This window comes from Mobula birostris, chromosome 2 (genome assembly GCF_030028105.1).
Source record: "Mobula birostris isolate sMobBir1 chromosome 2, sMobBir1.hap1, whole genome shotgun sequence".
Lineage (NCBI taxonomy): Eukaryota > Metazoa > Chordata > Chondrichthyes > Myliobatiformes > Myliobatidae > Mobula > Mobula birostris.
Window position 1 is genome coordinate 4,824,866 of NC_092371.1, and position 71,818 is coordinate 4,896,683.

The 71,818-nt window shown below is 48.4% G+C and overlaps 2 protein-coding genes across 3 annotated transcripts in view; one reads left to right on the forward strand and one right to left on the reverse strand.

Moving 5' to 3' along the window:
* Positions 1 to 2,833: 2,833 nt before the first annotated feature.
* On the reverse strand, positions 2,834 to 28,062 carry LOC140211550 (AN1-type zinc finger protein 6-like). The gene is made up of 6 exons (XM_072281383.1): positions 27,732 to 28,062; positions 13,999 to 14,161; positions 9,850 to 9,976; positions 6,650 to 6,711; positions 5,139 to 5,255; positions 2,834 to 3,752 (listed from the first exon to the last, which is right to left on the reverse strand). The coding sequence occupies exons 2-6, from the start codon at positions 14,147 to 14,149 to the stop codon at positions 3,604 to 3,606; spliced, it is 606 nt and encodes a 201-aa protein (XP_072137484.1). The 5' UTR covers positions 14,150 to 14,161; positions 27,732 to 28,062; the 3' UTR covers positions 2,834 to 3,603.
* A 27,432-nt stretch (positions 28,063 to 55,494) lies between these two features.
* The window catches only part of LOC140211560 (histone-lysine N-methyltransferase SETDB1-like), a 52,122-nt gene continuing 35,798 nt past the window's right edge, over positions 55,495 to 71,818 (forward strand). For both annotated transcript variants that reach the window (XM_072281395.1, XM_072281402.1), the window contains exon 1: positions 55,495 to 55,764. The gene's annotated coding sequence lies outside the window, so the exon portion shown is untranslated. The remainder of the gene's footprint in view (positions 55,765 to 71,818) is intronic.

Below are 71,818 nucleotides of genomic sequence, written 5' to 3' on the forward strand. Positions count from 1 at the left end.
GACTTCGGGTTGCAGTCTCACCCAATCTCAGTGAAAAAAATCTGCTTGCATTTATCCTACGAGGGTGATTGATCAGTTTGTGGCCTAAGGCAGAAGGAGTATTTTAGAAAACCTAGCACATTTACTTTTCAACATAGTCCCCTCCTACATTTACACACTTAGTCCAGCGGTCGTGGAGCATACGGATCCCTCCTTTGTAGAAGTGGTCCACAGCAGGGGTGATTGTTAAGTTCGTGGCCTAAGGTAGAAGGAGATGAGTTATTAAATTCAAATTTTCTGCATTATCACTCAAAGAGTTGAACTGCACGTGCATGTAATGAGAGCGTCTTGGCCCTCCAGGTGGTCCACAGCAGGGGTGATTGATAAGTTCATGGCCTAAGGTAGAAGGAGATGAGTTATTAAATTCAAATTTTCTGCATTATCACTCAAAGAGTTGAACTGCACGTGCATGTAATGAGAGCGTCTTGGCCCTCCAGGTGGTCCACAGCAGGGGTGATTGATAAGTTCATGGCCTAAGGTAGAAGGAGATGAGTTATACAGCTCTCGTTACATGCACGTGTGGTTCAACCCTGAGTGAAAATGCAGAAAACTTGAAGTTAATAACTCATCTCCTTCTACCTCAGGCCACAAACTTATCAATCACCCCTGCTGTGAACCACTTCTGGAGGTCCAAGACGCCGACTTCTACAAAGCAGGGATCTGTATGCTCCACGACCACTGGACTAAGTGTGTAAATGTAGGAAAAATAAATATGCTAGGTTTTCTGAAATTGACTCCTTCGACCTTAGGCCACAAACTTATCAATCACCCCCTCGTATTTATGCCCCTCATAATTCTGCAGACCTCTATCAAATCCCCCTCATTCTCCTACACTTCAGGAAATAAAGTTCTCACTTAATCAACCTTTCCCTATAGACCAGGTCCTCAAGTCCTGGCAACACCCTTGTAAATTTTCTTTGTACTCTTTTGATCTTCCATCTGTCCTGCAGAGCGATGACTGGAGCCGTGCACAACACTCTGAATTAGACCTGACCAATGTCTTGTACAATTTCAACATGACATCCTTAATTCCTGTACTCAATACTTTGATTTATGAAGGCCAAAGTACCAAAAGCTCTCTTTATGGTCCTACCTACCTGGGAAGCCACTTAAAGGGAAAGTGAGCTGGTTGTTTTGCAACAGAGGTACGGTACAAGGCATAAATCGAACAAATATACAGTGCAAGAGAGGAAGAATAAGGGGTCATGGGCCATTCAGGAATCTAACAGCAGAGGGGTAGACTGAGTTTTCAGCTTCCTGCACCGTCTCCCTCATGGTAATACAGTTGCAAGAAAAAGTCTGTGAATCCTTCACAATTATCTGGTTTTCTGCATTAATTACTCATGAAGTGTGGTCTGACCTTCATCTTCAATAAAAAACAAACACTATCTTCCTAAACTAATAACACACAAACAATTGTACTACTTTTCATCACATCGTTTAAACAATCACCGTCTAGGTTCAAAAAAGTATGTGACCCTCTGGGGTAATGTCCTCTACAAAAGCTATCTGGAGTCAGGTGTTCCAATCAATGGGATGAGATTGGAGGTGGGGGCTGTGGAGGAGCCTGGCTCTACAAAAAAGACACACAGTCAGAAATCTCTTGAACTCGCTATCTGTTCACGTGTCCACTATAAGAAACACACTGAACATAAATGGTGCTCGTGGAAGGACACCACTGTTCTCCAAAAAAAATATATATTGTTGCAGGTCTCAAGTTTGCAAAAAAGGACCCAAGGATGTTGCACAACACTTCTGGGACAATATTCTGTGGAGAGATAAGACAGAAGTTGAATTTTTTTGCAGAAATGCACCTGCTATGTTTGGAGGAACAAGGGCATTGCACACCGACAGCGAAACTGCACGGTGGAAGGAGCATCATGGTTTGGGGCTGTTCTGCTTGCAATCGTTGAGGGAACAATGAATTCAAAATTGCAGCAAGACATTTACAGGAGAATGTCAGGGTAACAGTCAGTCACCTGAAACTTAATAGAAGTTGAATGTTGCAACAAGACAATGATCCAAAACACAAGAGTAAATCAACAACAGAATGGGTTAAAAAGAAGAAAATTCATGTTTTTGAGTGTCCAAGTCAGAGTCCAAACCCTAACCCAATTGAGGTGCTGTGGCATGGCCTGAAGAGGGCTGTTCATACAAGGTATCCCAGAAACATTGCTGAACTGAAACAGTTTTGTGTGGAGGAATGGTCTAAAATTCCTCGTCATTGAGCAAGTCTGATCAGCAGCTACAGGAAACATTTGGCAGAGGTTATTGTTGCTAAAGAAGGTTCTACCAGTTATTAAATATAAGGGTTCACATACTTTTTCCTACCTGGACTGTGAATGATTAAACAATGAAGACATGAGAAGTATAATTGTTTGTGTGTTGTTAGTTTCGGCAGATTGTGTTTGCCTTACATGAAGTCAGACCGCATTTTATGAGCAATTAATGCAGAAAACCAGGCAATTGCAGAGGGATTCACAAACTTCTTCTTGCAACTGTATGTACTGGACGGTGAGGGTGCGTAGTGACGAACACCACCTTCTTGAAGAGGAGGATTTCCTCATTGTTGCAAAGATGTGTATAATTTATGTGGAATTATGCTTCCCTTGTGAATGTTGCCCATCTCGTGCTGCTGTAAGGGAGCTTTCCCTTGCACCTGTGCGGACGTGGACTTGAGCAGGCGACAGCAGTACCTGACCTCTGGTCCCTACCCCCCTCCCCCAGCTCTGTTACTCAGAAGAACCCCACCCCCCAACATTGCCCCAAAACAGAACACCTCTCAGACCAAAAATAAATCAACTGCAGCTTTATTTTCTTTGAATATTGCTGTGCCAAAGTCTTTTAGTGAAGGAGCAACGAAGTGATGCCCGACCCCAGCAGTAGCACGGTTCAAACAAAACACCAGATGTGTGATTCGGTTATATATAGATATATATATATTTCTTTAAAAAAACTATTCTGGGTGACTACAATTCTGGGCTGGGTCGAAGTGGGGGGGGGGGGAAAGTCAAGTTCCATCTCTTGGGATTTTGCGTCACCCCTCTCCCTCCCTTCTTGACCAGGATGGGGGCCAGGGTCTGTTGGGATTGAACGTGTGCTGGCAGTCAGAGAGCTGCCCAACTGGCCAAATCCACTGGTAGAAGGGAGGGGTATATTGGATGAGGGGTATAGAGGGGGGAAGGCAGAGAGGGGGAGGGGGGAGAGGATTTAAGAGAGGAGAGAGAGAGAGACGGACGAGGGGAGTGATCAACTAGAGGGGAGAGGGACACAGAGACCTCTCCACTACCCCACACCCCGATCCCACCCCCACATGGGAAGGGGACAGAACAGTCCTGGCCCCTTCCGCTAATGCAAAAGCAACTCTGATTCCAACCCGTCCTGACTGAATGCACAGGAAGTTGGGTTCACGCCCCTCCCAACGCTCCCACCCCTGAGGAATAGAAAGATTCTGTCCGTTAAGCTACAGGGAAAAGAAAACTCTGAATCAAACGAAAAGGAAAGACCAGGAAGCATCAACGGTTCGGTCAGACATGCAGACTCAGGATTTATTCCGAGGCCTCGTTAAATTTTTTGCAACTTCTCCCCGACCACCATGGGATTTTCCTTCCGGATCTTCTCGGCTGCATCCGCTTTGTAGTCGAAGTGACAGTCATGCATGTCGGAATATCTGTGCACCGAGCAGTACAGGTTTCCACACCGACACTCGAAGCCTGCAATCCCAGGCAGGGTGGCAAAGTCAGACTGGGTGTCCCATCCCCTCGACCCCTCCCATTCTTACTCCAATCGAGGGCCAGCCAAGTCATTTCCTCATCCCGACCCAGCCGAACCTCTCACCCCAATACAACTCCTTCCAGACTCCTTCTGTGTCCTAAAACCTCCAGCCCTTTCTGCTCTTGTCCTATACCCCCCGCACACATCCCAAAACCACTCTCCATCACAAATCCCACTCCTCTCCTCCTCCCAAATCTTCCCCCACCCCACCCCCATCTTAACAAGGACCAGTCAAGTCACCATAAACAAACCCCTCCTTCCGCAACCACTCCCCACTCCCCACCCCACCTGCCTCATCCAAAGACAACCCCTCCAAAATACTTGCAATCCCTTCCCAACCCCCAGGACAAGCAAATTTACTCCTACTCCTCCTAACCCAAGCCAAACTCACCTCTCCCTTCTCCCTCCAACTCCCCTTACCCTTCTCCAGCTCCCTCCCTTTCCATTCTAACTCCACCCAAATCCAGGGCAGGCAAGTTCATTTCCACCTCCTACCCTAACAACACCCTTCCCCAAACCCAAGCCAACCCAACCCATCCCATCCCATCCCATTCCAACCCAACCCATCCCATCCAAACCTGAAGCTCCTCAAAATATGTCTGCCCTTCCCAACCCCACTCAGGCCCAGTAACTCCCACCCCTCCTGCCTCAACCCCATCCTTCCCAACCTGTCCCTTCCAACTCCTTATCGCTCTCCCTCCTTTTCCATTCCAACCCCTTCCTAATCCAGTTCAAGCAAAGCCACGCCCACCTCTCCTGCCACTGACCCTCCCCAAAACCCTCTGTATCACCCACTCCCATTGTTTGAACCGACCTAACCCCTCCCCGTCACATCCCAACCCCCCTCCCCAACCCATCCCATGTCAACAAATCCCAGTCTGTTCCATCCCCTTCCTGCCCAATCCAGGTCAACCCTTCCCCATTCACCCCTCCAGAGGGAATGGAGTTGGGACGGCATCAGGAGAGTTCGGACAGCTCAGCCTGAGCCAGGATGGTTCCTTTGAAAGCTGTTCCCTCCTCCCATGGTTGGGGGGGGTGGGCGCAAATAGCCATCACGAACCACAAGTGTCCCCTTCCACTGTCGCAACTGAGAAATACATTGGCTCTACCTTCACAGTCTCTGGGTTTGAATCCCAGAACTCCCTCCTGTCAGCCCCCCACCCCCCAAAGGCACCGTGGCAGCCCTTTCCTGACTTGGACTACAGTGGTTCAAGATATGCAGCTCCCTCACTGGGGGGGGGGGGGGGGTCATAAGTGCTGCAATGCCCCCTCTGGTCAATCAGCCCTCCCCCAATCCCACCCCACCATTCCCCCTCCCAGCTCACCCGTCAATCCCACTTTCTTCTTGCAAAGGAAGCAACGATTCCGTTTCTTGTTCTTCTCCGGTGACTTTTCTGGATCTTCCTGGGATCCATGCGGATCGTCCGCTGCCAACGACGACGCTAGAATGGGAGGCGGGAGAACTGGCTCAGTGGGGGGAGGGGGGATGCGGATGTCGACAAGGAGGTTGGGAAACTAATCCCGGGTGGGTCTATTGGGAACGGGACCCAGCAAAGGGCCAATGAGAGGTGAGGATTTGGCTCCAGTGGCGGGGGGAGGACAAGCACTGGCTCCAGTGGGGGGGGGGGAGCACTGACCCCAGTGGGGTGGGGTGGGGAACCAATGGGAAGTACAACAGCACAGGACACTCCTCATTGCGACGGGCGTACCACAACCGCTGTTCTCAGCCGCGGATCCTGCCGACAGCCTGCAGGACACCAGCAGCTGAGGGGAGGCGCAGAGATCACATGAACAAAGGTTAGAATCCCACCTCCTCCTCTTGACGGGCACACACAGTACTGTGGATGTGACATGCTGGGAAACGAGTCACCCTCGCCTCCACTCGCAACCCCCCTGCTGACCCCAGCCCTCACTGAGAGATCAAGGACCCATCCTCATTCCGACGGAGAGCCCTGATTTTTAAACACTGATCGCCAGCCTTGGCTCCTTCAGGTTGTCACAGTCAGTGGAGGTGGTGGAGGTGAGCTGCCCGGCAGAACCATTTCTACTGACAGGAGAAGGGGAAAAGGTGGGTTACTGGGGCCTTAAAACCAGTTGCTTCAGCAGATGGGGCTCATCTGGCATGGTTGGCAACTCATCCAGGAGAAGGAAAACTCTGACCTCAAACTGCTGCTGCCTTGTGCCTGTACCCACTCCTGGAGAAGGCTTTAGGAGGGAAAAATCCGGAGCTGGAGTCCCTAAGGCAGTCCTACGTTGAGTTCAACACTGACCGGCAACTCTTGCGACACCGCTGGTGCCAACCTGGACCAGTCTTTGCTGTTCCTTTGGGGTCACCAGCTGTGTGGCCAGGGAGAGCCTGCTGATTTGGGCAATAGATTGCTCTCCACATCGAGCTGCTCTGGCTTGTAGACAGCTGGGACACAACATCCGCGGTCAGCCCTGGCTGACGGAAGGCCTCAGGGTTCTCAGATCGTTCAAGATTCACCTCACGCCAAGCCATTCACTGACCTGTCCCAAGACTCAACCATTCAGTAAAGGTCTTGCTCAGCTATATTGACCTCCACTCAACATTAACCAATCAGCATAGCCCTTGCTCATCAGTCTTAGCCACCGCCCTCCCCTCACCCCCCCAACTCAAGGCCAGAAAATCAACCAAAGGTCTTGTTCAGTTATCTTGATATCCACTAAACATCAACCAATTAGCCATCTTGCTCACCCGTCTTGACCCTCCCACTCAAGGTCAACAAATCAGAAAGCCTCAAATGTCCAATGATCCGCCAGTCAAGGCACTCAAACCTCCCCTGGCCCAGACCGTTCCCTCATCCGCCATGCTTACCTTCCAACTTCTGTTCCATTGTCGTCTCTTTTGTTTCCGAAGTGTCCATCGGCACTGTTGGGCTGAGGGGTAGAAGCAGTAAAATAAGGGGTTACCTGGGGGAAAGCGGTGGGAATTCTGTCATTGGGGAGAAAGTCCCAGGCACAACCCTGGCAGTCCATAGATGCGAGGACCCCAAGGGCTGCTCCAAGGTACAGCTGCCAATCTGTTTGGTTGCCATGGATACAATGAGTGGAGATGAATCTGAGCAAGCTTGAGCTGTTGTACTTTGGGAGGTCAAATGTAAAGGGATAGTACACAGTGATGAAGGTAGAGCAGTGGATGCAATGTACATGGATTTCAGTAAGGCATTTGATAAGATTTCCCACGCAGGGCTCATTCAGAAAGTAAGGAGGCATAGGATCCAAGGAGACTTTGCTTTGTGGATCCAGAATTGGCTTGCTCACAGAAGGCAAAAGATGGCTGTGGATTGTTCATATTCTGCATGGAGGTCGGTGATCAGAGGTGTTCCGCAGGGATCTGCTCTGGGACCCCTCCTCTTTGTGATTTTTATAAATGACCTGGATGAGGAAGTGGAAGGGTGGGTTAGTTAGTTTGCTGGTGACACAAAGGTTGGGGGTGTCAAAGGCACTCAGAGCTTACAGCGGGACATTGATAAGATGCACAATTGGGCTGAGAAGTAGCAGATGACGTTCAACCCAGGTTAAGTGTGAGGTAGTTCATTTTGGTAGGTCAAATCTGAAGACAGAATATAATATTAATGGTCAGACTCTTGGCAGTGTGGAAGAGCAGCGAGACCATAGGACACTCAAAGCTGCTGTGCACGTTGACAGTGTTGTTAAGAAGGCGTATGGTGTGTTGGCATCCATCAGCTGTGGGATTGAGTTCAAGAGCCGAGAGGTAATGTTACAGCTATACAAGGCCTTGATCAGACCCCATGTGGAGTACTGTGCTCAGTTCTATTCGCCTCACTACAGGAAGGATGTGGAAACCATAGAAAGGGTGCAGAGGAGATTGACAAGGATGTTGCCTGGATTGGGGAGCATGCCTTATGAGAATAGGTTGAGTGAACTCGGCCTTTTCTCCTTGGAGCAGCGGAGGATGAGAGGTGACCTGATAGAGGTGTATAAGATGATGAGAGGCATTGATCGTGTGGATAGTCAGAGGCTTTTTCCCAGGGCTGAAATGACTAACATGACAGAGCATAGTTTTAAGGTGCTTGGAAGCAGGTACAAGGGGCATGTCGGAGCCAGGTTTTTCACACACAGAGTGGTGGATGTGTGGAATGCACTGCCAGGACAGTGGTAGAGGCGGATACAATAGGGTCTTTTAGGAGACTCTTAGATAGGTACAAGGAGCTTAGAAAAATAGAGGGCTGAGGGGTAGGGAAATTCTCAACATGGTCGGCACAACATTGTGGGCTGAAGGGCCCGTAATGTGCTTTGATTCTATGATTTAATGGTGGGACCCTTCACAGCATTGACGTTCAGAGGAAACTTGGAGTCCAAGTCTACAGCTCCCTTTAAAGCAGCTACACAGGTCGACAGGGTGGTAAAGAAGCGGACACACGTGCTTTTACTAGTCGGGGCACTGAGCTCACTGAGAATCAGGAAGTTATACTGCAGCTTTATGCTCAGGCCACATCTGGAGTGTTGCATCCAGTTCTGGTCTCCCCATTATAGGAAGATGTGGAGGCTTTGGAGAGGGTACAGTAAAGGTTAACCGGGATTAGAGGGCAAGAGCTATAGGGAGAAGCTGGACAAACTTGGGTTGTTTTCTCCGCAGTGCCAGAGGTTTAGTGTAGACCTGTTAAGAGATTATGAGAGGCATAGACAGCTGAGGTCTAAATATCTAATGCTAGAGGGCGAGCATTTAAGGCGAGAGGGGGAAAGTTCAAAGGAGATTTGGGGGGGGGTTTCTACAGAGAGTGGTGGGTGTCTGGAATGCGCTGGGGTTGGTGGTGGAGGCAGATACGATAGAGACATTTTAGAGGATCTTAGGCAGATACAAGGATGTGCAGGGAATAAAAGGCCATGAACCAAGTGCAGGCAGAAGGGATTTAGGTGTCATTATCTTAATTAGTTCAGGACAGACATGGTGGGCTGAGGGCCTGTTCCCATGATGCAGCAGGTTCTGATGTTTACCCCTGCCCAATCACAGTGGCAGCTTTTGTTCTGGATTAGAGTCAGGAGAGATGGGACATTGGGAGTAATTTTGCACCCCTGTATTGAAGGAAGGATGTGATGGCATTAAAGGGAATCCAGAGGAGGTTCACACAGATAATCCTGGGAACAAAAGGGATAATGTATTAGGAGTGTTTGATGTTCCTGGGCCTGTGATTGATGGAGTTCTGGATTGGGAGTGTTTGATGTTCCTGGGCCTGAACTCGATGGAGTTCTGGGGGATAAAGGGGGGACCTCATTGAAACTTACTGTTCTGTTTTGTTCTGTGGGTTTTCTGGTAAAAAATTGTGCATAAGTTATGCTTTTCTTGTGAATGTTGTGTATCTGACACAAGTACACGTATGCACAGAGGAATGACGAGATCAGATGTAGGAACAGGAGGCTAATGGTCCCGGGAGACCCAGGAAAAATGAGATGGGGTGGGAAGTGCAGGGAGAACAAGGGGAAGTTGTGAGTCTTGTGGAATAAGAAGGATGTACTCTCCCTCATAAGCTTGCCGATGTTCCCTGAAATAGACGGCAGGGCAGTGTAGTGGTCAGTGTCACAATTCTACAGCCCAGCAACCCGGGTCAGTTCCTGCCGCTCTCTGGGAAGAGTTTGTACATTTTCCCCAAGATTACGTGGGGTTTCCGGCCCTCCAGTTTCCTCGCATAGTCCAAAGTCGTACGAGTTGGTACGGTAATTGGTCACCTGGGAGTAACTGGGCCAGAAAAGCCGTTTACCGTCCTGTATTTCTGAATAAATAATACACCAGTCAGTCCCTGGATAACGACTTCCACCACTGCTTATGTATGGGTGAAGAAGACATAGGTGTGGAATCAGGCCATTGGCCCTATCGAGTCTGTGCCAGCATTTCATCATGGCTGACTTATTATCCCTTTCAACCCCATTCTCCTGCCTTCTCCCCATAACATTTGACACCCTTGGCAACATAATACTGAAGGTCTGTTTCTGCTCCATTATAATTGATTTCATTGAAATCCCCATTGCCGTCCCCCCGAGCATCTTGACACCCACCTGCTGCTGTCCGAGGCAGCTGCCATGGCTGGGGCCGTGGAAGACACCACTGTAGACGTGGAGCCCTGCTGGGAGGATTCGGTGCTCTGCACCAGCGCAGGATCTGACGATGGGTTACTGGCTGTGCCTGTAAGTTGCAGAATGCAAAAGGTTAAAAGCAGCTCATCTCCTCCCCTCCCCCACATTTGCGCCAAGGCAGAGGGGATCTCTTTGCCCGCTGTGGTGTTTCCAATGTCAACCGTCACACCGCAGTGAAGCCCTTCAACCATCGGGCGGGGCTGCAGAGCAGGCTGCCCCATGTCCCGATGGATCCACCGAACGGGGGTAAAAATCCAATAACTACACAGGAGGTGGGGAAGAGATGGGTGGAGTGGGGAGGGAAAAGATTGGAAAGTCCCCTCGACGCTGTGGCGGTGCAGAGTGGGAAAGATGGCGAGGTCTCCTCAATGCCTTGACACAGGTTCGATAGATCAGTGATCTCTTCCATTACAAAATTCATTGTCACTCCATTCCATCCCACTCAAACTCCAACAAGATCCATCCTGAATGCAAGGTGCCTCCCACCCCCGCATACCCATTAAATATCAAAACGGGGGTCCACCATCGTACAATCGCAGGCTCAACTCTTCCCTCCTCCCAATCCCCAACTTCAGTAACCTACTGCCCCCACTGATTGAGGACCACTTTTCCTCACCCTTACAGACTCCTAACCCCCACTGATCTTTGAGGAAGAGGGTTCCAGACTTGAGTAGTGATTTGCACCATCTCCTTTTTAAAGGGGCCACCCTTTTGCTTCTAAACAGCGACCACCACCCCCATCAGTTCTAGATTCTCCCAGCTCTCAGCTTCTTAAGCTCCAAGGAAAAACCTTTCCAACCTCTCTCCAGTTCAGTATCACAAATTCCGGCAAAACACTTGTAAGTCTTTTCTGTACTGTTCTCACTTTATAACATCTTGCCAATATCAAGGCGACAAAACTGAAACGAATACCCAATATCTGTTCTCAGCAGTGTCTGGTACAGCCGCAACTTGGGTTCCCAAATGCTCGGCTCAGTGCGCTGACTGATTAATGGCAGTGTGTCAAACAGCATCTTCACCATCCTGTCTACCTGTGACTCTACCATGGGGCAGCACTGTGGCATAGTGGTTAGCACAATGCTTTACAGTACCGGCGACCTGGGTTCGACTCCCGCTACAGCCTGTAAGTTCTCCCTGTGACCGCGTGGCTTCCTCTGGGGGCTCTGCTTTCCTCCCACAGTCTCAGGGCGTACCGACTGGTAGGTTAGTTGGTCGTTGTAAATTGTCCCGTGATCAGGCTCGGGTTAAATCACGGGTGGCAAGGGCTGGAAGGGCCTATTATATGCTGTATCTCAATCAATAAATAAATGCACCTGTAAGCCAGACCCTCTGTTTTACAACACTCCCCAGAGCCCTGCTGTTCACCGTGAAACTCTTACTGGGATCCGAGTTCCCAACATGCAACACCTCACACTGATCTGAATTAAACTCCACTTGCCGTACCTCAGCCCACTTACCCAGATGATCTAGGTCCCTCTGTAACTCCTGATGACCATCTCCTCTGTCCACAACAACACCGGTTATAATGTCATCTGCAAACTCGCTAACCACACCTTGTACATTCTCATCTGAATCGTCGATAAATAGCAATAGGCCCAGAACAGGGCTAAGGGGAACATCAACAGTGATGGGTCTCCAGTCTACAGAACAATCGTTCACCATTTCCCTCTGCTTTCTAGAACCAAAACAACAGCACATCCAATTCGAATCCCAAATCCCATGTGATCCAAGCTTCCAGAGCAGCCTACCAGTGGTTTGAGTCCATTATTAAGGATGAGATGTTTGGGTTACTTGAGACACACAATAAAGTAGGTTGTAGTCTGCATGGTTTCCTTAGGGGAATATCTTGCCTGACATAGCCGTTGGAACTCTTTGAGGAAACAGCAGGCAGGGTAGACAAAGGAGAGTCAGTGAATGTTTACTAGGATCTTAAGAAAGCTTCTGACGAGGTGCCACTCATGAGGCTGCTGGTAAGATAAGACCCCATGGTATTACAGGAAAGATGCTAGCACGGTAGAGCATTGGCTGACGGGCAGGAGGCAAAGAAGGAGGATAAAGGGAGCCTTTTCTAACAGGTCAAAGGGTCTCGGCCCGGCCTGAAACGTCGACTGTACCTCTTCCTGTAGATGCTGCCTGGCCTGTTGCGTTCACCAGCAATTTTTATGTGTGTTGCCTGAAATTCCAGCATCTGCAGATTTCCTCGTGTTGGAGCCTTTTCTAGTTGGCTGCCAGTGACTAGTGGTGTTGGGACGGCTTCTTTTCACGCTATATGTCAAATGACTTGGATGGAATTTTTGGCTTTGTGGCCAAGTTTGCAAATGATACAAAGATAGGTGAAGAGACAGGTGGTGTTGACGAATCGGGGAGTCTGCGTAAGGACTTGTGAGGAAGTGGCAAATGGAATATAGTGTTGGGAAGTGCACAGACAAGCACAGGTAGAAGGAATAAAGGTCTAGACTATTTTCTAAATGGAGAGAAGATTCAAAAGATCAGAGATGCAAAGGGACTTGGGAATCCCTAAAGATTAATTTGCAGGTTGAGTCAATGGTAAGGAAGGCAAATACAATGTTAGCATTTATTTTAAGAGGACTAGAATATGAAAGCAAGGATGTAACACTGAGGCTCTACAAGGCATTGATCAGACCACATGAAATATTGTGAGCAGTTCTGAGCCCCTTAGCCAAGAAAGAATGAATTGGTATTGGAGAGGGTCCAGAGGAGGTTTACAAGAAAGATTCTGAGAATGAAAGGGTTGACATATGAGGAGCATTTGATGGCTCTGAGTCTGTAACTCATTGGAGTTTAGAAGAATGAGGGGGAATCTCATTGAGACTTACTGAATATTGAAAGGCACTGATAAGAGTGGACGTGGAGAGGATGTTTCCTAAAGCGGGAGAGTCTCAGATCAAAGGTCACAGCCTCAGAATAGAAGGACGTCCCTTTAAAACAGAAATGAGATGGGATTTATTTAGCCAGAGGGTGGTGAATACGTAGAATGCATTGCCACAAATGGCTGTGGAGGCAACATCATTGAATGTATTTAAAACAGAAGTTGGTAGGTCCTTGATTGATACAAGAGAATGCATGAGAATGGGGCAGAGAAGGAAACGGTGGAGCTGAATGGCCTAATTCTGCTCTTATGTTTTATGATCTTATGTGGAACCCTGTCAAAATCCATATACTGTAGATCACGTCTAGTGCCTCACCTTTATCGACTCCCTTAGTCACATCAACCAAAACCTGTACAATTCTCCCTCAAATTCTTCTGGGTTTTAATACGGTCACCTCTCGATCTTCCAAATTCCAATTAATTCTATCCCAAACAACAGGAATTCTGCAGATGCTGGAAATTCAAGCAACACACATCAAAGTTGCTGGTGAACGCAGCAGGCCAGGCAGCATCTCTAGGAAGAGGTACAGTCGACGTTTCAGGCCGAGACCCTTCGTCAGGACTATCTATCCCAGACTGCTTAACCTCTGTATCGTATCATCAGCAATCCTTCAAATCCTTGTCCCAAGTCCCCACTAAACCCCAGCGAATACAAACCCACCCCTTCAAGAGATCGGGCCAGTGAAGTTTCTCTGAACTGCTGCTGACACATTAAGTGAGCTGACTGACACTGTGTACTGAAGACTAACCATTCATCTTATCTACATTTTATAAACCCCTCAGCCTCCTCTGCTCCAGACAAAACAGTCCCCAGCCTGTCCAGCCTCTCCTTATAACCCAAGCCATCCAGTCCCAGTGTTATCTTCATGACTCATTACTGCCCCCTCTCCATCTTCATGAAATCCTTCCTACAGCTGGGCAAGTGTACACTCCCCGTGTAGTCTCACTGATGTCTTGTAAAGCTGTAACATGACCTCCCGACTCCTGTACTCAGTGCTGTCATCCGGTGACGGACAGAGTTTCGAATTCACGCTTCACCGGCGTGGTCTACCTGTGTCTCTACCTTCAAGCATTCATGTACCTGTACCTGTACCCTGCTGGGTCTCTCTCTTCCACAGCAGAAACCATGGCCTTGCCATTTATGAACGAGGAGATGGAGGGAGGGAAGGGAGATGCCGTACCCGATGGACTGATTCTCTCACTGTTGTTCTGTTTCTGTAGAAATTCCTTGTAGCAGACGGAGCACATTCCATTTGTGCGGGGGTTTCCGTAGAAACCACAGCCTGTCGGACATAACATAGGCACTTGCGTCTGGTTAGTCTCCTGAGCCATTGCTCACTGTTCCTGGAGACAGAAGGAGAGAGAGAGAGAGAGAGAGAGGGAGAGAGCAGGAATGAGACATCGGGTCCAGACAGTATCCCAGGTCTCTGTGTGATCTCACATCAGCCCCTCGAGCCACTAGTCCTGTCTCCACTCACGGGACGTTCTCAATCCATCGCCGAGACCGGAGTCCTGAAGCACAATGGGAAAGACAGACCTCATCCCCCCGGAGCACAGCAAGATCCAAAGTACTCAGCACTGGACACCTGCCTCGGATCTTGCCCGGCTGGCAGGGCTTGGCTTATGTCCATCTCATGTACCAAGATGTAGCGAAAGGCTTCTGTCATCAGTCAGATCGTTCTGTACACAAGTACACCCAGCTGGTACAAAAGGAAAACAGAGTGCGGAATAGAGTGTTACAGTTACAGGGAGAGTGCAGTGTAGGCAGACAAATAAAGTGCAGGGGCCAGAAGGTAGACTGACAAATCAAAACTTAATCTGTTAACATATGAGAGGTCTGTACGAGAGTGTGTTAACATGCGAGAGGTCTGTACAGGAGTCTGTTAACCCACAAGAGGTCTGTACAAGGGTCTGTTAACACGCGAGAGGTCTGTATGAGTCTGTTAACACGCGAGAGGTCTGTACGAGTCTGTTAACACGCGAGAGGTCTGTACGAGTCTGTTAACACGCGAGAGGTCTGTACGAGAGTGTGTTAACACGCAAGAGGTCTGTACAGGAGTCTGTTAACCCACGAGAGGTCTGTACGAGTCTGTTAACACACGAGAGGTCTGTATGGGAGTCTGTTAACATACGAGAGGTCTGTACGGGAGTCTGTTAACATATGAGAGGTCTGTACGAGAGTCTGTTAACACACGAGAGGTCTGTACGAGTCTGTTAACACACGAGAGGTCTGTATCAGAGTCTGTTAACATGCGAGAGGTCTGTACGAGAGTCTGTTAACACACGAGAGGTCTGTACGAGAGTCTGTTAACATACCAGAGGTCTGTACGAGAGTCTGTTAACACGCGAGAGGTCTGTACGAGAGTCTGTTAACACACGAGAGGTCTGTACGAGAGTCTGTTAACATACCAGAGGTCTGTACGAGTCTGTTAACACACGAGAGGTCTGTATGAGTCTGTTAATACACGAGAGGTCTGTACAAGAGTCTGTAGCACATGAGAGGTCTGTATGAGAGTCTGTTAACACACGAGAGGTCTGTACAAGGGTCTGTTAACACACGAGAGGTCTGTACGAGTCTGTTAACACACGAGAGGTCTGTACGAGAGTCTGTTAACATACCAGAGGTCTGTACAGGAGTCTGTTAACACACGAGAGTCCGTTAACATATGAGAGGTCTGTACAAGGGTCTGTTAACACACGAGAGGTCTGTACAAGGGTCTGTTAACGCACGAGAGGTCTGTACGAGTCTGTTAACACACGAGAGGTCTGTACAGGAGTCTGTTAACACACGAGAGTCCATTAACATATGAGAGGTCTGTACAAGGGTCTGTTAACACACGAGAGGTCTGTACGAGTCTGTTAACACACGAGAGGTCTGTACGAGAGTCTGTTAACACACGGGAGGTCTGTACAAGGGTCTGTTAACACACGAGAGGTCTGTACAAGGGTCTGTTAACACACGAGAGGTCTGTACGAGTCTGTTAACACACGAGAGGTCTGTACGAGTCTGTTAACACACGAGAGGTCTGTACGAGAGTCTGTAGCACACGAGAGAGAGGTCTGTACGAGTCTGTTAACATACCAGAGGTCTGTACGAGAGTCTGTTAACACACGAGAGGTCTGTACGAGAGTCTGTTAACATACCAGAGGTCTGTACGAGAGTCTGTTAACACACGAGAGTCCATTAACATATGAGAGGTCTGTACAAGGGTCTGTTAACACACGAGAGGTCTGTACGAGTCTGTTAACACACGAGAGGTCTGTACAAGGGTCTGTTAACACACGAGAGGTCTGTACGAGAGTCTGTAGCACATGAGAGGTCTGTACGAGAGTCTGTTAACACACGAGAGTCCATTAACACACGAGAGGTCTGTACAAGGGTCTGTTAACACACGAGAGGTCTGTACGAGTCTGTTAACACACGAGAGGTCTGTACGAGAGTCTGTTAACATACCAGAGGTCTGTACAGGAGTCTGTTAACACACGAGAGTCCGTTAACATATGAGAGGTCTGTACAAGGGTCTGTTAACGCACGAGAGGTCTGTACGAGTCTGTTAACACACGAGAGGTCTGTACAGGAGTCTGTTAACACACGAGAGTCCATTAACATATGAGAGGTCTGTACAAGGGTCTGTTAACACACGAGAGGTCTGTACGAGTCTGTTAACACACGAGAGGTCTGTACGAGAGTCTGTTAACACACGGGAGGTCTGTACGAGAGTCTGTTAACACACGGGAGGTCTGTATGAGAGTCTGTTAACACACGAGAGGTCTGTACAGGAGTCTGTTAACACACGAGAGTCCGTTAACATATGAGAGGTCTGTACGAGAGTCCGTTAACATATGAGAGGTCTGTACGAGAGTCTGTTAACATACCAGAGGTCTATACGAGAGTCTGTTAACACACGAGAGGTCTGTATGAGTCTGTTAATACACGAGAGGTCTGTACGAGAGTCTGTTAACACACGAGAGTCCGTTAACACACGAGAGGTCTGTACAAGGGTCTGTTAACACACGAGAGGTCTGTACGAGTCTGTTAACACACGAGAGGTCTGTACGAGTCTGTTAACATACCAGAGGTCTGTACGAGAGTCTGTTAACACACGAGAGGTCTGTACGAGAGTCTGTTAACATACCAGGGGTCTGTACGAGAGTCTGTTAACACACAAGAGTCCATTAACATATGAGAGGTCTGTACAAGGGTCTGTTAACACACGAGAGGTCTGTACGAGTCTGTTAACACACGAGAGGTCTGTACAAGGGTCTGTTAACAGTGGGATAGAAGCTGCCCTCAAACTTCTACATCTTCTACCTGATGGGAGGGGACAGAGAAGAGAGAACATCCGGGGTGGGTGTGGTCTTTGATCCAGTCAGATTCTTCCCCCAGTGGGAAGTGTAGACAGAGTGAATGGAGAGGAGGCTGGTTTGTGTGATGGACTGGGCTACTTCCTGTAGTTTTTTTTTGCAGCCCTGGGCTGGGACCGAGATGGTCATCATCCATAGACAGTGGAACAAGAGAGCTCAGCGTCTCTCCTGAACCAGCGCCTGAAAGTGGTCCATGCAAACCTAATCACCAGCCGCATTGAAGCCCAACATTTTAAACGAGACTCTTGGGATTATGGCTTCACTGGGGCACCAGTGTTTATTGCCTACCCGAAGAGGGCCGAGGTGAGCTATCCTCGAACTACCATAGTTCACGTGGGGAAGGTGCTCCTGTGGTGCTGTCAGGGACTTCCAGGATTTAGACCCCACCATGACAAAGCTACAGTCTATGTATTTCCCAGACGGGATGGCGGACTATGAGGGGGTGGGAACAATAACTATCCAGTGTTTTTGTCCACTAAACCTAGTCCTTCGTATAATAAAACGTAAATGTTGCTCCTGAAGGTTGTCGCACCCGGAGCAGGGAGGGAGGGGAGGAATGGGGATAAACTCCCACTACCTAGTAAATGTTGCTCCTGAAGGTTGTCGCACCCGGAGCAGGGAGGGAGGGGAGGAATGGGGATAAACTCCCACTACCTAGTAAATGTTTTTTCTGAAGGTTGTCGCACCCGGAGCAGGGAGGGAGGGGAGGAATGGGGATAAACTCCCACTACCTAGTAAATGTTTTTTCTGAAGGTTGTCGCACCCGGAGCAGGGAGGGAGGGGAGGAATGGGGATAAACTCCCACTACCTAGTAAATGTTTTTTCTGAAGGTTGTCACACCCGGAGCAGGGAGGGAGGGGAGGAATGGGGATAAACTCCCACTACCTAGTAAATGTTTTTTCTGAAGGTTGTCACACCTGGGGCAGGGGTGGGGGGCAGTAATGGGGATAAACTCCCACTATCTATTAATGTTCCCAATGGCGTCCACCTCAAGTAGCCTCTGACAACCAAGTCCAGCCCCTGGCCTTCACGTGTGGCTTAGCTACTCAGCCCGGCAGAACCATTTCTACCGACAGGAGAAGAGGCAATGACAGATTAGTGGCGACTTAAAACCAGCTGCTTCAGACAGATATGGCTTGTCAGCCATGACAGCTCATTCTAGGTGAAGGAGATCTCTGATCTCAAACCTCGGCTGCCTTGCGGCTAAACCCTTGCACGGGGAAGGCTTCAGGAGTAAACCCCCAAGGGAGAAATCCGGAGCTGGATTCTCTAAGGTAGTCCTACGTTGAGCTCAATACCAAGTGGCAACTCCTGGTACCAAACTATATTGGTCTCTGCCGTTCCCTTGGATTCTTCAGCTGCGTGGAGAGTGGGGCGGGGGGCTTGCTATGTGGGCAACAGCTTGCTCTCCGTATCGTACTGCCCTGTATCACAAAGACAGCTGAGACACAGCCTCCATGGTCAACCTGAGCAACAAAGGGCCTCAAAAAAGTAAATGTCCTTCGGTGAGGAACTCTGGAATCGGTTTGTTATTGTCACGTACTGGGATACAGGGAAAAGCTTGTCTTGCATACTGTTCATACAGATCAGATCACTACACAGTGCATTGAGGTAGAACAAGGTAAACAATAACAGAATGCAGAATAAAGTATAACAGCTACAGAGAAAGTGCAGTGCAGGCTGACAACAAGGTGAAAATCGTAACGAGGTAGATTGTGAGGTCAAAAGTCCGGCTTATCGTACCAGGGGAACATGCAATACTCCTGTAAACAGCAGGGTAGAAGCCTACACATAACTCCATTGTTGGCAGTAGAGGGCATGTGTTTAAGGTGAGGGGGCAAAGTTCAAAGGAGATCTGCAGGGCAAGTTTTTTTATTAATACACACAGAATGTCAAGTCCTTCCCACCACTGAGCACATCTACACAGAGCATTGTTGCAGGAAAGCAGAACCCCACCATCCAGGCCATGCTCTGTTCTCACTGCTGCCATCGGGAAGGAGGTACAGGAGTCTCAGGACCCACACCACCAGGTTCAGGAACAGTTATTACCCCTCAACCATCAGGAAGGAGGTACAGGAGTCTCAGGACCCACACCACCAGGTTCAGGAACAGTTATTACCCCTCAACCATCAGGAAGGAGGTACAGGAGTCTCAGGACCCACAGCACCAGGTTCAGGAACAGTTATTACCCCTCAACCATCAGGAAAGGGGTACAGGAGTCTCAGGACCCACACCACCAGGTTCAGGAACAGTTATTACCCCTCAACCATCAGGAAGGAGGTACAGGAGTCTCAGGTCCCACACCACCAGGTTCAGGAACAGTTATTACCCCTCAACCATCAGGAAGGAGGTACAGGAGTCTCAGGACCCACAGCACCAGGTTCAGGAACAGTTATTACCCCTCAACCATCAGGAAGGAGGTACAGGAGTCTCAGGACCCACACCACCAGGTTCAGGAACAGTTATTACCCCTCAACCATCAGGAAGGAGGTACAGGAGTCTCAGGACCCACACCACCAGGTTCAGGAACAGTTATTACCCCTCAACCATCAGGAAGGAGGTACAGGAGTCTCAGGACCCACACCACCAGGTTCAGGAACAGTTATTACCCCTCAACCATCAGGAAAGGGGTACAGGAGTCTCAGGACCCACAGCACCAGGTTCAGGAACAGTTATTACCCCTCAACCATCAGGAAGGAGGTACAGGAGTCTCAGGACCCACAGCACCAGGTTCAGGAACAGTTATTACCCCTCAACCATCAGGAAGGAGGTACAGGAGTCTCAGGACCCACACCACCAGGTTCAGGAACAGTTATTACCCCTCAACCATCAGGAAAGGGGTACAGGAGTCTCAGGACCCACAGCACCAGGTTCAGGAACAGTTATTACCCCTCAACCATCAGGAAGGAGGTACAGGAGTCTCAGGACCCACAGCACCAGGTTCAGGAACAGTTATTACCCCTGAACCATCAGGAAGGAGGTACAGGAGTCTCAGGACCCACACCACCAGGTTCAGGAACAGTTATTACCCCTCAACCATCAGGAAGGAGGTACAGGAGTCTCAGGACCCACACCACCAGGTTCAGGAACAGTTACTACCCCTCAACCATCAGGAAGGAGGTACAGGAGTCTCAGGACCCACACCACCAGGTTCAGGAACAGTTACTACCCCTCAACCATCAGGAAAGGGGTACAGGAGTCTCAGGACCCACACCACCAGGTTCAGGAACAGTTATTACCCCTCAACCATCAGGAAGGAGGTACAGGAGTCTCAGGACCCACAGCACCAGGTTCAGGAACAGTTATTACCCCTCAACCATCAGGAAGGAGGTACAGGAGTCTCAGGACCCACACCACCAGGTTCAGGAACAGTTATTACCCCTCAACCATCAGGAAGGAGGTACAGGAGTCTCAGGACCCACACCACCAGGTTCAGGAACAGTTATTACCCCTCAACCATCAGGAAAGGGGTACAGGAGTCTCAGGACCCACACCACCAGGTTCAGGAACAGTTATTACCCCTCAACCATCAGGCTCTTGAACCAGAGGTGATCACTTCACTCGCCCCACAACCTAAGGACTCTTTACCATGTTATTTTTTTTCTCTCTCTCGTATTTTCAGTCTGTTGTTCTTTACACATTGTTTGTCTGTCCTGTCTTTCATGGATCCTACTGTTTCTTGTGTTTACAGTGTATGCCCGCAAGAAAAAAATCTCAGGGTTGTATATGGTAAAATGTATGTACTTTGATAATAAACTTACTTTGAACTTTGATTGTGTCGCCAGAAGGGAAGAGTTTAGTTAGTTCAACACGACGTCACGGGATGAGGGCCCTGTCCCTCAGCTATACCGTACTGTTCTGTGTCCGTGAGGCAAATTTAAAAGTAAATGTCTGTGCTGTTTTGTAGGTGGTGCCCGCTGCAGCCACAGTGTAATGGCGGTGTGGGGGGGGGGGGGGTCAATTTTGCAGCTTACTTCGACATCGTCATACAGCGCAGAAACAGGCCCTTCAGCCCATTGAGTTCATGATAACAGCAAGCACACATTTATACCGATCTGTTTCATTCCCAGGTCCCGGCCAGATTCCACCTGTCACCCACATGCCAGGGGGTGGGGATTAACCCAGCGATCCCACACCTCACTGGGAAGTGGGAGAGAACCAGGACAACTGAAGGAAACCCACACACTCACAGTGAGAGTGCACAATCTCTGCACACACACACAGGGACACTGTATGGTGTGATAGTGCAGAGGAGGGGAAGAGGAGGTATTTTTCCTCGGAAACGAAACCCTCACTGTCTAGAGGCACCTGCTTTGTGGAAATCCTTCTCTAGGTCCCGAATAATTTTAAACACTTCAGTCATGACCCTGTTAACTTCCTCCCCCTCTGCAGGGTAAACTGCAACATCGCATCCCAGGCACCAACTTCCAGGTGAATCTCCTTCACAGTGTAATCACAACCCAACTCGAGTGTGGAGACCAAAACCACACCCAGGAGCCCCTGCAGAGCACGGTGGGACACAGACTGTTCCATCGGGCACACAGCTTTCCACACCAAAGGCAGGAGGCTGCTCCAAACAGCCACAACATTATCCAACGCCCCTGCCACAGGTCAAAGCACTCCACTTGGGCAGCCTGTGATTGGTGCATTCGGGCAACCAATCACCTACAGCCCCCATCACAGGCAGGACACAATTGGAGGAAGGAAAGATTCCCGAGCCCCCATCCCTGCTAGGCCCAAGGAATGGTTCCAGTGGGAAGCGTTTCCGGGGAGAGGGTGGACTTGGCCCCAGGCTGATCTCTCCGAGTGGTCAGAGCCAATGGTAGGATTCACCCTTTCCCTCCATGGCAATCCCTCTGCCTTCATAACATCACTCCGGAGAGGAAGAGTGTGGGATGGGTGGGTGGGTGGGTGGGTGGGTGGGTGGGTGGGGGGGGGGATGTAAAGCTGTCAGAAATCACAGTGGGATGTAGCAGGAAAGGGATCCCAGTAGTGAGGTGTTCGTGGGGGCAAATCCCACCCCGTTGAGAAGAGGCCTAATCAGGCAGGAATCCATGAACATTCAGGGATCCTGGTGGGGAATGGGGGACGTTTTATTCGGGCATACAGAGCAGAACCGGGTGCTCTGCCCAGTGATCCCCCAATTTAACCCTGGCCTAACCACAGGGCACCTTACAATCAACCCACCAACTTGGGACTGTGGGAGGAAACTGGAGCACCCGGAGGAAACCCACGCGGTCATGGGAAGGGCATGCAAACTCCTTACAGGCAGAGCTGGAATCGAACTCTGAACTCCGAGTGGTAACAGCATCTCACTAAGCACTGTGGCACCAGAGGAAATGCTGGGAGGGTGGGGAAACTGATCAGGGGTTATGGCGGGTTTGCCAAGCAGTTTCCTAGAGTTTAATTGGGGGCGGGGGGTGAAGGACGTAAAATATGAATCTCAAGGTAGTATATGGTGACATATCATTACTTTGATAACACATTTACTTTGAAAAATAAGGAAAAATACTTTTTTAAAAATTAGAAAAACACATTTAGAAAAATATCTGATGATTCAGCTGGGATCTGGAGGGGTTAACAAGAGATAGGGTAAGGGTAAGGCAAATCACTCAGCCTCCCAGAGCTGGAATCCCCCAGTCCCAGGATGGGATCCCTCCTGTTGCTCCATCCCTTTTCTCGCACCTCCACACACCGTGGTCAGGGTGTGCGGGGAGGACGGGACCCACCTCAACCCCTCAGAATCACCACCCACTACACCCCTTCAGAGTCATGCAGGTGCCGAGGGGCCCTTCAGCCTGAAGGTGTCGTACTAACCCTTCTGGTGGTGATCCAGGATTCCTCTCGTGCAGCCACCGAACCAGACGACGGGGGCAAGGCCACTCAGCCCCTCTGGCCCAGCCCTGGACCTCAAACCCGTAGTCACTGGCAACTCTCTCACTCGCACAGGCTGCTACGATGCAGGCTTCTCCCTCCAACTCTTCAGAGCAGGGGATGACAGCAAAGTGGGGAGGCGTGGGGCAGCGCGGACTGGCATGGCAGGCTGAACTGTTATTGGTTGATCTTGATGGGGAAGGCTACAGGCTGGTCACCATGCTGCAGGTGGGCACTAGGACCCAGGGGAGTGGGTGAAGGCGCTCTCACTGGGGCGAAGGCAATGGCATCACAGGCAGCTTGCGAGACGTGGATTCATCGGCCTTTGGGGCTGGGGGTGGGGGGCAGTACTGTGAGGGGCTGTGGGAAAGCAGGTGGTCTCACAACTCCACCCCTGATGACAAGCAGTGATCAACCATTGACTTCACAAAACAAGGCAGGAGCTAGTCACAATCCAGGGTGGGTAAGGGGAAAGAGGGACATCACTCTCCCCTTGCTATCTCAGTCTGGCCCGCTGCCTCTCCATCACCCTCACCCTCCCCTCACTCACTCCTTCCCTCTGGCCCTCCCCCTCCCACGGGCCTGCCCAATCTCCCATCCACTCTCTACTCTCCCTCTCTGTCCCCCCACTCCCTCCATACTCCTCACTCTCCCCTCCCCATTCCCCTCACACTCCCTCCACACCCTCTGCTCCCCTCTACCCTCTGTACCACCCACTCTCCCTCCATTCCCTCCCTCTGTTCCTCTCCACTCCTCCATTTGCTTCATGCTCGTGAAGACCTGCCATGGAGGGAGGGTGGAAGGGACAATGGGAGAGGGGCAGCAAGAGATGGAATGGAATGGTCGGGATGGGTGAACAGAGGGCTGCGGTTAGAGGGAAGGGCAGGACCAGAGGGGGTAGAGAGGAGGAGGGAAATGGGGTGGAACGTGGAGGGTGGAACAAGAGGCTGCTGGGAATGGTGGGAGAGGATGAAGGGGGGGACAAGACTGGACTGGTGGGAGGGGGGTGAGATGGGAACAGGGGGGATGAAACTGGAACAGAGCTTGGGAATGAGCTGGGGGCAAGAGGGGAATGGAGGGATGGAATGAGGGGGAGAGGGTAAATGCTGGAAGGCAATGGGGCAGAGAGGGTATGGAAGGAGGGAGGGAGTGGGCGCGAGAGAGTAATGGAGGAGTGGAACAGAGGGAAGGGATGGGAGGGCAATAGAGCAAGGGGGATAGGGAGATGGAGGGAGGGAGCAGGGGCAAGGTTGTGATGGAGGGAGGGAGTGGGGGACAGGGGAAAGGAGCGGGCGCGAGGGGGTGAAGGAGAGAGGGAGTGGGCGAGGGGGATGGACAGAGGGAGGGAGCAGGGAAGGTGGGAGGGAGCGGGGGGTGACGGAGGGAGGCAGCAGGCGAGGGGGGACGGAGGGAGGGGGTTCAGGGGTGACAGGGAGAGGGAGCGGGCGACAGAGGGAGGGAGCGGCGGGTGGTGGAAGGAGGGAGCAGGTGAGGGGGGGACGGGGAGAGGGGGCAGGCGAGGGGGACGGAGGGAGGGGGCTGGGGGGTGATGGAGGGAGGGAGCAGGCGAGGGGGGACAGAGGGAGGGAGCAGGCGAGGGGTGACAGAGGGAGGGTGCTGGGGGGTGACAGAGGGAGGGGGCTGGGGGGTGACAGAGGGAGGGGGCTGGGGGGGTGACAGAGGGAGGGAGCGGGCGTGAGTGGGCGACGGAGGAAGGGAGCGGGGGGTGATGGAGGGAGGGAGCAGGCAAGGGGTGACGGAGGGAGGTGGCTGGGGGGTGATGGAGGGAGGGAGCTGGGGGGTGTTGGAGGGAGGGAGCTGGGGGGGTGACGGAGGGAGGGGGCTGGGGGGTGACGGAGGGAGGGGGCAGGTGAGGGGTGACAGAGGGAGGGGGCAGGTGAGGGGTGACAGAGGGAGGGGGCTGGGGGGATGACGGAGGGAGGTGGCTGGGGGGTGACGGAGGGAGGTGGCAGGTGAGGGGGCTGGGGGGTGACAGAGGGAGGGGGCAGGTGAGGGGTGACGGAGGGAGGTGGCTGGGGGGGTGACAGAGGGAGGTGGCTGGGGGGGTGACGGAGGGAGGTGGCTGGGGGGTGATGGAGGGAGGTGGCAGGTGAGCGGTGACAGAGGGAGGGGGCTGGGGGGTGACAGAGGGAGGGGGCTGGGGGGTGACAGAGGGAGGGGGCAGGTGAGGGGTGACGGAGGGAGGTGGCTGGGGGGGTGACGGAGGGAGGTGGCTGGGGGGGTGATGGAGGGAGGGGGCTGGGGGGTGACAGAGGGAGGGGGCTGGGGGGGTGACAGAGGGAGGGGGCTGGGGGGTGACAGAGGGAGGGAGCGGGCATGAGTGGGCAACGGAGGAAGGGAGCGGGGGGTGATGGAGGGAGGGAGCAGGCAAGGGGTGACGGAGGGAGGTGGCTGGGGGGTGACGGAGGGAGGGGGCAGGTGAGGGGTGACAGAGGGAGGGGGCTGGGGGGTGACGGAGGGAGGGGGCAGGTGAGGGGTGACGGAGGGAGGGGGCTGGGGGGTGATGGAGGGAGGGGGCAGGTGAGGGGTGACGGAGGGAGGGGGCTGGGGGGGTGACAGAGGGAGGGGGCAGGTGAGGGGTGACGGAGGGAGGGGGCTGGGGGGTGACAGAGGGAGGGGGCAGGTGAGGGGTGACGGAGGGAGGGGGCAGGTGAGGGGTGACGGAGGGAGGGGGCTGGGGGGTGACAGAGGGAGGGGGCAGGTGAGGGGTGACAGAGGGAGGGGGCTGGGGGGTGACGGAGGGAGGGGGCAGGTGAGGGGTGACAGAGGGAGGGAGCTGGGGGGTGTTGGAGGGAGGGAGCTGGGGGGTGACGGAGGGAGGGGGCAGGTGAGGGGTGACGGAGGGAGGGGGCAGGTGAGGGGTGACAGAGGGAGGGGGCTGGGGGGTGACGGAGGGAGGGGGCAGGTGAGGGGTGACAGAGGGAGGGAGCTGGGGGGTGTTGGAGGGAGGGGGCAGGTGAGGGGTGACAGAGGGAGGGGGCTGGGGGGTGACAGAGGGAGGGGGCAGGTGAGGGGTGACGGAGGGAGGGAGCAGGTGAGGGGTGACAGAGGGAGGGGGCAGGTGAGGGGTGACGGAGGGAGGGAGCAGGTGAGGGGTGACAGAGGGAGGGGGCAGGTGAGGGGTGACGGAGGGAGGGAGCAGGTGAGGGGTGACGGAGGGAGGGGGCAGGTGAGGGGTGACGGAGGGAGGGGGCAGGTGAGGGGTGACGGAGGGAGGGGGCAGGTGAGGGGTGACGGAGGGAGGGAGCAGGTGAGGGGTGACAGAGGGAGGGGGCAGGTGAGGGGTGACGGAGGGAGGGAGCAGGTGAGGGGTGACAGAGGGAGGGGGCAGGTGAGGGGTGACGGAGGGAGGGAGCAGGTGAGGGGTGACAGAGGGAGGGGGCAGGTGAGGGGTGACGGAGGGAGGGAGCAGGTGAGGGGTGACGGAGGGAGGGGGCAGGTGAGGGGTGACGGAGGGAGGGGGCAGGTGAGGGGTGACGGAGGGAGGGGGCAGGTGAGGGGTGACGGAGGGAGGGAGCAGGTGAGGGGTGACAGAGGGAGGGGGCAGGTGAGGGGTGACAGAGGGAGGGGGCAGGTGAGGGGTGACGGAGGGAGGGAGCAGGTGAGGGGTGACAGAGGGAGGGGGCAGGTGAGGGGTGACAGAGGGAGGGGGCAGGAGCGAGAGGAGATGGAGGGAGCGGGCGAGGGGGGACGGAGGACGGAGTGAGGGAGCGGGGAATGAGGAATATTAGAGTTGGTCATTGGGGAACAAAGGTCGGGCGAGACTGTCAGGGTCTCCGCTGATTGATCTCCACGCAACCGAGCGCCCCAGTCCGAGCACAATGACCCCCCCCGTTCCGGTCAGGGTTCACTTCCGGTTGAGTGGGGCGGAAGTGAACAGCCGAGGCAGCCACTGACATCCAAGTGCGGCCTTAAAATAGGATGAGGGCTGGGTGTCAGTGAGCGGCCCAGGCGCAGCCAGGGGCTCGTCCAAGCCAGCGACCCGGCCCCTCAGCCACACCAGCCCGACCCCCCTCCTGCACTTCCGTGCGCCGACATAAGATGCTGAGTCAGCACAGCTCCGGAGCAGGGAAAGACACTCGGCTTTACAAAGAGCGGAGGGTCGGGGGGTCGGGGCGGCTCCACACAAAATGGATCTCCGAACCTTCTCAGCTCAGTTTACAAGTCAGGGACCTGACGCGCACTTTGAATCCGTAAATAAAACCAGCTTCCCTGCATGGTTAAACGAAAGTCCTCGCCTCGTCCTAGACAGAACATTTCGCCGAGTTCACAACAAAACAAAACTTTACATCATTTATTTAAAACACTCTATTGAAAAAGAGAATTTATCTCCGAGTAGCCAGTGTTGGTGGCGGCGAGAAGACCTTGATGTATATAAGAACAACTATTTAAATTTGTTTCATAATCAATGTTATTTAGAAACATGGTTGGGATATGTTTGTTGGCAACAAAGTGACATGTTTTGTATCAGCAGCGAAATGAGTGCCGTGTCTCCAATCCACGGTATTTCCTGGCAATTCCTACCCGGTTTAAAGCTCCAGCATCCCACATTCGGTGCGGGCCGCTCGCTGGCTGAAACCACCAATTGTGTGTGTGTGAGGGAGAGTCTTGGGAGGGTGGGGGGTGTGAAGGTACCCGTTAAATAGCAAATTACCTTATCTTCTTCTTTGAGTTCGGCTCGGAATAGATCCTGGTATGCACAAAGGTCTTCTTCAACAACACAAGACAGGGAAAAAAATCGGGGGAGGGGGTGGCAGAGAAGAGGAATTAAAGAGGGAAGAATGGGGGAGAATTAAAATGACAATGATGAAGGGGGGAAGACAGAGAGAAAGTGGGGCCAATGCAGGAAAGGAGGGGTGGGGAGGAAGCTGGTAGTTCACAAACCGACGCCAGTCCTGGGTCCCTTACACCTCCGTCTCTGCACTTACTGTCTCCTGAAACCGACTGAAGCCTCCCTGTTTTTTTTAGGCTTTGAAAAAAAATTGAACTGACGTGATAAGAGTTGGAAGGGCAGCGCCACCGCTAGACGCAGCCGGCCACTGCAGTGAAGGGGAGGTTGGAGAGGGTGCCGCGCCGTGCTTATGGTGACCCGCCACTGAGTCGAGTCCCGGGGGCAGTGGGGAGGTCGCCTCCCAGCCTACACCCTCACCCCAGCTCCACAGATCCGCTGAGTTCCCTCCAGCAACTTTTGTTTTTCCCTGGACTGGATCTGCCGGAGTTTAGGGGGTGGGGTTGAAGAAGGAATCTAGGATTCAAGGTGTGCCCAGTCAGAGTCAAAGTAGATAAATTATCAAAGTACGGTTCTGGCCCGAGATTCATTTTTCTCGCAGGCATTTACAGCAGAACAAAGAAATACAATGGAATCAATGAAAAACTACGCACAAAGACTTACAAACAACCAATGTGCGAAAGAAGGCTTCAGGAAGGGTTAGACGAAGGAGCACATACCAATCCTCATAGAGGAATCAGAAGTGGAGAGAGTGAGCAGCTTCAAGTTCCTCGGTGTCAAGATCTCTGAGGATCTAACCCGATCCCAACATATTGATGTAGTTATGAAGAAGGCAAAACAGCGGCTATTCTTTATTAGGAGTTTAAAGAGATTTGGCATGTCAACAAACACACTCAGAAACTTCTATAGTTGTACCATGGAGAGCATTCTGACAGGCTGCATCACTGTCTGGTATGGAGGGGCTACTACACAGGACCGAAAGAAGCTGCAGAAGGTTGTAAATCTAGTCAGTTCCATCTTGGACACGAGCCTACAAAGTACCCAGGACATCTTTAGGGAGCGGTGTCTCAGAAAGGCAGCGTCCATTATTAAAGATCTCCAGCACCCAGGGCATGCCCTTTTCTCACTGTTACCAGCAGGTAGGAGATACAGAAGCCTGAAGGCACACACTCAGCGATTCAGGAACAGCTTCTTACCCTCTGCCATCCGATTCCTAAACGGACATTGAATCTTTGAACACTGCCTCACTTTTTAAAAATATACAATATTTCTGTTTTTGCACATTTAAAAAAATCTATTCAATGTACGTAATTGATTTACTTGTTTATTTATTATTATGTTTTATTTTATTTATTATTTTTCCTCTCTCTAGATTATGTATTGCATTGAGCTGCTGCTGCTAAGTTAACAAATTTCACGTCACATGCTGGTGATAATAAACCTGATTCTGAAAAATAACAAATAATATATAAGTAAGTAATACCCATCCACAAAAAGGGTGATTTCCCAGTAGCCAACCATTTTAATCCCTAGCAACTCACTTGCACTATACTTTTTTTCATAGGTGCTGCCTGGCCTGCTGAGTTCCTCCAGCATCTTGTGTGTGTGTTGCTTGGAGTTCCAGCATCTGCAGATTTTCTCTTGTTTGTCATTTTAATTCCTATCCCCATTCCCATTCCGACATGTCTGTCTACGGCCTCCTCTTCTGCCAGGATGAGGCCACACTCAGGGTGAAGGAGCAACACCTCATATTCCATCTGGGTAGCCTCCAGCCTGATGGCATGAACATCAATTCCTCCTTCTGGTAATTCCACCTCTTACCTCTTCACTTCACCAGCCTATCACCTCCCCCGGTGCCCCTCCTCCCATGGTCTACTCTCCTCTCCAATTAGATTCCTTCTTCTCCAGCCCTTTGCCTTTTCCAACCATCACCCCCCAGCATCTTACTTCGTTACCCCTCCCCCAGCCACCTGGCTTCACCGATCACCTTCTAGATTGTCCTCCTAACCCTCCCCCCACCTTTTTATTCTGCCATCTTCCCCCTTCCTTTCCAGTCCTGATGAAGGGTCTCGGCCTGAAACGTCGACTGTTTATTCATTTCCATGGATGCTGCCTCATCTGCTGGGCTCCTCCAGCATTTTGTGTGTGTTGCTCTGGAAAGGAACGTAAGTTGCAGACTCCTTGAAAGTGAGTCAATGAGTTTTAGAATCCATTCAGAGCTGAGGTGAGTGAAGTTATCCACGATGGTGACATCCAAGTGTAGACGATTGATGAGAGTTTATTCATAGTAACTCCAAAAGAACATTGGTGGTTTGACCGAGCGACACCGTAACATTCTCAAAACTAGGACCCTGAGATTAGCACTAATAGGGCATCCACTTAAATAATACAAGTAACACAGAATCCCCAAGCCTGTCAAAATAAGCTTAACAATCTTAAACAGAAGGCACCAGGGACCGTGTTACAAAGAGCGAGTTGCTTGAGAAAAATCACAAGGAGCTCTAAACGATTAATGACTGTTGTTAAACAACAATGAACCAATTCAGGTGCTCTAAAAACCTCAGAGCCCAACACGCCCCAGCACCCCACAAAGGCCTTAAGAGCTAATTATTACAACTGGTTCAGGAGCCTGATGGTTGAAGGGTAATAACTCTCTGAACCTGCTGGTGTGGGACCTAAGGCTTCTGTACTTCCTGCCTGATGGCAGCAGTGAGAAGAGAACATGGACTGGATGGTGGGGGCAATTGTGTTCACACTGGAGTCTGTCTGGACTGTAGGTGAATTCAGGGGTAAAAGGAACAGGCAGGAAATTGGAAACAGGACAAGATCGGATCAGCTCAAATGGGGTCTTGCAATTTGGCCTACACCTCTTCCTATTAAACTTGAAGATCTTCCCACTGCACAGAACCTTTTGCTTGATGTATTCCTTTGTCAGGATTAGGCTCTCACTGACAACGCCAGCAGATATTACCTTTCCCTTGACGGAGTGAAAGGGTGAGCTGTCGTCTTGAACCACTGCAGTCCACGTGGGAAAGGGACTCTCATGGTGATCTCTGAGGAGGGAGTTATAGAATCATAGAGCACTATAGCACAGAAACTGCGGCCCATCTAGTCTGTAAAAGAAATCTGCCTAGTCCCATCAACCTGCATCTGACCATAGACCTCCATACCCCTCTCATCCATGTACTTATCCAAATGTCTAAATGCTGAAACCAAACCTGCATTCACCTCTCCCACTGGCAGCTTCTTCCACACTCATACCACCCTCCGAGCAAAGAGGTTCCCCTGAAATATTCCACCTTTCACCTTAAACCTCTGACCTCTGGTTCCAGTCTCACCCAACCTCAGTGGAAAATGCCGGCTATCTACACCCCTCATAATGTTGTATATGTCTGTCAAATCTCCTCTCATTTTCCTACGCTCCAGGGAACAAACTCCTAACCTATTCAACTCATGTCCTGGCAACATCCTTGTAAATCTTCTCTGCGCCATTTCAATTTTATTGATATCTTTCCTGTAGGCAGGTGACCAGAACTGCAACAAGTGTCCCAAGTTTGGTCTCACCAACATCTTATACAACTTCAATGTAACACCCTGACTCCTGTACTCAATACGTTGATTTATGAAGGCCAAAGTACTATAAGCTCTCTTTATGGCCCCACACCACTTTCAGGAATTATGGATTTGTATTCCCGGATCGCTCTGTTCTACCACACTCCTCAGTGCTCTACCATTCATTGCGTAAGCCGTTTGTCAAGTCTCCCCTCATTTCCTGCACTCCAGGGAAAAAAGTCTTAACTTCTTCAGCAACACTCACAACACACTGGAGGAACTCAGCAGGTTAGGCAGCATTCGTGGAAATGATCAGTTAACGTTTCGGGCCGGAACCCTTCCTCAGGACTGAAGAGGGAAGGGGCAGAGGCCCTGTAAAGAAGGTGGGGGAGGGTGGGAAGGAGAAGGCTTGTAGGTGCCAGTTCCCACCCTCCCCCCACCTTCTTTATAGGGCCTCTGCCCATTCCCTCTTCAGTCCTGACGAAGGGTTCCGGCCCGAAACGTCGACTGCTCATTTCCACGGATGCTGCCCGACCTGCTGAGTTCCTCCAGCATGTTGTGAGTGTTGCTCTGACCCCAGCATCTGCAGTGTAGTTTGTGTCTTAACTTCTTCAACCTTTCTCTATGATACTAATCCTCAAGATCTGCAACATCAAACAAGGGATTCAGACCTGGCGATGATGAATTAGTGGCCAAAGTATTTCCGAGTTGGGATGGCAGAGGGGGAGCTTGTGGGTAGAAGAGGTAGTGGGTTTGGGAGGGGCTGTCAAAGGAGCCCACGTGAGTAACTGTGGTGTGCTTTGAGACTGGTGCTGTTGTGACTGTGAACGAAGTCACCAGAGAGTCACCACGGAAGCTGGTGATATACGAGTCTTTATTCAGCACAACAAGCAGGCATCGTACTGCACACACTCTCGGTACAGGCCCACAAACCCAAAGGTACATCCCTTAAGATTTAAGGTAACAGTAGGTGATTCAATACAATTTTTTTTAGATTATGAGGACACGCAGTCCTCTTTTATTGTCATTTAGTAATGCATGCATTAAGAAATGATAAAATGTTTTTCCAGAACGATATCACAGAAACACATGACAAACTGACTTAAAAACTAACAAAAACCACATAATTATAACATATAGTTACAACAGTGCAAAGCAATACTGTAATTTGATAAAGAACAGACCATGGCACGGTAAAAGTCTCAAAGTCTCTCGAAAGTCCCACCATCTCAAGCAGACGGTAAACCTCCAGCGCCGCAAACTTGCCGATGCAGCATCCTGGAAGCATCCGACCTCAGTCCGACTCCGAGTCCGTCCGAAAACTCCGAGCCTCCGACTAGCCCTCCGAAACCGAGCACCATCTCTGCCGAGCACTTCGAACCCGGCCCCGGCAACAGGCAATAGGCAAAGCCGAGGATTTGGGGCCTTCGTCTCCGGAGATTCTCGATCGCACAGTAGCAGCGGCAGCGAAGCGGGCATTTCAGAAGTTTCTCCAGATGTTCCTCCGCACTCTCACATCTGCCTCCATCAAATCAGGATTGTGCACGGCCCCTAGTTAACACATATCGATATTCATTTGGAACGGCCGCGCGCTGTGTTGCGCCGCCATCTTCTCCTCCCTCCTGCAATACTTACGATGACATTGTTTACTTCATTACTTTGGGCTGACAAATGGTTCTTTTGAGATACGTACTGGAAGCACATTGTAATTGATAAGACATATCCGAAGGTCCAAATGCCTTTGGGAGAAATATTCTAAAACCTTTTGATGACAGTGAGCCAGACACCAAAACTAATATTGTCAGAGCTGTCCCTGAGTATACGAGCACACAAAAACTATTGACTGCCTCTACCTGTGACCACGTTTGAGATACTAAGTGACAATATCCATCTGGTCTGGCAGCTTGAACTCAGATCACAATGGTGCAAATAACTTAGCCGTGTTGTCTGGTTTGATGCAAGCTAATTAACACAACCCCATACCTTAACGTTTGGCTCTTAGCCCATGGAGCAGCCTGTGCTTTTAACTTCAATTTACTGCTTGCAACTTACAAAAAAAAAATGAAGGCTAATTGCAACCTTCTTGAACTTACTTACATTGACAATAAAAACCGAAGCCTGCTTTTTGCTTTAATTAATAACTGCTATATTCACATAAATCCAGAATACTCCCGAACAGTACAAGTTCCAGGCCACTGCCTTAGGAGCGGGTGAATTTCCCAAGGAAGCTGCCAGGGGATAAGAGGCTTTAATCCTGTTGGGAAAATGGAAGCAAGTGAAATCAACAAATGATGGAAATCCAGGTTAATTTCCACAGATGCAGCACACCCTGCCGAGTTCCTCCCACATTTGCATTGAATTAATGAGGAGATACTGACTCAGTTGACGACTGGGTCATGTGTTAGGCCATTCAGCCCACTGAGTCTTCTGCCATCCCACCATGGCTGATTTACTATCCCTCTCAACCCCATTCTCCTGCCTTCTCCCCACAACCTTTGATACCCTGACTCATCAAGAACCTATCAACCTCCACTTTAAATATACCCAATGACTTCGCCTCCACAACCACCTGTAGCAATGATATCCACAGACTCACCACTCTCTGGCTAAAGAAAAGAATCCTCCTAATTGCTGTTCTAAATGGATACCATTTTATTCTGAGGATGTGCCCTCTCTGGTCCTAGACTTCCTCACTATAGGACTCACCCTCTCCGAGTCCTTTCTATCTAGGCGATCCAAAATTTCATAGGCTTCAATTTGATCCTCCCGCATTCTTCTAATCTCCATAGAGTACAGGCCCGGAGCCATCAAATGCTCCTCACATGTTAAACTTTTCAATCTTGGGATCATTCTTGTAAACCCTCTCTAGCCCGCCCCCAATGCCAGGACATCTTTTCTTAGACAAGAGGCCCAAAACTGTGGAATTCGTTGCTACATGCAGCCGCAGAGATCAAGTCTTTGTGTATATTTAATGCAGAGGTTGATAGACCCTTGATTAGTCAGGACATGAACGGACATTGGGAGAAGGCAGGAGACTGGGGCTGAGAGGAACATAGACCAGCCATGATGAAATGGTGAAGCAGACCTGATGGGCCAAATATCTTATGGTCTTAAAACTACTCACAATACTCAAGTGCAGTCTGACTAATGCCTTATATAACCTTAGTATTACATCCTTGGTTTTATATTCTAGTCCTCTCGAAATGAATGCTAACATTATATACATTTGCCTTCCCCACCATCGACTTAACCTGCAAGTTAACCGGTAATACTGCACAAGGATTGTGTAAAACCAGAATGGGAGGTGGATGGTTAAAGAGTCAAAGTAAAACTTATGATCCAAGTTGCCATATACTACCTTGAAATACAAGAGAATTTATGAATAAATGAAGGCTCACAAACAACCAATGTACAAAGACAAATTGGGAAAATATGAAGTAAAACTGAGAACATGAATTGTACTGAGTCCTTCAAAGTGAGTTTGCAGGTTGCAGAAGCAGTTCAGAGTGGAGTTAACCACGCTGGTTCAGGAGCCTGATGGCTGTAGGGTAGTAACTAGACCTGAACCTGGCTTTGCTCTATCTGTCGTCTACATTAAATGTCTTAGATAACGTCTTTCACAAGGGATTTGGAAGGAAATGAACAGTTGAAGTTTCCGGTCGAGACCCTTCGTCAGATCTGGAATATTAATAACCCGAATGATGATATGGTAAACTGGATCAGCAGATTTGCTGTTGATACTGAGACTGGGGGCATAGCGTCAGTGAGGGAGACTTTCAAAGCTTGCGGCGGGATCTGGAGCAGCCGGGAGGATGAGCTGAAAATGACAGATGGAATTTAATGCAGACACGTGCCCCAGTGAGATGGTGGGTGGGGAAGGAGTACAAGCTAGCAGATGATAGGTGAGACCAGGTAAGGGGGAAAGTGGATGCGTGGGGGAGATAGGGTGAAGGAGATGAGGTGGATAGTCACGGTCAACTCCCTGGGGTAGGGGAGTCAAAACCTAGAGGGTGTAGTTTTATGGTAATAGGGGAAAAATATTAAAAGGGATCTGAGAGGCAACTTTTTCACCCAGAGGGTGGTGAGTATATGGAACGAGCTGCCAGAGAAAGTAGTAGTAGTAGTAATCATACTTTATTGATCCCGGGGGGAAATTGGTTTTCGTTACAGTTGCACCATAGATAATAAATAGTAATAGAACCATAAATAGTTAAATAGTAATATGTAAATTATGCCAGGAAATAAGTCCAGGACCAGCCTATTGGCTCAGGATGTCTGACCCTCCAAGGGAGGAGTTGTAAAGTTTGATGGCCACGGGCAGGAATGACTTCCTATGACACTCTGTGTTGCATCTCGGAGGAATGAGTCTCTGGCTGAATGTACTCCTGTGCCCACCCAGTACATTATGTAGTGGATGGGAGACATTGTCCAAGATGGCATGCAACTTGGACAGCATCCTCTTTTCAGACACCACTGTCAGAAAGTCCAGTTCCATCCCCACAACATCACTGGCCTTACGAATGAGTTTGCTGATTCTGTTGGTGTCTGCTACCCTCAGCCTGCTGCCCCAGCACACAACAGCAAACATGGTCGCACTGGCCACCACAGACTTGTAGAACATCCTCAGCATCGTCCGGCAGATGTTAAAGGACCTCAGTCTCCTCAGGAAATCGAGACGGCTCCGACCCTTCTTGTAGACAGCCTCAGTGTTCTTTGACCAGTCCAGTTTATTGTCAATTTGTGTCCCCAGGTATTTGTAATCCTCCACCATGTCCACACTGACCCCCTGGATGGAAACAGTGGTAGAAGCAGGTATAACTACACAGAGAGGAAATGTTTAGAGGGATGTGGGCTAAATGCCTGTGACTAACTCAGGCAAGCATGAGATGGGCTGAAGGGCCTGTTTCTGTGCTGTGTAACTCTGACCTTATATAAGGAGACCGTGTGTCTTGTACACAGATTTGCTGGTAACCTCATTATCAACTACAGGAGGAAGAAGCCAGAGGTCCATGAGACAATCCCTCACCATGGGATCAGAGGTGGAGGGAGTCAGTAGTTTTAATTTCCTTGGCATTATTATATTAGATCTTTTAGAAGTTTGCGTAGATGGTATGGAAACATCAAGGCCCAGGAATGGAAAAATCTACAGAAGGCCCAGTCCATCACAGACCCTCCCCACCAATGAACTCATCTACAAGGAGTGCTAGCACAGGAAAGCAGCATCCCTCATCAAGGACCCCCACCATCCTGAGATTTTATGTTTTGTAATAATGGATCTCAACACTTTCTCGATGACAAACAGTAGGCCAACTGGGCTACAGTCTCCAATAATCTGTAATCCGATGATTCTGAAATGCTGACTGATTTGATCACTTTCTGTTCACTGAAGGCCCTAGTTCCAATGTGACTTTTCAAGGTAAAGGTTGTGGACTGGGTGCAGAAGACATTCACCAGGATGCTGCCTGGATTAGCATGAGCTGTCAAGAGAGGCTGGACGAACTTGGGTTGCTTTCTCCGGAGTGGTGGAGGCCGAGGGAGATCTGATGGGACTTTATAAGTTACACAGATAGACATCATCATCATTATTATTATTATTCTGTGCCATGTCGTGTGATGTGGACACCATGGTGTTCTGTCTGTCTTTAATCCAGTCATTGTCATTCAACAGCCAGTATCTTTTCATGCAGGGTCAAAATATACTTTATTAGAGAGCGTGCATTTAAGGTCAGGAGGGAAAGTTCAAAGGAGATGTGTGGAGTGAGCTTTCTGTAAATAAACTTGGACTGTACCGGTTCATGTGAACCCTGTGTTGAACCTGTAGCTGTGCTGCTAGGGGTGGTGGTGGAGGCAGATGTGATAGAGGCTCTTAGAAAGACACATAAATCTGCAGAGAATGACGGCTACTGACCCTTTGCAGGAAGAAGGGAATCATTTAATTAGTTCAGCACATTGAGGGCCACAGGGCCTGTACTATCCTCTCATTTACTTAGGTTCAAAGGTACATTTAATGTCAGAGAAATGTGTACAATATACATCCTGAAATGCTTTTTCTTCGCAAACATCCATGAAAATAGAGGAGTGCCCCCAAAGAATGAATGACAGTTAAATGTTAGAACCCCAAAGTCCCTCCCAGCTCCCCCTCCCGCGTGTAAGCGGCAGCAAGCAACAATCCCCCCTCCCCCCACCGGCAAATAAAAAGAATCAGCACCTGCCAGCGAGCACTCAAGTGTGAGCAAAGCAACAGCAAGGACACAGACTTGCAGTTACCTCAAAGACCACTTGTTCACCCGGTATTCGACATACCACAGGCTCTCTCCCTCCCTAATAAGGGAGAAAGAGGTGTCTCCATTTCACAGCGAGCGGGGAGCCATAACAAACAACTCGCTGGTTTACGATGTTAAAAGTCCGTTACGTTGCTTTTTCCAAGCTCGGTGCCCAAAGATCTCGGGGGTCCAACTCCAACGACACACCAATCTCCTGCAGAAACAACAACCTCCAATCCCCCCATCTCCAGAGCCACGAAATCTTGACCCTCTGAAGGCGGGCGAAGCTCTTAGGCCGAGCCCTTGGTGTGCCGAACAATGGCCATTTGTGAAACCCCGAGAGTGGGTCCCATTCCCGCAAAGAACTATAGTCAGCGTGTAACTCCAGGTCAGGGTCTTCAAAAGAACGCTGAAGGGGAAAAATAGAGATATTAAAGATGGAAATAGAGCTGTTTCTGAAGACGCAAGCAAAGGGGTCGCCGTTAGGCACCATTAGTTTACTGGAAAATTAAGGTTTAAGGTCCTTAAGGTTGTTATCGCTGGGGGAGGTAGTGGGGACAAACTCCCACTACCTATTAAATGCACCCAATAGCGCGCATCACAAATAGCCTCTGATAACTAAGTCCAGCTCCTGGCCTTAACATGTGGCTTGGCTACTAAACCCAGCAGAACTGTTTTTACTGACAGAAGAAGGTGCAAAGGTGGGTTAATGGTGTCTAAGATCAGTCGCTTCAGGCAGATGGGGCTCATCAGTGGAGGTTGGCAGCTCATCCAGCGGAAAGAAAACTCTGATCTCAAACCTCTGCTGCCTTGCGACTATACCCACTCATGGGGAAGACTTCAGGAGTAAACCCTGAGGAAAAGTCCGGAGCTGAAGTTCCTCAGTCCTACAGTGGGTTCAACACTGACTGGCAACTCCGGCAGCACTGCTAATGTCAATCTGTGTCGGTCTCTGCCGATCGTTTGGAGAGGGGGAGCCTCTTTTCCTGCCATTGCCTGTAAGGAGTTTGTGTTTCCTCCCACAGTCCAAAGATGTACTGGTTAGTAGATTAAATGGTCGTTGTAATATTGTTCTGCCATTAGACTGGGTTTAAATCTAGGGATTGCTGATTGGCATGGCTCGAAGGGCCTGTTCCGAGCTGTATCTCAATAAATGCATGGGCTTGCTCTCTACATTGTACTTCCCTGGCTTGTGTGTCACGTAGACAGCTAAGACACAACACTCATGGTCAACCCAGACCAACGAGGGCCTCAGGATAACTCGAAAATTTGTCTTCATACAGCAAAATATCTAAAGAAATAGTGTATTTAAAGATGGTTTGCGGTATTAATAGAAATGCCATTGGAAAATTGCTAAATCCAGTACTAAGGGCCTAGATGTGCCAGATTATTGGAATCTTTACTCCAGCTTACTGCTGTCTGTCTGATTTCCTCTCTGGATCTGCAACTTTGAGGCTCCTGATATTTATCCAGATATCAATTAGCATATCGCTTTACAGTACCAGCAATTGAGGTTCAATTCTCACTGCTGCCTGTAAAGGAGTATGCAAATTCTCACCAGGATTGTGTGGATTTTCTCCGGGTGCGCTGGTTTCCTCCCACATCTTGAAGACATTTGGGTTAGAGTCGTGAGTTTAGAGCATGCTAAATTTGTGTTCGAAGCATGGCAGCAGTTGCAGGCTGCCCTTGGATGGTGTTGGTCAATGATGCAAAAGATGCATTTCACTGGATGTTTCAATGTACACTTCATTAGGTACAGATGTACACCAGCTCATTAATGCAAATATCTAATCACGTCACAGCAACTCAATGCTCAAAAGCACGCAGACATGGTTGAGAGGTTTAGTTGTTGCTCAAACCAAATGTCAGAATGGGGAAGAAATGACCACAGAATAATTGTTGGTGCAAGACCATTTGGTTTGAGTATTTCAGAGAATGCTGATCGCCAGGGATTTTCACACACAACAGTCTAGAGTTTACAGAGAATAGTGTGAAAAACAAAAAAACATCCAGTGAATGCCGGTTCTGTGGGTGAAAACGCCTTGTTAACGAGAGAGGTCAGAGGAGAATGGCCAGACTGGTTCAAGGTGACCAGATAGCCACACGTTACAACAGTGGTGAGCAGAAGAGCACAGAGCACATCAAACCTTGAAGTGGATGGGCTACAGCAGCAGAAGACCTCAAACATACACTCAATGACCAGTTTATTAGATACATAAGGTACCTATTAAAGTGGCCACTGAGTGTACATGTGACAAATAAAGTTAATCCCTAATCTTTATCCTCCAAGAGGACCACAGCCTTGTTACTGAGTTTGGGGGTTTGCGTGCCTCAATGAACTAGACAGCTATGTTGGCTGGATACATTGGCTCTTGGTAGCGTCACCCACACAAAACAGGTCAAAGGGTAGAGGACAGACTAAGAGTGGTCCACCAGTCCTCCAGGTTTGGAAGTTCAGCTCAGAGCTAACAACCCTGACTGGTCAAACTAAACTGTTATGGAAACAGTTTTGATAAGTGTGGCGCCTTATATTCTCCTTTTATATTTTATTCTCTATTAATTATATAGTTCCCGTAATATCTATAAACTGTAAATCATTTAATCATATCTGGTGTATTGTCTGTTATTTGGGCGGGGTGGGGTACCTCATACAGCATTCACACAAACTAATTACCCAGTTTGGCGGGGCCGGGGGCTGTTTCCCTAGACGACAGCGAGCCGAGCGACCCTGAGGGTGGCCGGGGGGCTACACAGTAATGAAGAATCCTTCTACATCTGAGTGGCCAAGGGCAGTCAGAGATGAAGGATCTTCATTGCTGCCCTAAACTCCAGTGGCATAGCAGGCAGCAAGTAGGTAAGTAAATCTTTATCTCCTTTAGCCCTCAAATCCTTAAACATGAGCTCATCTACTCTAATGCACAGAGCAGAACGCTTGCTCAATGGTCTTAGATCAGTAGTGTTGATATTCAAGGTGAACACAGGGAGAATAAAATGGGTGGCCGATAGCCAACATAGACTCAGTGAGCCAAAGGGCCTATCCGCACGCTATATTTAAATGGTGTGAGATAGGGTAGTGTTGACATTCAAGGCGAGCCAGGCATTAAAAGCCACCATACACGTGTGTGTACAGGTGCAATGAAAAGCCTGCAGCACCATCATAGGCTCACAGTTCAGATACACATTCACACGGAACACAAATTATTTACATTTTTTACTAGAAAGAACAGAACTAGAACAAAAATTCTACTTTAGTGCAAAGTGGTTGTAGTGTTTATACTGAGGGGGTGATTGGGGTTGTGCTGGTCAGCTCAGGCACTGAATGGTTGAAGGGAAGTCACTGTTCCTGAACCTGGTGGTGTGGGACTTCAGGCCTCTGTACCTCCTGCTCGATGGGAGCTGAGAGAAGATGGCCTCACCCGGATGGTGGGGATCTGTGATGATGGACGTGGCCTTGTTGAGGCAGCGCCTCTTGTGGATGAATCTTTTGATGATGATTCCTCGTGTGAGTGTCTCTAGAACAAGAGGCCACCTTGTAAAGATAAAGGGCTTCCCCGTTTAAGAGCCAGACAAGGCAATTTATTTTTGTTTTCCCCCCATGAATCTTTGCAATTCTCTTGCTCAAGGAGCAGTGGAAACAGACAGAGATCAGTTCTCGATCAGCAAGGGGTGACGGTCACCGGTAGTCTCAGAAATGTGTTGGGATCGGTCACGATTTTAATTGATGTGGGTGTAGCAGACTAGAGGAGCCGATTGGCCTTTTCTTGCCCTTGTTTTACATGGGTTCTTGCATCCTGGAGAATCTTTGTGACCATTTCTTCCTGGAGTTCATAATCTGGTTAAATGCAAAGTATTGCAATTTGGGAAGACCAGAGTTGGACTTTCACAGTGAATGCCAGGGCCCTGGGGAGTGTTGTCAAACAGGGTAGAGGTACATGGTTCTTTCAGAGGAGTCACAGATAGTTCAAAGTAAATTTATTATCAAACTATGTATATGTCATCATACGCTACCCTGAGATTCATTTTCTTGCAGGCATTCACAGGAAAATAAAGAATTTATGAAAATTATATATAAACAAATACTGACAAGCAACCAATGCACAAAAGAGGACAAATTGTGCTGTACTGCCCTATGTTCTATCTGTAACTGATCTCCCTCCAACTAAAATAATCTGCTTCAATGGCATTCTTGCCTGGATTAAACTCCCTCTGCCACTTCTCCGCCCATATCTGCAACTGATCTATATCCTGCAGTCCTTTGTCAATCTTCTCCACGATCCCCAATGCCACCAAACTGCAGGTAAAAGAATCTTGTGGTTCTAGAGTCTCCCTCAAGAGAAAAGCCAAAGTCAAGTTTATTGTCATCTGCACAAGTGCAATGAAAAACTTACTTGCAGCAGCATCACAGCATTGGGTGCACAATATTCACAAGAAAAACATAACTTGCACATCAATAATACACATTTTTAACAAGAAAGAATACAATTAGAACAAAAACAACGTCTATGGTAGTGCAAAGTGGTCACAGTGTGGCTGTACGGAGGTAGTGATTCATAGTGGTGTGAAATTTCAGGAGGGTTCCGCATCTCCTGTGCAGTGGGAACTGTGAATCGATGGTATGACCCGAAGATGGTGTTGCACTGTAATGCTGTCGCAAAACAACACATTTCACGTCAACACGAGGAAATCTGCAGATGCTGGAATTTCAAGCAACACACATAAAAGTTGCTGGTGAACGCAGCAGGCCAGGCAGCATCTCTAGGAAGAGGTACAGTCGACGTTTCAGGCCGAGACCCTTCGTCAGGACTAACTGAAGGAAGAGATAGTAAGAGATTTGAAAGTGGGAGGGGGAGGGGGAGGGAGAGATCTGAAATGATAGGAGAAGACAGGAGGGAGAGGGATGGAGCCAAGAGCTGGACAGGTGATTGGCAAAGGGGATACGAGAGGATCATGGGACAGGAGGCCTAGGGAGAAGGAAAAGGGGGAGGGGGGGGAAAAAAACCAGAGGATGGGTAAGGGGTATAGTCAGAGGGACAGAGGGAGAAAAAGGAGAGAGAGAAAAAAAGAATGTGTGTATATAAATAAATAATGGATGGGGTACGAGGGAGAGATGGGCATTAGCGGAAGTTTGGGAAGTCAATGTTCATGCCACAGGTTGGAGGCTACCCAGACAGAATATAAGGTGTTGTTCCTCCAACCTGAGTGTGGCTTCATCTTTACAGTAGAGGAGGCCGTGGATAGACATATCAGAATGGGAATGGGACATGGAATTAAAATGTGTGGCCACTGGAAGTTCCTGCTTTCTCTGGCAGACAGAGCGTAGGTGTTCAGCGAAATGATCTCCCAGTCTGCGTTGGGTCTCGCCAATATATAGAAGGCCACATCGGGAGCACCGGACGCAGTATATCACCCCAGCCGACTCACAGGTGAAGTGTCGCCTCACCTGGAAGGACTGTCTGGGGCCCTGAGTGGTAGTGAGGGAGGAAGTGTAAGGGCATGTGTAGCACTTGTTCCACTTACAAGGATAAGTGCCAGGAGGGAGATCGGTGGGGAGGTATGGGGGGGACAAATGGACAAGGGAGTTGCATACGGAGTGATCCCTGCAGAAAGCAGAGGTGGGGGGAGGGAAAGATGTGCTTAGTGGTGGGATCCCGCTGGAGGAGGCAGAAGTTACGGAGAATTATATGTTGGACCCGGAGGCTGGTGGGATGGTAGGTGAGGACAAGGGGAACTCTATTCCTAGTGGGGTAGCGGGAGGATGGAGTGAGAACAGATGTGCTTGAAATGGGGGAGATGCGTTTGAGAGCAGAGTTGATGGTGGAGGAAGGGAAGCCCCTTTCTTTAAAAAAGGAGGACATCTCCTTCGTCCTGGAATGTAAAGCCTCATCCTGAGAGCAGATGCGGCGGAGATGGAGGAATTGTGAGAAGGGGATGGCATTTTTGCAAGAGACAGGGTGAGAAGAGGGATAGTCCAGATAGCTGTGAGAGTCAGTAGGCTTATAGTAGACATCAGTGGATAAGCTGTCTCCAGAGATAGAGACAGAAAGATCTAGAAAGGGGAGGGAGGTGTCGGAAGTGGACCAGGTAAACTTGAGGGCAGGGTGAAAGTTGGAGGCAAAGTTAACGAAGTCAACGAGCTCAGCATGCGTGCAGGAAGCAGCGCCAACACAGTTGTTGATGTAGTGAAGAAAAAGTGGGGGACAGATACCAGAATAGGTTTGGAACATTGTAGCTTGCTCCACAAAGCCAACAAAAAGGCAGGCATACCTAGGACCCATACGGGTGCCCATAGCTACACCTTTAGTTTGGAGGAAGTGGGAGGAGCCAAAGGAGAAATTATTAAGAGTAAGGACTAATTCCGCTAGATGGAGCAGAGTGGTGGTAGAGGGGAACTAGTTAGGTCTGGAATCCAAAAAGAAGCGGAGAGCTCTGAGACCTTCCTGATGGGGGATGGAGGTATATAGGGGCTGGACATCCATGGTGAAAATAAAGCAGTGGGGGCCAGGGAACTTAAAATCATCGAAAAGTTTAAGAGCGTGAGGAGTGTCACGAACATAAGTAGGAAGGGATTGAACAAGGGGGGATAAAACCGTGTCGAGGTATGCAGAAATGAGTTCGGTGGGGCAGGAGCAAGCTGAGACAATAGGTCTGCTAGGACAGGCAGGTTTGTGGATCTTGGGTAGGAGGTAGAAACGGGAAGTGCGAGGTGTGGGAACTATAAGGTTGGTAGCAGTGGATGGTAGATCCCCTGAGTGGATAAAGTCGGTGATGGTGTGGGAGACAATGGCCTGGTGCTCCTTAGTGGGGTCACGATCGAGGGGTAAATAAGAGGAGGTATCCGCGAGTTTCACGTCATACAGGGCATTAAATAAATCTGATTCTAATTCTTGGGGAGGCCTCCTGTAGATACTCCGGAAGGTGGGGAGGGATGTGTCTGTGATGTATTGGGTTGAACTCAATACTGCTTCTCTTACCACAGATACTGCCTGACGCATTCTGTTCTTCCAGCATTTTTTGGTTTAAGTTTCAGATTTTAAATCTGTGCCTTATTGTGGTTGTACTGTCAGTGTTCAAGGTAAATTTATTATCAAAGTACATAAGTGTATGTCACCGTACAAGACCATAAGATATGGGAGCAGAATCAGGCCATTTGGCCCATTGAGTTTGCTCTGCCATTTCATCATGGCTGATCCACTATTCCTCCCAACCCAAATCTCCTGCCTGACCCATCAAGAACTACCTTGAGATCCGTCTTCTTGGGGGCATTCACAGTAGAATAAAGAAACTTCTTAGTAATGGGTGCACCTACCTGTCATGTTCTGTACACCTCAAATCTTCTCTCTTCCCCAGCTTCTCGAGTCAAACTTGGACTTGAATATCCTCAGTTATACAGTGTAAAAACAGGCCTATCAGCCCATGCTGATTATTTTGCCTACCTGAGTTAGTTCCTTCTGCCTGCGTTTGGCCCCCATCCATCTGAACCTTTTCTATCCATGTACCTGCTCCAGTATCTTTTAAATGTCATAACCGTACTCACCTATAAAACTTCTTCTGGTGGCTCGTTCCCTATAAGGACCACCCTCTATGTCAAAAAACTTGCCACATGAGTCTCTATTAACTTTTTTCCTCTCTCTGTGGGTGAGCATTTTGGAGACAGTGACCACAACTCACTGACCTTTACCACAGCCTTGGACAGGGATAGGAGCAGACAGTATGGGGAAGTATTTAACTGGGGAAGGGTGAATTATGATACTATTATACAGGAGCTTGGGAGCATGAATTGGGAACAGCTGTTCTCAGGGAAATGTACAATGGAAATGTGGAAGTTGTCTAGGGAGTCTTTGCATGAGGTTCTGTTTAGGTTTGTCCCACTGAGGTAGGGAAAGGATAGAACTATGGTTGACAAGAGATTTGGAACATCCTATCAAGAGGAAGAAGGAAGCAGACTTAAGGTTTAGGAAGCAAATATCACACTGGGCTCTAGAGTTTTACAAGGTAGCCAGGAAGGAGCTTAAGAATAGACTAAGGAGAACTAGAAGGAGACATGAGGAGGGCTAGTCAAGTAGGATTAAGGAAAACCCCAAGGAATTCTACACAAAGATTTAGGACTGAGATTAGGAAAAACTTCTTCACACAGAGAGTGGTGAATCTGTGGAATTCTCTGCCACAGGAAACAGTTCAGGCCAGTTCATTGGCTATATTTAAGAGGGAGTTAGATATGGCCCTTGTGGCTAAAGGGATCGGGGGGTATGGAGGGAGGGCCGGGGCGGGGTTCTGAGTTGGATGATCAGCCATGACTATACTGAAAGGTGGTGAAGGCTCGAGGGGCCGAATGGCCTACTCCTGCACCTATTTTCTATGTTTCTATGTAAATTGGATCACTTAGCTGTCCTTCTCCTACCTGCATATAGGCAGAGGCTAAGACAAGGCTCCAGAGACTAGGACAACAAAGATGTGATCGCTGGAGGCAGAGCAGCACCTACTAGATTGCTTCAAGTCAGTGGACTGGGCTGTGTTCAAGGACTCATTTGTGGATCTGAACGAATACACCACGGTTGTAACAGACTTTATTAAGACAATTGTACATGAGTGTGGCCCAGAAAATCATTCAGTCTTTCCCAACTAGAAGCTCTGGATGAACTGTGAGATCTGCAATCCGCTGAGGGCCAGGTCAGAGGCATTCAAATCCAGTGACCAAGAAAGTTACAAGAGGTCCAAGTATGATCTCTGGAAAACCATCTAATGAGCAAAGTTGCAAATCCAGACTAAACTTGAATCAATGAAGCAACACACATCAAAGTTGCTGGTGAATGCAGCAGGCCAGGCAGTATCTCTAGGTAGAGGTACAGTCGACGTTTCGGGCCGAGACCCTTCGTCAGGACTAACTGAAAGAAGAGCTAGTAAGAGATTCGAAAGTGGGAGGGGGAGGGGGCGATCCAAAATGATAGGAGAAGACAGGAGGGGGAGGGATGGAGCCAAGAGCTGGACAGGTGATTGGGAAAAGGGATATGAGAGGATCATGGGACAGGAAGCCCAGGGAGAAGGAAAAGGGGGAGGGGGGGGGGAAACCCAGAGGATGGGCAAGGGGTATAGTCAGAAGGACAGAGGGAGAAAAAGGAAAGAGAGAAAAAGAATGTGTGCATATAAATAAATAAATAATGGATGGGGTACGACGGGGAGGTGGGGCATTAGTGGAAGTTTGAGAAGTCAATGTTCATGCCATCAGGTTGGAGGCTACCCAGACAGAATATAAGGTGTTGTTCCTCCAACCTGAGTGTGGCTTCATCTTTACAGTAGAGGAGGCCGTGGATAGACATATCAGAATGGGAATGGGATGTGGAATTAAAATGTATGGCCACTGGGAGATCCTGCTTTCTCTGGCGGACAGAGTGTAGGTGTTCAGCAAAGCGGTCTCCCAGTCTGTGTCGGGTCTCGCCAATATATAGAAGGCCGCATTGGGAGCACCGGATGCAGTATATCACCCCAGCCGACTCACAGGTGAAGTGTCGCCTCACCTGGAAGGACTGTCTGGGGCCCTGATGGTGGTAAGGGAGGAAGTGTAAGGGCATGTGTAGCACTTGTTCCGCTTACAAGGATAAGTGCCAGGAGGGAGATCAGTGGGGAGGGATGGGGGGTGGGGGGAACAAATGGACAAGGGAGTCGTGTAGGGAGCGATCCCTGCGGAAAGCGGGGGGGGGGGGGAGATGTACTTAGTGGTGGGATCCCATTGGAGGTGGCGGAAGTTATGGAGAATAATATGTTGGACCCGGAGGCTGGTGGGGTGGTAGGTGAGGACAAGGGGAACCCTATTCCTAGTGGGGTGATGGGAGGATGGAGTGAGAGCAGATTTACGTGAATTGGGGGAGATGCATTTGAGAGCAGAGTTGATGGTGGAGGAAGGTAAGCCCCTTTCTTTAAAAAAGGAGGACATCTCCCTTGTCCTGGAATGAAAAGCCTCATCCTGAGAGCAGATGCGGTGGAGCCGGAGAAATTGCGAGAAGGGGATGGCATTTTTGCAAGAGACAGGGTGAGAAGAGGAATAGTCCAGATAGCTGTGAGAGTCAGTAGGCTTATAGTAGACATCAGTAGATAAGCTGTCTCCAGAAATAGAGATAGAAAGATCTAGAAAGGGGAGGGAGGTGTCAGAAATGGACCAGATAAACTTGAGGGCAGGGTGAAAGTTGGAGGCAAAGTTAATAATAATTTCTCCTTTGGCTCCTCCCACTTCCTCCAAACTAAAGGTGTAGCTATGGGCACCCGTATGGGTCCTAGCTATGCCTGTCTTTTTGTTGGCTCTGTGGAACAATCTATATTTCAAACCTATCCATCTCCCACTTTTCCTTCGCTACATTGACGACTGCATTGGTGCTGCTTCCTGCACGCATGCTGAGCTCGTTGATTTTATTAACTTTGCCTCCAAGGCCTCTCAAGGCCATATATATATATACACACACACATCTATATATATATATGTATGTATGTACTTTGATAATAAATTGTCATTGAACTTTTGAATATACATGAAGAACAAGAGGATGACTGGGGAAAAAAGAGGAAACGTGCCTGGAGTTGGAGGGTGTAGGTGCTGTGACCACTGCTCACTGTGACTTTTATAAAGGACCTGGATGAGAAAGTGGAAGGGTGGGTTAGTCAGTTTGCAGTGTAAAAGGTTGTCATAGGTTACAAGACATTGATTAAATGCAGAACTGGGCTGAAAAGTGGCAGATGGAGTTCAATCCAGAAAAATGTGAAGTTTTGAGAGTATAAAGCTTATGTGTGCCTTGTCAGAATAAAAGGTAAAAGTAACAGGTTTAGGGAACCTTGGTTTTCAAGAGATATTGAGGCACTGGTTAAGTAAAAAAAAGTGAATAACAGGTAGGAACAAATAAGATATTTATGGAGAAACGCAAGAGAACATTTAAGAAAGTAATCAGGAGGGATAAGAGAAAAGGCATGAGGTTCCCCTAGAAGAAAAGGTGAAGGAGAATATCAAGGGCTTTTACAGAAATGTGATGAACAAAAGGATAGCAGGGGACAAAATTGGTCTTCTGGAAGATCAGAATGGTAATCTGCGTGGAGCCAAAAGAAATGCAGGAGATCTTACTGTAGATGATTGTTTTGCATTTGTATTTACTCAGGAGACGGATACTGACTCTGTAGAAGTGAGGCAAAACAGCAGTGAGGCCATGGATCTATACAGAATAGAGGAGGAAGTATTTGCTGTCTCCAGGCAAATTAGGGTGGATAAATCCCCAGGACTAGAAAAGGTATTCCCTTTGGACCCTGTGGGAGGCAAGTGCAGAAATTGCAGAGGCCTTAACAGAGATATTTAAACATCCTTAGTAACAGGTGAGGTACCGGAGGATTGGAGGATAGCTAATGTTGTTCTGCTTTTCAAGAAAAGATCTAAAAATAAACCAGGAAATTATCAGTCATTGAGCCTGACATCAGTGAGAAAGTTTTACGAGAGGATTTTAAGGAACCAGATATATGAGTATTTGGATAGGAAGAAGATGGTACTGGGCGGGGGCAGGGCAACTTCGAATTTATCTGCGAAACAGCTTAAATTCCTTTCTTTAATGTCTCTTCTTTCTTTTTCAAGGTGGCTGGGATTCTGTCAAAGTATGTCATCTACAGCTGCACTCAAACGGCGGTTCTTCACAGCAGCAGGTTCCCGCTCCCGGAGCTCACTGACTGGTCATTTCCGATATCTCCAGGAGTGACCTGGAAGGCATGCACCTTTGGGGTGCGGCCTTGCACGGTCCTGTGGATGACCGATCCCTTGCTAACAGAAACGTTGTGAGAGTGGAACGTCCAGACAGCAGGTGTGGCCGTCAAAGGCCTCTGCACACAAGCCACCGCTCTTTCTCTTTGCCGGGAGGGGAGTCTGATGGTCCTCAAGTCGTGTGGGCTCTAATAAGCAACGTTGCATCAGACTATTACATCGAAACAGCGAGCTGTTGGTCTCCCTTCTCGCTGTGGCAGTGGTGACCACCCTCCCTTGTTAGTGAGAGAGCAAGCCAGCCTGTGGCACGTCAAAGTGCTAGTTTATGGACTGCAGTCTCAATGGATCTAAATTGGGGGCTTTGCTATTGCTCGCTTGGAGGGTGGGGGGGAGCAAATAGGGGAGGGGGAGGATTGATGCTCTTGCTGCTGCTGTACATGGGAGGGGGAGGGGGTCTTTGGGGTTCTAACATTTTTCCATCATTCATTCTTTAGGTTTTTCTTCTGTTTTGTGGATGTCCGTGAAGAGTAAGAATTTCAGGTTGTGTTCTGTATACATTCTCTGATATTAAATGGAACCATTGAATGTGGACCAAATAGGGATAGTCAGCATGGCTTTATGCATGGTAGGTTGTGTCTAACTAATCTTTTAGAGTTTTATTTTTGAGAAAGTTGATGAGGTTGCAGTGGATATTGTCTACATGGACTTATAGCAGGACTTTTGAAAAGGTCCCACTGTGGGAGGTTGGTCAAGAAGGTTCAATCACTTGCCTTTCAAGATGAGGCAGTAAATCGGATTAGACTTTGGCTTTTTGGGAGGAGCCAGAGAGTGGCAGAAGGCAGCTGCCACTCCGACTGGAAGCCTGTGACTGGTGGAGTGCTGCAGGGGATGGTGCCCGGTCTATCACTGTTTGTCATCTATATCAATGGTCTGGATGGTAACTTGGTTAACTGGATCAGCAGGTTTGCAAAGGACACCAAGATTGGGGTGTATTGGACAGCGAGGAAGACTATCAGAGCTTTCAGCAGGATCTAGACCAGCTGGAAAAATAGCAGATGGAACTTAATGGAGAGAAGTTTACACTTCGGTCGAACTAACCAGGGTAGGTCTTACACAGTGAACGGTAGGGCACTGAGGAGTGCAGTGATTTGGGAATACAGGTCCACAATTCATTGAAAGTGGTGGCACAGGTAGATACAGTCATAATAAAAGCTTTTGGAACCTTTGCCTTCATAAATCAAAGTACTGAGTACAGGAGATGTGATGTTATGTTCAGGTAGTACAAGATGTTGGTGAGGCCTATTCTGGAGTATTGTTTGCAGTTTTTGTTAACTACCTACAGGAAAGATAAATTAGGTTGAAAGAGTACAGAGAAAATTTATAGGAATGTTTTATGACTGGAGGAATCGGTTAGGACTCTGTTCCTTGGAACATAGAAGATTGAGGGGAGATTTGATAGAAGTATACAAAATTATGAAGGGCACTGATAAGGTAAATGCAAGCACTGAGATTTTGTTGGGAGTACAACTAAGGGTGAAAGGTGGATAATTTAAAGGGAACATGACGGAAAACTCCTTCACTTGGAGGGTTGTGAGAGTGTGGAATGAGCTGCTAGCACAAGTGGTGCATGTGATCTCAATTTCAACGTTTAAGAGAAGTTTCGATAGGTACATAGATGGTAAGGGTATGAAAGGCATGTTTCTGTGCTGTACTCTGACTATAACACACTTGGTAAGGTCAAACCTGGAGGCAGAATACAGGTTAATGGCCGAATTCTTGGCAGTGTAGAGGAACAGAGGAATCTTGAGGTCCACGTCCATAAATCCCTCAAAGTTGCCAAACAAGTTGACTGGGTGGTTAAGAAGGTGTGCGGTGTGTTGGCCTTCATCAGTCAGAAGATTGAGTTCAACAGACACATGGTAATGTTGCAGCTCTATAAAACCGTGGTTTGACCAGACTTGAAGTGTTTGTTGAATTCTGGTAGCCTCCAAGATGGTGCTGGCAACCAGCAGTAACGTTTTACAAGCAACGCACACAAAATGCTGGAGGAACGCAGCAGGCCAGGCAGCATCAATGGTACTCTTTTCCCCATAGATGCTGCCTGGCCTGCATTTTGTGTGGGTTGCTTGGATTTCCGGCACCTGCAGATTCTCTCTTGCTGTGAGATTTTGCAGGCAGCTCACAAACCTGCTAGATATTCTAGTAGATATACTTCTGAACGGTGATTGCTGCAGTCTGCGTCCTGTAATTTCCCTCCAAGGGAGGTACTTTTGAACAATTCAAACAACTGGTGTCTTTGCAATCTCTCTGTGGATTTAGCGAACGAGACCGTCGAGTGTGCAGATGCAGCCGGGGCCGCCACCACTGGGGGTGGCTACTGCATTCAGGCCTAATAACAGATGGCGCTTGGCTTCATTACTCCACGCCAATTAAAACATGAACAAAACTTAAATTGTTGAGGCCAAAAGAGGAAGACAAGTAGGTGTTCAGAACCGTCTGCCTGGTCTCACTCTCTTCTCGCTACTGCACCAGTAACGGGTTCAGTTGTTGCCACGCGGCCATCGGGTTTCTGGGCCAGCTTCACTCGTCTCAGCGCTGAACCGGCTCTGTAGCTGTCACCTCACCTTCAGGGACTCTGCAGCTCACACTCCACGTGTTAGTTGTTTTCACTATTTGCACGATTTGTCCTCTTTTGCACGTTGGAAGTGTGGCAGTCTTTGCTGTGAGTGTGAGTGCTTTTTCATCAATTCGATTACCTCTCTTTGTTTTGTGAGAGCAGGCAGGAAGGTGAATCTCAAGGTTATGTACGGTATACATAAATTTGAACTTGGATTATAAATCGGAGTTTGGAAGCTCCAGGGAGGGTGCGGAGATTTACCAGGATAATAAGTGAATTAGAGAGCATGTCTTACAAGAATAGGTTGAGTGAGTTAGGGCTTTCCTCTTTGGAATGAAGGAAGATGAGAGGTGACTTGATAGGAGGTGTACACAATAACAGACATGATCAAGTGGAGAGCCAGAAACTTTTCCCAGGGCTGAAATGGCTAATGAGGGGGCATAATTTTAAGGTGATTAGAGAAAAGTATGGGGGGAGGGTGATGTCAAAGGCAAGTTTTTTTGTAAAAACCCTCTGTGAAACACACTGGTAGGAGTGCTAGTGGAGGCAAGTACATTGGGGATATTAAAGAAACTTTTACATAGGCATATGGATAAAAGAAAAATGGAGGGCTGGAGGGCAGGGAAGGGTTATACTGATCGGCACAACATTGTGGCTCGAATGGCCTGTACTGTGCTCTAATATTCTATGTTCTCTTTAAACCTGTACCCTCTAGTTTTAAGCTCCCCAACCCTGTTGGGAACGACTGTGCTATTCAGGTTATCTCTGCCCGTCATGATTTTATAAACCTCTATAAGGTCACCACTCATCCAGCTTCGCTCTGGACAGTCCCAGCCTATCCAGTCTCTCCTTACAGATCAAACCCTCCAGTCCTGGTAACATCATTATAAACATTTTCTGAACTCATTCAAAGTCAGAGTATACACATGTCACAACACTGAGATTCATTTTCACACAGGAATACTCAATAAACCAAAAACTGATTAATAACCATAATAGAATCAAAGACCGCACCAACTTGGGCATTCAATCCGTGTGCAGAACTCAACAACCTGCGCAAATACAAAGAGAAAGAAATAATAATAATTAAGCAATTTACAAAAAATAAAGAACATGATATTAAGAGTCCTTGAAAGTGAATCCATAGGTTGTGGGAACATTTCATGACGGCTCAAGTTGAGTGAAGCTACCCCATTTGGTTCAAGAGTCTGATGGCTGAGGGGGAAATAACTTTTCCTGAAATTGGTGTAGGACCTGCGGCTCCTGTACCTTCTTTCTGATGGCAACAGTGAGAACAGAACATGTCCTGGGTGGGTGGGGGGTACCTGATGGTGGAGGCTGCTTTCCTGCGACAATGTTTCATAGTCATAGTCATACTTTATTGATCCCGGGGAAATTGGTTTTCGTTACAGTTGCACCATAAATAATTAAATACTAATAAAACCATAAATAGTTAAATAGTAATATGTAAATTATGCCAGGAAATAAGTCCAGGACCAGCCTATTGGCTCAGGGTGTCTGACCCTCCAAGGGAGGAGTTGTAAAGTTTGACGGCCACAGGCAGGAATGACTTCCTATAACGCTCTGTGCTGCATCTCGGTGGAATGAGTCTCTGGCTGAATGTACTCCTGTGCCCAACCAGTACATTATGTAGTGGATGGGAGACATTGCCCAAGATGGCATGCAACTTGGACAGCATCCTCTTTTCAGACACCACCATCATGTACATCTGCTCAATGGTTGGGAGGGCTTTACCCACGATGGACCGGCCTCATCCACTACTTTGTGATACCAGGCTGTGATGCAGCCAGTCACTATAGTCTCCAATACACATCTATGGAAGTTTGTCAAAGATGTGATGCCGAACCTTCTACTTCGAAGGAAGCAGAGATGCTGCCATGCTCTCTTCGTAATTGCACTTATGTTCTGGGTCTAGGACTGAAGAATTTAAAGCTGCTGAGCCTCTCCACCTCTGACTCTCTGATGAAGACTGGCTCGTGCACCTCCGGTTTCCTTCTCCTCAGGTCAACAGTCAGCTGCTTCGTCTGGCTGACATTGTGTCACAGGTTGTTGTTAAGGCAGATCTTCAATCTCCTTCCAATTTGCTGATTCGATTTGGCCCACAACAATGGTATCGTGAGAAACCTGCAGCTGAAATACATTGGGTGGCCAGAACAGCACAGAACATTCCAAGGTATTGTACAGCTACAGCATGATGTCCCAACATAAAGGCAAACATGCTCTTCACCCCTGTCACCATTTTCAGGGAACTTTGTATTCAAACCTATACAACACTGCGCAGGATCTTATTGAAGTTGAGTTTACTGTCATATGTACAAGTACTTATATGTACAATCGCACTGAAAAAACTTCACATGGTGCAGCATCACAAGAAAAAAAACATATTACACAGAGAAACATGCACAAAATGCTGGAGGAACTGATTTTTGTGCGCATGCGCTGGTCGTGCATGCAACCTGTTACAGTTAACGAAAACCAATTTCCCCCGGGATCAATAAAGTATGACTATGACTATTAGGCAGCATCTGTGGAGAGGAATGAACACTTGATGCTTTGGGCTGAGATCCTCTAGCAGTTAGTTCATTCATTTCCATAGATGCTGCCTGACCTGCTGAGTTCCTCCAGCCCTTCCTGTATATTAGCAAAATCTGTAGAATCTTTTGTAATTACAAAATACACTTTTATTAAAAAACAAGAATAGAACAGGAAAAAAGTCCCAGCCTGAAACGTTGACTGTTTATTCCTCTCCTCAGATGCTGCCTGGCCTGCTGAGCTCCTCCAGTATTTTGTGTTTGTTGCATTGCTGTGCGAAGTGGCCAGTGTCGTTGTACTTGGTCAGTGATTATGGTTGTGCATGTTGGTTTAAGAACTTAATGGTTTGGGGAGATAGTTGTTTCTGAATCCAGTCGTGAGGGACTTCAGGCTTCTGTCCCTCAAGCCTGATGGTAGCTCAAAGAAGATGGCATGGCCTGGATGGATCTTTAACAATGGGTGTAGTGTCATTAGTAGGGAGGGGCTCTCTTCACCTTCTCCCCAAACATCCACAACTTGATCGGCTGACCAGACTGAATTGCGTCCATTTCCATGATCTGCTTCCATCCAGAATCACTGCCCTTAGAGCTGGACTCTGCAATGACGGTGATCCACCAGAAAACGAGTATCGCATTTCTGCCATGGGATTAAAGGGCGCTCTCTGAGGAAAGTCAATAGGCGCAGTCGGCCACCAATCAAAACTGAGGCGGTACAACAAGCTCCACACCCTATTAGTCGTCCTCGCTGTCCATCAGCAGAGCAGGCGCTGAAAAACAACCAACCGGAGGAGGGGTTTAAGATAATAGGAGATGATTGGCTAGGCCACACGCCGGTCATCAAAACTGGCGAGAACCTTCTTCTAACAACGCGGCGCATTGTCGTTGAGAGGAGAGGAAGCAGCCCAATGGTGGAACGCAACATCAATCAGTAGAGTTGGATGAATTGATTGGCTGGCTGTGATATCACTCAGAAATTCCTCCGTGTGATTGGGCCAGACGTTTAGAGGCGACCGGCGCGGCGGGCTCTGAGGTAGAAACCGCTGGATTCACCGCCGGGGGGAGGGGAAAAGAAGTGTTTTTTAATAACATAAAAGAAAAGTAAAATGGTCCCTGTTCTCACCGTGAAAAGAAGTCGGGCCACGTCCTCTACCCCAGCCCATAACCGAGGGACGCGGTAGACAATAGCAAGCGCGCGAATACATCGCCAGGGCCTTGCGATCGGCGGCCGCTGGAGCCTGGCTCGAGTGACGAGGTGAGTAGCTTTCGCCAACATGGAGAAGCCGATAAGAGGAACACATCGCCGTTCTCTTATTTTTTCACTCCATATATCATCGGCGGGACGGTCCGGTTTACGCGTTGCCGAACCGCGCGTTTCAAAATTCCCACAACATCGCCACTGCCGCGTTGCACTTTGGGAGCTGTAGTCTGTTGTTAGCCGGCGCTGTACTAGGGGAGTTATGGGAATCGTAGTTTATGTAGACACGGCTGGTAGTTCTGCGGGCTGGGGTAATTTTTTTGCTGCTGCAAAAGTCGTGCCGTAATGTTTTAATCTTAAGATTGTTGCTGCAAGATATGAGCCGCACTTTTGTAACTGCTATTGTGCTGGGTTGCTGCTGTAGCAAGCTGTATTAATTCTCTGCTGTAATGTTTTTTATTGCTGCTGCAGGACATGTGCCACAACAATGTAGCACATCGTTCCTGCCGCTGCACGGTTGCAGCGCCGTGTTGCTGCAGCAGGGTACGTACCGCTGCAACATCATATCTACAAATAGAACAGGAAGGTCCTCTGGCTCATGATATTTTGCCAAGCTAATTTATCTAGTAATTAAATGTCTGTACAAACCAATCCTTTCTGCTTCCACAATATTTGGATCCCTTCATTCGCTGCACATTTATGTCTCGATCTAAGCACAGCAGTCATATTTGCTTCCACAACCACCCCTGGCAGCACATTTAAGGCACTCACCACTCTGTAAAAAGACATAATACCTCTACACGAGGAATTCTGCAGATGCAACACACATAAAAGTTGCTGGTGAACACAGCAGGCCAGGCACCATCTCTAGGAAGAGCTACAGTTGACGCTTCGGGCCGAGCCCCTTTGTCAGGATGAAGGATCTTGGCCCAAAGCGTCGACTGTACCTCTTCCTAGAGATGCTGCCTGGCCTGCTGCGTTCAAAATACCTCTATTGTATTTGCCTCAGTCACCGGCCCTGGCACCTACTACTTTGTGTAATTAAAAAAAAACTCACCCACACATCTCCATTGAATTTGACCTCATCTTAAATGCATGCCTTCCAGTATTAGACATTTCGACCCTGGGGAAGAAAAATACTGGCTAACACACACACGCACAAAATGCTGGAGGAGCTCAGCAGGCCAGGCAGCATGTATGCAAAAAAAGTACAGTTGATGTTTTGTGTGTGTTGCTCGGATTTCCAGCATCTTCAGACTTTCTCTTGTTTGTGCAAAGATACTGGCTGATTATTCTATCTATGCCTCCCATAATCATATAAACCTCTGTTCCCCCCCAGCCTCCAGCACTCCAGAGAAAGCAACCCAAGTTGTCCATCCTGTCCATATAGCGTAGGCTCTCTCCCTGGTAAATTGGTTTATTACGGACTGCAATCGATAAGGACAGGCAGCAGCACCTCAGCCACAATTATTCTGAACACTGGCACTCAACAGGTTGTGTCCTCAGCCCCCGATTCTACTCCCTGTATACTCATGACTGCGTGGCCAAATTCTGCTCTAACTCCACCAACAAGTTTGCAGATAAGGATTAGCCTTATTTGTCACATGTGCATCAAAACATACAGTGAAATGTGCCATTTACGCCAACAATTGTCACAGTCTGAATCCATGCTGGAGGGGCAGCCTACAAGTACAGCATAGCACACCCACAACTTATTAACCCTAACCATACACCTTTGAAATGTGGGAGGAAAGCTGAGCACTTGTAGGAAATCCATGTGGTCATGGGGAGAATGTACGAACTGCTTACGGACAGAGGTGGGAATTGAACCCCAATCTCTGGCGCTGTCCGAACCTCTGCACTACTGTGCCACTCATAAAATAATGGTGAGATGGAGTACAGGAGCGTGATAGAGAGCTTAGTGGCATGGTGTGATCACAACAATGTCAGCAAAACAGATGAGCTGGTCATCAACTTCAGAAGGGGTTTGGTGCACGTGATCTTGTCTACGTCAATGATGTTGAGGTTGAGAGCTTCAAATTCCTGGGTACGAACTTCACCAATATCCTGTTTTGGCCCAACATGTTGATGTCACAGCCAAGAAAGCCTACCATGCTCTTGACTTCCTTAGGAGACTAAAAAGATTTGGCGTTTCTCTGTCAACTGGTTCTATCACATCTGAAATCCTGTCTGCCCACTACCCTGGACCCCCATCAATTTGCCTATCGCACCAACAGGTCAACAGAGGACGCCATCTCCACGGCACTTCACTCTGCCCTGACCCACCTGGACAGCCCCAACTCTTATGTCAGAATGCTATTCACTGACTTTAGTTCGGCATTCAATACTGTGATCCCCTCCAAGCTGATCGCCATACTTCGCCAGCTTGGTATCAGCGTATCCCTCTGCAATTGGACCTTGGACTTTCTGACTAACAGACCCCAATCAGTTAAGTTAGACAACCTCTCCTCCTCCACTCTCACCCTGAACACCAGCGTGCCTCAAGGCTGTGTGCTGAGTCCTCTTCTGTACTCCCTTTTCACCTCTGACTGTGTTCCTGTACGTGGTTCTAACTCCATAATCAAGTTCGCAGACGACACCATGGTGGTTGGTCTGATCAGGGGGGATGACGAGACAGCCTACAGGGACGAGGTCCAGCGCCTGGCCGTGTGGTGTGCCGACAGCAATCTGGCCCTTAACACCCAGAAGACCAAGGAGATCATTATGGACTTCAGGCATGCTAGGAGTCACACTCACATCCCCATCTACATCAACGGAGCTGTAGTGGAGTGTGTATCAAGCTTCAGATTCCTTGGTGTCCACATTTCCAAGGATCTCACCTGGTCCCTGAACTCCTCCATCCTGATCAAAAAGGCGCAACAGCATCTTTAATTCCTGCAGAGCATCAAGAAAGCTCACCTCTGTCCCAGGATACTGACGGACTTTTACCGCTGTACCATTGAGAGCATACTCACCAACTGTACCTCAGTGTGGTATGGCAATTGTCCCGTATCGGACCGCAAAGCACTCCAGCGTGTGGTGAAAACTGCCCAGCGGATTATTGGCACCCAATTACCCACCATTGAGAACATCTACCATAAATGCTGCCTGGGCAGGGCGAAAAGCATTATCAAGGATGCATCTCACCCTAACCATTGACTTTTTACTCTCCTCCCATCCGGTAGGCGCTACAGGAGCCTCCGCTTCCGCGCCAGCAGGCACAGGAAGAGCTTCTTCCCTGAGGCTGTGACCCTGCTGAACCTCACATCACAGCGCTAAGCAGTATTGCACCCATATTGAACTGTCTCAGTACTTTTATATTTGTGTGCTGTGGCACTTACTTTTTATTCACAGTTATTTTGTAAATAACACTATTCTTTGCATTTCTGGTCAGATGCTAAATGCATTTCATTGGCTTTGTATCTGTACTTGGCACAATGACAATAAAGTTGAATCTAATCTAATTTAATCTAATCTTAACTCTTACCAATTTTATCAACGCACCATAGAAATCACTCTGTCTGGGTGCATAATGGTTTCGCCTAGCAACTGCTCTGCCCGTGGCTACAAGAAACCGCAGAGAGTTGTGGGCACAGCTCAGCACATCACAGAAACCAGCTTCCGCTCCATAAATTCTTTTCCACATTTCTTGCTGCCTTAGTAAAGCAGCCAGCAAAGTCAAAGTCCCCCTCCCCACCCCAGATATTCTCTTTTCTCCCATCAGGCGGAAGATACAAAAACCTGAAAGCACATTCCACCAGGGTCATGGACAGCTTCTGTCCCGCTGGCATGAGACTATTGAATGGTGTCTGGGTACAGTGTGTTGTGAGACTGCTGACAGGGCAAAATTGCAGTCAACGGCACGAACAGCAGTGTAAAAGGGGAGACAAAGTGGAAAAGGGTGATGAATATAAGACTGAAGCTGTTATATTTGAATGCACACAGTATATGAAATAAGGTAGATGAACTTGTAGCACAGTTATGTAGGCATCATTGAGTCATGGCTGAATGAAGATTATAGCCGGGGGCTTAACATGGAAGGATACACATTGTATCAAAAGGACAGGCAGAGGGGGTGGGGTGACTGTTGGTAAAAAAAAAAAATCAAATCATTAGAAACAAGTGGCATAGGATTGGAAGGTGTAGAGTAGTTTTTGTTCGAGCTAAGAAACTGCAAAGGTGAAAAGACCTTAATGGGAGTGATATACAGACATCTAAACAGTAGCAAAGATGTGGTTTACAAAGTACAATGGGAGATAGAAAAGATATGTCAAGAAGGCAATGTTATGATAGTCACTGGGGAGTTCAATATGCAGGTAGTTTGGGAAAATCAGTTCCTCCGCAGAGATTGTGCCACTCCCACTGGAGAGTCCAGGTCCAAATGGGCAGGGTTGAGACGATCCACAGAAACCTGTCCGGGATACCTGCAAAGTCCAGCGTAAAAAAAAAAACTTATCCCCAGCTTCCAACACGAGGAACAGGTCGTCAGGGGACCCCGATGTCCATCATGATGCACAAACACATATTTCTCCTCCCACAGACCCGGCAACAGGTGCATTGTGGGTACCGGAGCAAACTTCTTGGCGCTGCCCATAAAAGCCGACCACTGCTGCGGATGTTGGGAGAAACTCTCCCGGCATCCGCAGGGTTGCCCGAAAACAAGCTGTGCAGAAGAGGACTGAAGGTCCGCCTTAGGGGCTGTCCTCAGACCCAACATGACTGACGGCAGTCTGTCCACCCAGCAACCGTCACTGAGGGATGCACGGAGAGCGGCTTTCATTGAACGATGGGACCGCTTGCACAGACCGTTGGCTTGAGGGTGATAAGCCGTGGTTTAGTGCAGTTTGACCCCTAGATCATGGGTAACTGCACACCAAAGCTCGGAAATAAACTGTGTCCCTCTGTCTGAAGAAATATCCGACAGGACGCTGAACCGAGCGATCTACGAGCCAATGAGCGCTCGTGCCACCACCACAGCTGAAATGGATGACACCTCTGGCCAACTTTCGTCCTATCAGCAATGGTGCGGAGGTGAGTAAACCTGTGGGATGGGGGCAACGGGGCAACCAAACCCCACATTCACATAGTCGAAACGCTGCTCAGGGACCGCAAAAGGAGCCAAAGGAGCCTTGGTGCGTCGGTGCACCTTCGCTTGTTGATACACCAAACGAGCACTAGCCCAGTCCCTGACGTCGTTCTTAAGCCCACGCCGTACAAGCTTTTCTGTCACCAGCTCCTGCGATGCCCTCTGGCCTGGGTGAGAAAGCCCATGGACTGCATTGAAAACGATTGGCACAACCGGCCTGGGTCGCCCATTGACAGATCACACAGTAGGGAAGTGCCGCTGTCACTGACAGCAATGTCCATCAATTTCAACCCGCCTGCACGCTCCGGTCTGCTGCCATCGGACACCCACATGGACAGCACCAGTGAAGGAGGTTATGCTTCCCCACAACATGCTGGATGTCCGTGGTGATCTCTGAAATAAAAGAAAGATGGCACTGCTGTCGAGCAGACCAAGGTTCAGAGACCTTAGCCATGGCGAATATTAGGGGCTTATGATCCATAAAATCCGTAAATGGACGTCCCTCTAGGAGAAAACGAAAATGCTGCACTGCCAAGTACAGGCCGAGCAGGAACGTGCTGTATTTGCACTCGCAGGAGCAAAGCTGAGCGCTAAAAAAGGCCAGAGGCTACCAAACGCTGTTGACCAACTGCTCATGCACTGCACCGGCTGCACAATCTGCCACATCCGTGGTGAGAGCAATCAGCGCGTCTGGGAGGGGCTGTACCAGCGGTGTTGCCTTGGACCTTTCCTCTGTCCAGTCTACAACATGGTTGGCCTCTTTGCCCATAAGGGCCTCACATGAGTTGAGCCACTTTGGGGACAAAATTATGATAAAAGTTCACCATGCCCCAAATCTCCTGCAGGGCCTTAATGGTGACTGGCCGAGGGAAGCGCTTAACGGCCTCCACTTTAGCTGGCAGGGGGAACTGCCCCAGCTGCATTGATGCAGTGTCTGAGGAAGTCGACTATGGACAGTCTGAACTGACACTTCGCCAGGTTGACAATAAGGTCAGGCTGACTAAGGCGTTCGAAAAGGGTTCTCAATTGTAAGGGATGTTTGTTCCCAGAAGAGCCGGCTACCAAATTGTCATCTAGGTAAACAAACAGGAATGGCAAATCACTGAGAACACTGTCAGGTGCTGAAAGGTCTGGCCACGTTCTTCAGCCCGAATGGCACTCAAACAAACCAAACTGTGTGATATCAGTGGTTTTAGGAATGTCACTGGGGTGGACACCTGGTGATAACCGTGAACGAGGTCTACCTTTAAGAAAATAAAGTTTCCCTGCCAAGTGGGCAAAGAAATCCTGGATGTGTGGGATCGGGTATCGGTCAGAGGTCGTGGTGTCGCTGAGGTGACAGTAATTGTTACATGGACACCATCTGTCCCCTGGTTTTTGCACAATACGGAGAGGGGAATCCCATGGACTGCCTGACAATGCCCAGGTGCTCCATGGCGTCAGACTCTGCCTTGGTGACGGCTAGCTTCTCTGGGTTGAGGCGCCCGGTGTGGGCATGATTTGAGGATGTGTTGCTCCACCCTGTGTTTAGCAGTGGAGGAGGAGAAGGTGGGCTCGGTCAGGTCTGGGAAGTCAGCGGGGTGGCGGAGGAAGTTGTTGGAGGTAGAAAGGGTGCTGGACAGCTTTGAAGTGCAGGTGGTGCTGAGTGTGCCGGAACAGGGAGTAGAAAGTCTTTGCATTGACGAGGCACCAGTTCTGGACATCAATGAGAAGGGCGTTGACACAGAGGAAGTTGGCCCCCAGCAGGGGTGTAGACACTGCCACCAGCACAACATTCCAGCGGGACTTCTGCCCGCCCAAGCATAGCGCCATCTCATGCTTATCAAAGGAGCGGATGGCGCTGCTGTTTGTGGCCTTGAGAGACAGTCTATATTTCCCAGTTCGACGTGGGCAGGACGCTCACCTGAGCACCAGTGTCACTGAGGAAATGGAGTCCGTAACACAACAAACTGCCTGACCTGCCAATGCCCATAGCAGCTAACGGACACTGAACCTTCTGTTTCCCCACTCCTTGAACCCGCGGGATGGGCAACACTTCTTGGCTCTCGGCCCAAACCTTGAGCGGTAGAAAGACAGGGGAGGAGACCCTCATTGAGCCGTGGCGATTGTCTCATGTTCAGGTGGCGGTGAGGCAGCGAAGTCGTCCAGCTGCATGGTCACACAAGACCTCTTGGTGAGGGAAAACACCTTGTCAGCCTCTCCCACCAGGGCCTGGAGGTCTTTGAGGGGGAGAGTCAACCAGAGCCGACTGCACCTTGCCTGGTAGTTGTTGCAGGAAGCTCTCTGAAGTTGAAATACGGCTGATGTCTGTCCGCCATGGACAACATGGAGGAACAACATGTGGTCCTTCGACTCGGACGGCTTGGAGTCGCCTAAGCTGGTCAGTGAAAGGAGCCGATGGGCATGGTCAGACATGAAAAGTGCGACGCTCTGTTGAAGGAGTTGCTTAAGAGTCTTGAACCCACCAACCTCCGGTGGGGGCGGGGTGGTTGCTGTAGGATGCTCGTCACCCTGGTCGCCGTAAAGCTGTCTAACGCTGTGACGACGTAGTAATATTTCGCGTCATCTTGCGAGATTCCCCACACTGTCTGATTTGGGGAAGGCTAACTAAAGTCTTATATCCATGTTGCAACTGTAAAAACTTTGGTTAGATCACCTTTGGAGTATGGTGTGCAACTCTGGTCACTCCATTACAGAAAGGGTGCAGAAGAGGTTGCTGACCAGGATGCTGGCTGGATTAGATGGTATAAGCTGTAAGGAGAGGTTGGACAAAATTGGGTTGTTTTCTCTGGAGCGGTAGAAGCTGAGGGGAGACCTGATAGAAGTTTATAAAATTAGGAGGTGTTGGTAGCTGGACTTTCTCGTAGGACAGAAATCTCAAATATTTGGCGACAGTCATATAGAAGGTATAGCTTTACGGTGTGAGGCAAAATGCTTAAAGGTGATAAAGATAGATGCGGGGATATACAGTGTGGAAACAGGCCCTTCAGCCCAACTCGTCCATACTGACCATAATACCTTCCTGAGCTAGTCCCATTTGCCTGTGTTTGGCCCAAGTTCTCCTATCTTTCCTATCCATGTACCCATCCAAGTGGCTTTTATGTGCTATAATTGTATCCACACTACCAATTCATATGGCAACTCGTTCCATATGCCCACCATCCTCTGTGTGGAAAGTCAGGTTCCTTTAAAAAATGTTCCCCTCAAGTTTTTAACACAGCGGTAGGTGCTTGGTATTCTCTGCTGTGGGTGGTAGCGGAAGCAGATATGATGGTGGCTTTCAAGAGTACATGAATATTACAGGAACGCAGGGATATGGATCATGTGCAGGAGGAAGGGATTAGTTTCATTTGGCATCATGGTCTTGTTCCTGAGCTGTACTGTACTTTGTTCTATGAAGCCATCAGGCCCAACTATCCAGACCCAGCACTTCCTATAATGTAAAAGACTAAGTTTGTTGAGTAGGTTGTTTATTATTTCAAGTAGGCCCCATTCAGTGACACGTGGAATTATGATGTTGTAGCAATTAGTGAAACTTGGCTACAGGAGGGGCAGGACTGGCAGCTTAATATTCCAGGGTTCCGATGTTTCAGATGTGATCGAGGCAGAGGAATGAAAGGTGGGGGAGTAACATTGCTTGTTAGGGAAAATATTACAGCAGTGCTCAGGCAGGACAGATTAGAGGGCTTGTCTACTGAGTCCTTATGGGTGGAGCTGAGAAACAGGAAAGGTATGGCCACATTAGTGGGATTGTATTACAGACCACCCAATAGTCAACGAGACTTGGAAGAGCAAATCTGCAGAGAGATAGCAGGCAACTGCAGGAAACATAAAGTTGTGGTGGTAGGGGATTTTAATTTTCCATACATTGATTGGGACTCCCATACTGTTAGGGGTCTAGATGGTTTAGAGTTTGTAAAATGTGTTCAGGAAAGTTTTCTAAATCAATATATAGAGGGACCAACTAGAGGGGATGCAATATTGGATCTCCTGTTCGGTAACGAATTAGGGCAAGTGACAGAAGTCTGTGTAGGGGAGCACTTTGGTTCCAGTGATCATAACACCATTAGTTTCAATTTGATCATGGACAAGGATAGATCTGGTCCAAGGGTTGAGGTTCTGAACTGGAAGAAGGCCAAATTTGAAGAAATGAGAAAGGATCTAAAAAGCGTGGATTGGGACAGGTTGTTCTCTGGCAAAGATGTGATTGGTAGGTGGGAAGCCTTCAAAGGGGAAATTTTGAGAGTGCAGAGTTTGTATGTTCCTGTCAGGATTAAAGGCAAATTGAATAGGAATAAGGAACCTTGGTTCTCAAGGGATATTGCAACTCTGATAAAGAAGAAGAGGGAGTTGTATGAAATGTATAGGAAATGGGGTAAATCAGGTGCTTGAGGAGTATAAGAAGTGCAAGAAAATACTTAAGAAAGAAATCAGGAGGGCTAAAAGAAGACATGAGGTTGCCTTGGCAGTCAAAGTGAAGGATAATCCAAAGAGCTTTTACAAGTATATTAAGAGCAGAAGGATTGTAAGGGATAAAATTGGTCCTCTTGAAGATCAGAGTGGTCGGCTTTGTGCAGAACCAAAGGAAATGGGGGAGATCTTAAATAGGTTTTTTGCGTCTGTATTTACTAAGGAAGCTGGCATGAAATCTATGGAATTGAGGGAATCAAGTAGTGAGACCATGGAAACTGTACAGATTAAAAAGGAGGAGGTGCTTGCTGTCTTGAGGAAAGTTAAAGTGGATAAATCCCCGGGACCTGACAGAGTGTTCCCTCGGACCTTGAAGGAGACTAGTGTTGAAATTGCGGGGGCCCTGGCAGAAATATTTAAAATGTCGCTGTCTACGGGTAAAGTGCCGGAGGATTGGAGAGTGGCTCATGTTGTTCCGTTGTTTAAAAATGGATCCAAAAGTAATCCGGGAAATTATAGGCCGGTGAGTTTAATGTCAGTAGTAGATAAGTTATTGGAGGGAGTACTAAGAGACAGAATCTACAAGCATTTGGATAGACAGGGACTTATTAGGGAGAGTCAACATGGCTTTGTGCGTGGTAGGTCATGTTTGACCAATCTGTTGGAGTTTTTCGAGGAAGTTACCAGGAAAGTGGATGAAGGGAAGGCAGTGGATATTGTCTACATGGACTTCAGTAAGGCCTTTGACAAGGTCCCGTATGGGAGGTTAGTTAGGAAAATTCAGTCGCTAGGTATACATGGAGAGGTGGTAAATTGGATTAGACATTGGCTCGATGGAAGAAGCCAGAGAGTGGTGGTAGAGAATTGCTTCTCTGAGTGGAGGCCTGTGACTAGTGGTGTGCCACAGGGATCAGTGCTGGGTCCATTGTTATTTGTCATCTATATCAATGATCTGGATGATAATGTGGTAAATTGGATCAGCAAGTTTGCTGATGATACAAAGATTGGAGGTGTAGTAGACAGTGAGGAAGGTTTTCAGAGCCTGCAGAGGGACTTGGACCAGCTGGAAAAATGGGCTGAAAAATGGCAGATGGAGTTTAATATTGACAAGTGTGAGGTATTGCACGTTGGAAGGACAAACCAACGTAGAACATACAGGGTTAATGGTAAAGCACTGAGGAGTGCAGTGGAACAGAGGGATCTGGGAATACAGATACCAAATTCCCTAAAAGTGTCATCACAGGTAGATAGGGTTGTAAAGAGAGCTTTTGGTACACTGGCCTTTATTAATCGAAGTATTGAGTATAAGAGCTGGAATGTTATGATGAGGTTGTATAAGGCATTGGTGAGGCCGAATCCGGAGTATTGTGTTCAGTTTTGGTCACCAAATTACAGGAAGGATATAAATAAGGTTGAAAGAGTGCAGAGAAGGTTTACAAGGATGTTGCCGGGACTTGAGAAACTCAGTTACAGAGAAAGGTTGAATAGGTTAGGACTTTATTCCCTGGAGCGTAGAAGAATGAGGGGAGATTTGATAGAGGTATATAAAATTATGATGGGTATAGATAAAGTGAATGCAAGCAGGCTTTTTCCACTGAGGCAAGGGGAGAAAAAAACCAGAGGACATGGGTTAAGGGTGAGGGGGGAAAAGTTTAAAGGGAACATTGGGGGGGCTTCTTCACACAGAAAGGTGGGAGTATGGAATGAGCTGCCAGATGAGGTGGTAAATGCGGGTTCTTTTGTAACATTTAAGAATAAATTGGACAGATACATGGATGGGAGGTGTATGGAGGGATATGGTCCGTGTGCAGGTTAGTGGGACTAGGCAGAAAATGGTTCGGCACAGCCAAGAAGGGCCAAAAGGCCTGTTTCTGTGCTGTAGTTTCTATGGTTTCTATGGTCATAGCTCCATTTCACACCAATAGACACTCCAGTTCAGGTTTAATTCCAACCGCCAGCCACTGTGGAGCTGTTTTTACCCCAGCTCTCCTTCTCAAGCAATGCACAACCCTGCTGGATGAGCTTCAGCAGGTCAAGCAGCGTCATGGGGAGAAAGAATTTCAACCCCAGCTTCCTTCCTTTCCCCCACAGATGCTGTTCAACCCACCGGGCCCCTCCAGCAGATCCCAGCCTCTGCAGTCCCTTGAGCTCTTGTTCAAAGTGTGGGGTTCAGAAGCAACGCTGTTTAAATTTGGCACCAAAACACTTCTCAAATCTCAAATGTTCCTATTAGTGAATTGTTGAAATTATCAGTAAATGTACAGTTTAGCTGCAAAACCTATACTCATTGAAAATACACTCAGTGGCTACTTTATTAGGTATGCTTGTTAATGCAAATATCTAATCAGCCAATCACATGGCAGCAACTCAATGTATGAAAGGTCAGGAGGTTCAGACCAAACATTAGAATGGGGAAGAAATGAGATCTAAACGACTTTGACCATTGATTATTGGTGCCAGATGGGGTGATTTGAGTATCTCAGAAACTGCTGATCTCCTAGGATCTTCATGTGCAACATACGTTAGAATTTAGACAGAATAGTATGAAAAACAAAAAAAAGTCAAGTGGTGGTAGTTCTGTGGATGAATCACCTTGTTAATGAGAGAGGTCAAAGGAGAACGGCCAGACTGGTTCAAGTTTAAAGGAAGGTGACAGTAACTCAAATAACCACGTGTTACAACAGTGGTGTGCAGAAGAGCATCTCTGAACCCAGAACATGTCAAACCTTGAAATGGATAGGATACAACAGCAGAAGACCACAGACATACACTCAGTGGTCACTTTATTTGGACAGGAAATAATCTTCACCCTGGAGCATTAAATTTTGTTTCTCTTATCACTGATGCAGCTTGACCTGCTGAGTATTTCCAGCTCTCTCTCTTTATATTTTCCATTTATTCTCATTCCTATCTTTTATGCCTTTAATTTAAAACAAAGATTTAAAGTTGCTGATTTTTTTTTTTAACTGGTGTATAATCTACCCAGTATGAGACATTGTCACAATGGAGAACATTCCTCAGAGTGTGCCTGTTCTTTTTGATGACCTGCTGTTTAGGATGGCATGGTCGGTGGAGCTGTTTCCTCACAAGCACAGTGACTTGGGCTCTCGCCTGACCTCCGATGCTGTCCGTGTGGAGTTTGCATGTTCCAGAGTAGTAGAGATGTTCAGCACAGTGACAAACTCCTTGACCCATGTTGACCTTTTTGTACTTGTCCTCTTTGTCTGTACTTGTTCCAAGTCGTTCTACGTCTTGTACATGTGTCTACTAATCCATGAGTCCACTGGAGGCCCTAGAAGATGGCTTGTCCTGGGGTTAGAAGACTGTATATCTACATAGGTGGGTGAGAGAGAAGAAGGACTGGAGCTTGTTTTGCTGTTATTGCTTGGTATGTTCTGTTTTGTGTTGTTTCAGTGAGCATCGTGGGTATGCTAGTTGATGCTGGAATCTGGGGCAACACTTGCAGGCTGTCCTCAGCATATCTCTGGGTGTATTGATTGTTAATGCAAATAACACATCTCACTATGTTTTGATGTACATGTGATAGATAAATCTGGATCTGTACGTAAGTGCCGGTCTAAATGTATCTTAAGTGTGGTGATAGTATCTCCCTACACTACCTCCTCTGATAGTACAGTATATGCTAGACATTGTGAGCATATGTGCATGTATGTAATGTCCTTCCAAAACTCCTTCCTCTTAATGAGTCCATGAACCTTACCTCACTATTCCTCTTTTGAATGGTCCTTTGTAACTTCAGTGAATTTTATGTATTGCACTACTGCAATACATTTCTACATATTGGTACCAATGACCTAGGAAGGAAAAGCAATGAGATGCTGTAAAGAGAATTTAGAGAGTTAGGTAGAAAGCTGAGAAGCAGGGCCTCCCAGATAGTAATTCCTGGATTGCTGCCTGTGCCACATGCCAGTGAGGGTAGAAACAGGTTGATTTGGCAGATAAAGGCGTGGCTGAGAAGCTGGTGCAGGGGGCAGGGCTTCAGGTTCTTGGATAAGTCAGACTGTCAGGACGGGCAGGCAGGTGATGGGACTTGGTTGCAGCCAACAGACTGAGTATCAAATCCTCAGGGATGCAGTCAGGAAGGATAGCAAATACGGTACTGAAGGTGTTGTATCTAAACGCACGTAGTATAAGAAATAAGGTGGATGATCTTTTTGCAATATTACAGTTTGCCAGATATGATGTTGTAGCCATCACTGATTCGTGGCTGAAGGATGGTTGTAGTTGGGAGCTGAATGTCCAAGGTTACACATATTGGAGCGATAGGAAGGTAGGCAGAGGGGGTGGTGTGGCTCTACTGGTAAAGAATGGCATTAAATCAGTAGAAAGGTGTGACATGGGATCGAAAGAAGTTGAATCCTTGTGAGTTGAGTTAAGAAACTGCAGTGGTTAAAGGACATTGATGGCAGTTATATACAGACCTCCCAACAGTAGCTGGGATGTGGACCACAGGTTACAACAGGAAATAAAAAAGGTAAGTCAAGGGGGCAATGTTATAGTAGTCATGGGAGATTTTAACATGCAGGTCGATTGGGAAATCAGGTTGGTAGTAGATCTTGAGACTGAGTTTGTTGAATGCCTAAGAGATAGCTTTTTAGGGCAGTTCGTCGTTGAGCCTTCTTGGGGATCAGCTATACTGGATTGGGGTGTTATGTAATGAACCAGAGGTGATTAAGGAGCTTAAGGTAACAACCCTTAGGAACCAGTGATCACAACATGATTGTGTTCAACTTGAAATTTGATAGGGAGAGAGTAAAGTCTGATGTAGCAGTATTTCAGTGGAGTAAGGGAAATTACAGTGGTATGAGAGGGGTGTTAGCCAAAGTAAATTGGAAGGAGCTGCTGGCAGGGATGTCAGCAGAGCAGCAATGGTGAGCATTTCTGGGAAAAAATGAGGAAGGTGCAGGACATGTGTATTCCAAAAATGAAGAAATACTCAAATGGTAAAATAGTACAACTGTGGCTGACAAGGGAGGTCAAAGCTATTGTAAAAGCAAAAGAAATGGCATGCAACAAAGCAAAAATTAGTGGGAAGATAGAGGATTGGGAAGTTTTTAAAAACCTACAGAGAGCAACTAAAAAGTTCATTAGGAGGGAAAAGATGAAATATGAGAGCAAGCTGGCAAATAATATCAGAGTGGATAGTAAAAGTTTTTTTCAAGTATGTTAAAAATAAAAGAAAATAAGAGTGGATATAGGACCGCTAGAAAATGGGGCTGGAGAAATAATAATGGGGGACAATACTGTGGAAGACATTAGCGATATGCCTGACGTAGTGTGTTAAGGAAGAGAAGTGGGTGCAGTTACTGTTACAAGAGAGAAGGTGCTCAAAAAGCTGAAAGACCTAAAGGTACATAAGTCACCCAGACCAGAGGAACTGCACCCTAGGGTTATGAAAGAGGTAGCATTTAGTGATTATGGAGGCATTGGAAATGATCTTTCAAAAATCATTGGACTCTGGCATGATGTTCCACTCTTTAAGAAAGGAGGAAGGCAGCAGAAAGGAAATTATAGACCAGTTAGCCTGACCTCAGTGGTTGGGAAAATGTTAAGGATGAGGTGATGGAGTACTTGATGACATAGGACAAGATAGTACAAAGTCAGCATGGATTCCTTCAGGGAAAATCCCGCCTGACAAACCTGTTGGAATTCCTTGAGGAGATTGCAAGTAGGTTAGATAAAGGGGATGCATATTTGGATTTTCAGAAGGCCTTTGACAAGGTACCACACAGTACCCATGGTACTAACATGGTTAGAGAATTGGCTGATTGGTAGGAGGCAGTGAGTGGGAATAAAAGGATCCTTTTCTGGTTGGCTGCCAGTGACTAGTGGTGTTCTGCAGGGCTCGGTGTTGGGACCACTTCTTTTTATGCTGTATAGAAATGATTTAGATGGAATAGATGGCTTTGTTGCCAAGTTTGCAGATTATATGAAGATTGGTGGAGGGGCAGGTAGTGTTGAGGAAACAGGTAGGATGCAGAAGGACTTAGACAGATTAGGAAAATGGGTAAGAAAGTGGCAAATGAAATACAATGTTGGAAAATGCATGGTCATGCACTTTGGTAGTAGAAGTAAATGTGCGAACTATTTTCTAAACTGGGAGAAAATCCAGGAATCTGGGATGCAGAGGGACTTGGGAGTCCTTGTGCAGAACACCCTGAAGGTTAACTTGCAGGTAGAGTTGTTTGTGAGGAAGGCAAATGCCATGTTAGCATTCATTTCAAGAGGTCTAGAATACAAGAGCAGGGATGTGATGCTGAGACTTTATAAGGCACTGGTGAGGCCTCATCTTGAATATTGTGAACGGTTTTGGGCCCCTCACCTTAGAAAAGATGTGCTGGTATTGGAGAGGGTCCAGGGGAGGTTCACAAGGATGATTCCAGGAATGAAATGGTTATTATACAAGATACGTTTGATGGCTCTGGGTCTGTACTTGCTGAAATTCAGAAGGATGTGGGGGGGGATCTCATTGAATTCATTCATTCGAATGTTGAAAGGCCTAGACTGAGTAGATGTGGAAAGGATGTTTCCCACGGTGGGAAAGTCTAGGACAAGAGGGCAGAGCCTCAGGATAGAGGGGCGCCCTTTCAAAAC

Bases quoted from the DNA above. Each gene is read 5' to 3' on its own strand.
- LOC140211550 (XM_072281383.1), bottom strand. From the start codon at position 14,149: ATGGCTCAGGAGACTAACCAGACGCAAGTGCCTATGTTATGTCCGACA. The intron at 6,712-9,849 runs GTGGGTGTCAAG...TCTACCCCTCAG, and splicing joins GCTGCCTCGGACAGCAGCAG to CCCAACAGTGCCGATGGACA. The intron at 5,256-6,649 runs GTAAGCATGGCG...CTCCCATTCTAG, and splicing joins AATGGAACAGAAGTTGGAAG to CGTCGTCGTTGGCAGCGGAC.